This window comes from Mytilus galloprovincialis, chromosome 7, assembly GCF_965363235.1.
Source record: "Mytilus galloprovincialis chromosome 7, xbMytGall1.hap1.1, whole genome shotgun sequence".
Classification (NCBI taxonomy): Eukaryota; Metazoa; Mollusca; class Bivalvia; order Mytilida; family Mytilidae; genus Mytilus; species Mytilus galloprovincialis.
Genome location: NC_134844.1, coordinates 72,383,096 through 72,455,184, shown reverse-complemented (window position 1 = coordinate 72,455,184; position 72,089 = coordinate 72,383,096). Strand labels below are relative to the sequence as shown.

Genomic DNA, 72,089 nt, shown 5'->3' with positions numbered 1-72,089 from the left:
CAGCACTGTGAAATTTGAATAATATCTGAAGGCAGTTTTTTGTATTCTGCTATTGGTAATATAGAGTGCTGCCTTGTTGCTTTGGACAAACTGTGATGTTCCTGACATGCATTACACAGACCTTCATCGCACTCTGGGCACCATACGGTCGACGGTTTTGAAATATTTCGAAGATCACATATACCACATATGTATGTTGAACTAGCCATTACTGGATCGGCTCATCGGGTTATTTCTAAAATATAGAATATTGGGTTTATAATGTATTAATAAAACAAACATAATCCTTTCTTCGTTCTTTCGTAAAATAATTGAATCTACAATTTACTTAAGTAAGGAACTTTTTTAGGCTGTTCAAAAGCGATCACGTGTATGAAGCTGTACAATGACATAATACTATGTGTGTGAGTATTGTATGTTGTAAAAACATGCCTTTCATTCTGTTTTATGGAATATTTAGTTTAAATCGTATTTCTACATACCATTTTGCTTTTTTTCAAATTCAACAGTACGCATTTGAATCCGTTTAATACTATTTACGTTGGATTGTCAAGGAACATACACTAGAGACTCAAAAGAACCTGTGTCGCTCGCCTTGTTCTATGTGCAAAAAACGAAACTCTCCAACATTGTAGACGAGTATAGAATTCATGACACAAATCTCTGGGTTTTTTTTTATCGTGTATTGCTGACAATTTAGTCTGTTTAGTGTCTATCTTATTTAGTTTTTGCTCAAAACACAAAAGAGGGTTGAAAAATACTCTTTTAAGGGCACTATCTCCTCTAAAGAGTGACAATCTACTAACTATATTCGGCACAATTTGACTTGTTAGTAGATCATTTTTTTGTGATTTAAAGTGGCTAATTATCTATTTTAATATTCAACATTTAAGGCAAAAATATATAACAATTGTCATTAAAGCGAAATAACTTCAATAAGGAATCGTTGGACGATAAGAGATCGTCCGACGATTTCTACAATGAGACTTGTTAAAAGAATTTGTTTTGTTGATAATTTTTGCACTTTAAAGTGTCGCTCTGTCCATTTTAGTTTTCAAGATTATATGCAAAAATGAAACAAAAAAATTAAAATTTGTCATGTAAGGGCAATAACTCCTGTAAGAAGGTTGGCAATTTTGACAATTTAAACAATTGGTAGAACTCAACATTTTGAGCATTTATGCTTCGGTCAGATTTTCTCTATTTGTGACGGTTTTCAATATAATAGACAGAACTTGCATATTACCCCTATGTTCTATTTTTAGCCATGTCGGCCATCTTGGTTGGCAGGCGGGAGTCATCGGTCATATTCTTTTTACTAGATACTCTAAGAATGATTGTTGCCAAGTTTGGCCCAGTAGTTTTAATATAAGAAGATTTTTGTAAAATTTAACAGACAACGACAGGCAATGGACATCAAAAGATGAGACAAGCTGACCGGGGCCCGTGGACCGTGAGATAAAAAAGAAAATTTTTTTTTTAAAAAAGTACAAAATGCCGTAAAACCACTACAGATTCCACCTTTTTTGGTCTGAAAACTAACCTGTTAATCGGTGTAAATATTGATTTTGTTATCAGTAAATTGAAATTAAAAATACGAAGATTTGGTACGATTACCAATGACATAAACTTTCCAGAAGAGACTGCAAAAAATGTCATTCTGATTGGTATAGTGGTTTTATCATAAAGTTCGTTGAAATGAACAGTGGTATAGCAAACATCTAATTCCCTCACAAATGACACACAATTGACAACTATAGGCCACTTTCAAAAATGAACAAAACCCATACCGTATAGTCAGCTATAAAGGGCCTCGAAATGACGAATGTAAACCAACTCAAACGAGAAAACTAACGGCATAAATTATGTACAAAATCATGAACCATACGTAATATCATTGCTTTACACAAATGCACTTTCAAGATACTACAATCTGTCGATACCTATATTTTGGTATTGTACAAGGTTTTGTTTGTCTCTGTCTCTAAATGACGTCTTTACATTAAATCCATTGGGTGTTGGATGTTAACCAATTGATATTTTAATCTGAGATAGATTATGTTATATTACAAGTAGTTGTTATTGGCTTTGAACTAGATGAACTAGATGCCAGCTCTCTCAAATCTGTGCTTTGTGTCTTCTCGTTGTGGGGGATGTATAAACATGATAAATATCCAGCCACGTACAGTCTGTGTTTTTGTTATATGTTTTTGGGCTGTAACACCACTGCTCCAGGTAAGGGAAGGATATAGCACTCACAATCATGTTTAACCCTACCACATTCTTTATGTGCCTGTCCCAAGTCAGGAGCCTGTAGTTCAGTAATTGTCGTTGGTTCATGTCTGTTATATTTTTTTTCGTACATTTTTTATTAATCAAAGAGCTGAAAGCTCTGAGGAAAAATGACGCCACTGTCTCTAATATTAGGATATTTTTTATGCAAGTCTTGATTTTCACATACCATAATTAGTTTAACAATGCAACATGTCTCGTAAGCATATTATTGATATTCGTATATGTGTGTGTGTGAATTGAAGATGACAACTGGCTGGTTTTTTAAGACAAATGAATAGGTCAAGACTACCTGAATTGTACAAATAAATACCGTAGGATTCGGTAGGAAGGCTTGTGCATACCTGCCAAGTTTTCAAAATGCCCATAGGGGTCTTGCGTGCAAAATGGTTGCCATCCTCCTAAAAAACCTTCAAGGGAGCCTTCAAATACAGTTTATAAGCATAAGTTCATAAGTTCATAAGTTCATTGTAAAATTAATTGTTTTCTGAAAACTGTGGACATAATTGCTCTTTAAAAGTTTCAATTTGGGAGCCTCCATGGGGGAAATCCCCCGCAAATAGTGACAGTTGGCAGGTATGCTTGTATATTTCTCACTGGTACATAGTCCGAACCCCCTTCTCCCATAAAATTTTAGGTAAATAATCTTCTTGTTACTGTTATCAAAGGTCTAATTAAACTCAGGTAATTTCTAAGAATTTTAGTCAAACCGGCACCTGGAAAAATCGGCACCGGGTTAAATCGACACCTGATATAGTCAATTCGTCACCCATGTTAATTATATATTTTAACAGTATTTTATGCAAATAGAGTAAAAATAGGCAAGGGGTTGTCAGAATTATTTTCAGTATTTAAGCAAAATGAGTTAAATACCTAAGGAAGGGAATGTCCAAAAATATTAACTTCCACATTTTGGGGGGTTCATGTACATTTTGTATATATTTATTTTTCTCAACTATATGTGTATTTTTAATCATATATATGAGGTATTGGATATTTTTTATGCATTGTTTTTTAACCAGTTGAGCATTTTACAGGATTGTTGGTTTAATGCTGTTTAAACTTTCCTGAAAAAAAAACACCTTAAATTATTAGATTTATTGAAACATGTGAAAGGGACTCAGTTTTCCATTTTATTTTTCTAATTGTCTCATTGTTAAAACAACAGGTTGGATAAGGGCTTCGTTGTTTACCTTTATACACAACAACATATTAACTATGTACTTGGTAAAAGTTATTAATTAATTGAATAGAAAATATAATAACAAATATTATTGGATGCCGAATCGACTTCAAATAGGTGCCGATTTGACTAGATGCCGATTTAACCAGGTGCTGACTTGAATTGTACATTTCAAATCCTCTGTGATTGTTTGAGGTATTTTCTTGAGAAAACCTGTTTTCCATCATCAAACAATAGTAGAAACTGATTGAAAATGATTCTAGAACGCTTCATGATTGTTAAAATAAATTTAATTCACTTGAAAAAAAAATTTTGAAACTTGCGATGTTTAAACAGGAAGTTTAAAAAGCACGTGTAAAAGAAGAAATGAACCATTGAGAGTCGAAATCCGTACATGACAGATACCACTATAATACGACTTTGAAAGTAAAACAGTTCCATCATTTTGTAAAACAGTCTTTAATATACCTAAAACATTAATGTTTGAAGGGTCTTAAGCTTATACAAACCATATCAGTCGGTATGAAACACCAAAAAAACGGAATGAAAAATAACCGATTACGTTTTGTAGTTTACAAATTCAAAGCTGGTTTACGGTTAACCCGAATAATTCAGTCGTTATATTACGATCACTTCGATTACTCCTCTGGAGGACAATGACCGTAAGGGGGCGCTGTAATTTTTCGAGTTAGTTTACGGTTGTCTTTTTTACTATGTTTGGATCGTTTCAATCTAGCAGATACCAGTTTATTTCAATGCATTGAAAAGAAACGAGAAATTTGTAATGAAAGGTTTAGTTTTTATATTTATCAGTTTTAATTTGATATTAAATAGAAATAACTTATTAATATGGATGAGTTAAAAATTTTAGTTTGAAAAATGATGAGAGCGTCCTCTACAATACCAATAACAAAGATGGCGGAACGTAAACAAACCACCGCGGCGCGAAATTGAACTTGTTCTCTTATTTCTTGCTTATTGTACTCTATAGTCCGAACCCCCTCTGGAAGGTCCAATTTTGGAGAATAAAACCGCGGACTATACAAGCCTTTCTATGGACAGGTCAACATTTTTGTTGTAAATAAAATAAAGTATGTAAACTGGTTCCCGTCCGACTACAACACTTTGTTGGAGTGTAGCGGAATACAAGCAGATACCAGTTAGTTTGTAAAATAGTAAATATGAAACCGAGTTCGGTAGGCGGAGGCTATAATCGACTTCCTGTTGGTCTGGTCAATGGTATTGGAACAATGCCGCTGACGCGTCATTTTCCAAAAACTAGGCAATTAGTTTTCTTAATTGAATTGTTTCCTATGTTTCATGCCGGGGTCCATTGTTATAGCTGACTGTACTGTATGGGTTTGTGGCATTGTTGAAGACCGTACGGTTGCCTATAATTGCTCTGGTCCACTTCATTTGTTGATGGATAGCTGGTTCATTGGCAATCATACCACATCTCCTTATTTTTATAACAAGAGTACACACGCTGAAATATTTCGCATTGAATTTATGATGAAAGACTAATATGCAGGTTTAACTACTGTAACAGGTATCACATAAACTTAACATTGACCAATGAACGATGAAAATGAGGTCAAGTTTATATAAACTTTGCCAGACATATACACCTAACAATTATTCTATACACTTAATATAATTGGCCTATTGATTTTAATATCTGCAAAATAGACCAAACCACAAAAATTAAACATTGTCCAATGAAACATGTAAATGAGGTCGAGGTCAAATGAAATCAAGAAGACATACGTGTACACCTGACAATTTTTCAATACGCCAAATATAGTGGTCCTATTACTTATGGTATCTGAGAAATAAACCAAACCACACATTGTCAAACTATACATTGTTCAATTAACACTGAACTTGAGGTCAAATTAAGATGAAATCTATCAGTCGGACATGTACCCTTTACAATTATTCAATACACCAAATATAGTTAACCTATTGCTTATAGTTTCTGAGATATAGACCAAATCACAAAAACTGAACAGTGTTCAATGAACCATGAAATTGAGGTCAAGGTCAGATAAAACCTGCCAGTCGGACATGTACCCCTTACAATAACTCCATAAACCACATATAGTTGACATATTGATTACAGTATCTGACATACGGATTTGATCACGTAACTTAAAACTTGTGTCATTGATCTATGGAATAAAGTCGAGGTCAGGTATACTCAATATGATGGACTTATAGACATTGCAAGGAACTCATACACCAAATATACAAATATGTAGTTATTATATTACTCACAATAAGTGAGTGTTTCACAGAATTTTTTTTTCAAGCAGTCAGTGAACCATAAAAATGAGGTGAAGGACAATGAACATATGCCAGACGGAAACATTGTAACATAAGGTATCTGCATACAAGGTATTAAGAATTTAGGTCTTCTACCTTCTGAAACATAAAGCAGAGTTTACGGCCACATTTTTATACTTTACACCCAAATGATGGTTGTGGCCAAGTTTGGTTAAATTTAAATCATCAGTTTCAGGAGATGACTTTTGTAAAAGTGCACAGACGACAACGCCGGACGTGAAGTAATGGCAAAAGCTCACTTCGGGCCAGGTGAGCTAAATACATGTATTACATGTAAACAAGGGCCTTGCATGGAATATGTATTTGAGGCACATATAATTATGTGAGGCACATAATACGAAATATCCTAATACTGATTCAAACAAGACAACCATGCACCTGATGTTTAGATTGTGTTTACATAAAACTTATTGCTTAACGAAAACCATAAATATTATTTGCCGTCTTGATGTCTTTTTAAGTTCTATATGTATAGCTTCCTTACAGTATGAAACTGTTCATGTAAGGGTCTCCGTTATACACCTTTAGTTTGATCAATCGAGATTAAAAGACATTGTCAATGGTTTTCTTCCTGATACAAAATAAAAATACATGGCTGTTTGTGTCTTACCTATCTAGTTAAATGTGTATTTCTTTATGATAATCTAAACCTGAAACATATGGGTCATGTATTCAAATTTTCAACAGATATTATTAATCTTTGACCTTTTAAAACTGATAATAATATCAAAACGTTTCGTATAAATATCTTTCCGATAGAAATCCCATGAATAAAACATGTCAATAGTTGCAATTGATCATGACTGTAGAACATATTAAGAGCTTTACGTTTTGCGTTAACAAATATAAATGGAAAAAGCCCTGCCAAGGACAGCAGTAAAAATCCTTAATGTAACTGCATGCGACATTTGTAAATCTCGGTTACACATTCATCAATTTTACCGCCATCCTTGATTTACTACGGTTCTTTTTTTTTTAGGTGAAAAAGAAACTCGTCACAATATCAAGCTTATAATTTTGAACGCCTGCCGCTCGAATAAAAAAAGCTACAAGATCTTATAATTGGACGTTTAGTTTACTATTTCATCTAAATTAACTTTGAAGCTTTTTCTTTGTCGTCGACAGTTTTTCCTCTACATTCTGAGTTTATGATTGTGTAGTAGTACTAAATCAAACATTTTCAAAATTGTCTTCATTGGAACATTTAACCTGATTAGTGGTTGTTGCACAGTTTTTCCTTTTGGTTGAATCTGAGAGGAAAATGTATTTTTTTAATTTTTAAAGTCAGAATTCTTGTTCATGAATGACAAATATTTTATTTAAAGTATTTTCATGAACTCAGAAGAAATAATATTTTTATAGATATTTATATGATACATGTATTGGTACAGTTATATTAATATCATTATAAAATACGGTCCAACATAAATACGTATTGTTTGTAAAGTATTTGCAGATATTAAAAATCAGGTTCAGTAGATTTCTGTGGGTTTTTTTTGTATTTTGTTCAGGATCGTCTACTATGTTGTTGTGTCTAATATTTTGATCTAGTAATTTAACCTTAATAGACCTGTGTTTGTACTATATTCATGGGAGATCAGTGTGTTTACCGTACGTGTTATCTCTGTTTGTCAATTTATTTTTAGCTCAGTATAAATGTACTGTGTTCAGTACTGTGTGTCGTCTTGTAAATGACTTCACCTGTATGTTGATATTTATCAATATGCGTTATAGAAACAGAAATATTTCATTGTACTGATTGTGTACCCCATATCCTTTGTTTTTCTACATTTACCTTTCGTTATATAATATGAACAAGAGTAATATCCCATATAACACAGTATCCTATCTACTTAATATGTATTGTTATTGTTGTTATTTTTTTTGTCATATATATATGTTGAATAAACATATATGTTAACTAGACGGAACTATTTATAATAATACTGTTCATCAGGCTGGTTAAATATGTTAATCAAAAGGAAAACTCACCTGAATCAATGTAGATCACATAACAAGGAAATAAACAAGGTAAGTCATCTGGAGATCTACATGTATCACGTGATTAATTAGTGCACATTTTAAAAAGCAATACGTGACTTTTTATAATGTGTAACATTTGAACACTGTAAAAGTCGGTATATGCTAATCATATTGTAGAGCTTATAGATGACACTTCTTGAACCAAACAATGTAAGGACAAAAACACATAAGTATAAAGCAGCATAATTATAGTTCCTCTTATCGTATTTTTCATTTGTTGAAGACTCGATCCTGCTCATTTTTGTTTCAGTTATCGTAGTTACTTGTTGCGATTTACCATCGATAATCGTATTAAAGTACGATTACGAATTTTATCATTCTGGTCAAAATTATTGTTAAACAGCACGAAATTATCAGGATTATTATACCAATTTTTGTATAAGATGCATAATTCTGGAAATATTGTTTCTAAGTGGATTAATTGTATTAGATCTACATTAGACAACACAGGTTTAAGCTATGTATGGAACAATCAATGTATTTTAAGAAATGTTGACATCAAAATATATGTTAAGCAAATTTTACAAGATCAGTTTATTCAAAAGTGGTTTAGTGATGCTGAAAACTCTTCTAGAGGTGGATATTATTTACTGTTTAAACACGCTTTTTGTTTAGAAAATTATTTGGTAAGATTAAAAAAAGAAAATAGAATATATATTACCAAACTTAGATGCTCAAATATCAAAATTCCACTAGAAACTGGTCGATGGCATAATATTCCAAAAGAGGAAAGACTATGTACTTTGTGTAAAAATAATTGTATTGGAAATCAGTTTCATTACTTATTTGTATGTCAAAATGACGAGGTTAAAAAATTAAGACGTGCATATATTCCAAATTACTATATTGTTAACCCCTCAGAATATAAAATGAAAGGTTTGATGTCTTTATGTAATGTAAAAGTGTTAAATAACTTGTCTATTTTTATCAAAAAACTTACGAAATATCTATAATTCTAATATATTATCACTTACATGTAATCGACTGGCGATCTCAGATCCCATTATTATAGCTTTGAATAATTATCACGTGTTATGTATGTGTATACTTGTGTACAGAGAATTAGGTATAATGAACTATGTATGTATATTTCTTTCTATCTTGTTCACCATTGTAAATTATTACTTGTATTACTTGTCTGCCTCTTGTTACAGTGTAAACTGTCTAGAGTGTTAATAAAAGTTGAAGTTGAAGATAGAGGAAAGTTCAAGTCAAAAGTGAGCTTCTGCTTGGGGTTTTTGATTATGCGATTATTTTGTTGTTTGTATAGCTTTTATCTTATTACCAGACCAAATATTATTAAGTATTTGCTTATTTGATAATATGGACAGTATGTTTGTTTATCTGTTCGCTACAAACTTGACACAATCGTGTATTTTAATACCTCACAGTATCATTGGAAAAATATTTTGCAAATATAAGCTCACGTGGTGTGAATAAATAAGAATATTTTTGTCGAAATTGGCAGGGCCAGTGCATATCCTCGTCAAATTATACCGCCAGTAAAATAACCGTGAGCGGTGAGGCTAAATTGAATGCCAATATAGTTCGGAAAATAAAACAGTTATCGGCGTATAAGTCGGGGGGTATCCAAAATCGTTAAAATTACTAAGGCCCTCTTAAAAGCAACCATTAGCTTGGTTGACTATTTTTGAAATGAAACTATGTGGTAAGAAGTAACTTCAAATATGTATATAGAAAAAGAAATAAAATTTACGCGGACTTTGCAATCCAAAGGCATTTACATATTAACAAGACATCAAGAAACTAACATATATTCGATATGTTACTCTATAGATATGCATGAGATATTTGCCACTGCGTGTTAAGTGAACAACAATTTATTAACCACACCATGGCTAAGTGTGTTTAACTCTTTTACAATATTAATTAAAAGCAATGTTAATGCTATTTATTTTATTAATATTTTGTTTAACTTATAACAGAAGGCAAATGCTCACGTGCCCACTCTGCATTTTTTTTGGGGGGGGGGGGGGGGGGGGGGCGGGGGCAGAATATGTGTGTACTGACAATTGTAAAGGTATCTACTTTATACATTTTTTAGATGAACGCAAATCTCGCCGGCAAACCAATATGCCTGACACGAATGAAATATAAGTGCTACTCAGATCAAAGAAGCGATATTATTTAATTTCACTTTTAGATATATTGATGATGACTGTTATTTCAATTTCCATTAACAATCCAAACTTTTCTGATTACGTTCCATTAATATATCCCCCAAAACTAGAAATTAAAGAAACAACAGACACGGCTTCTTCTGTCTCATGTTTAGACTTATATCTCGATTTGACATACACAATTCATTTCAGTACAAGAATATATGACCAGCGAGACGATTTTAATTACGAAATTATCAATTTCCTCCACCTTAGTAGCAATATACAAACTTCACCTGCATAAGGGATGTACATTTCCCAATAATAAAATTAACGGTACCAATTTTCTTGCACCAGATGCGCATTTCGACAATCCATGTCTCTTCAGTGATGCTCGTAGCCAAAATATTTGAAATCCAAAGCTTATATAAAAGATGAAGAGCTATAATCCAAAAGGTTCAAAAAGTATAGCCAAATCCGTGAAAGGAAACAGAGCTTTGCATGAGGGAGATACATTCCTTAATTTATAATAATTTCTATCATTTTGTAACAGCAAATTTTAATAACACAAACAATCCGTATTTTCATGCCAGTACCGAAGTACTGGCTACTGGGCTGGTGATACCCTCGGGGACTAATAGTCCACCAGCAGAGGCATCAACCCAGTGGTAGTAATAAAATTAACGGTACCAATTTTCTTGCACCAGATGCGCATTTCGACAATCCATTTCTCTTCAGTGATGCTCGTAGCCAAAATATTTGAAATCCAAAGCTTATATACCAACTTATTCGATATTCAAGAGCTTACAGCTCCGTTTCAGACTTTGCAAAACGTGACCAGCGCCTGAGCAGAAAGTTGATTAAACCAGGGGTATGTCAAATAACGTCTCGTCCTCTTTCTAAAAAAAAGTCCATCAGAAGGTACCAAGACCTTGTTAATAAATATTCCGTATCAACTTCACAAATAATACATGATGGTCTTAATGTATATATTTTGCGTACTGACGTTGTTTATCATCTTTATAACGGGTTATATTGTTCTTTTATCTATTTGTCTTTATTCTATTATTTATATTGCTTTTACTGTTTGTTTTGTTTTCTGGGATATTCCTTTGACGTAGCTCGGTACTGATACATCCCGTTCATGTGTTTGTATTATCTTTCATTTTTGCTGGTGTATTTTGTGCGTGTGACTTTTTGTGTTTCTTTAGTACATATGACGTGGCTTTACACGTTTAAAGATCCCGCAATTATGTTCTTGTTCTATAATAATTTGGAAAATACTTGAAAGACAAAACCATATGTTGATTCTTAAAAATTCTAAAGAACTTCTGAATAATTTTAGATCTCGGTCTAACATAACTTTTGATTTTTTAACCCTGTATACCACAATTCCCCATGTGAAATTATAATATTTCTGAATATACTTATTCCCCATTTCCATTCTCAATTTTATTAGAACGACAACATTATTTTATATTTCTTTCTGTGTGACGTTTACATTTTGAATTTGATAAATGCTTTTGTGTGCTTCTTTGTTAAATAATTGTTTGTTTTGAGATTATGACACAGTGCTGAACCCGTATTTTGACAATTTTACTCATTATGTCTGTTTTGTTCACACATCGTTGTTAATATGATGGAATTTGATGCAACTGACTTACAAGCGAGATGTTAAGCGCTATAACACAAGTTCAATCCACCATTTTCTACATTTGAAAATGCCTGTACCAAGTCAAGAATATGACAGTTGTTGTCCATTTGTGTATTGTGTTTTATTATTTGATTTTGCAATTTGATTAGGGACTTCCCGTTTGGAGTTTTCCTCGGAGTTCAATATTTTTATTCTTTTACTTTTTATTACCTGAACAACCGTATTTGATAGGGAAAAGGTGTTAATAATGTCATTCTGTTTATTTACCCAAAAAAGTCGGATATTAAAATTCGAAAATGATCAACATTATCTTTATGATCAAAATCAAGAAAGTGTTCAGTTTGCATAATTATATTGTAAGCAAGACAATAAATACACACATAATATATATAAAGTCGAAATTGCTACTAGACCTTTTGTAAACTCCCTGTATGGAAGGAAAATAGAAAGAAAGTATTTAATCTAAATATTCTAGTTTTAAATCTCAAACTCCTCTTTTTTCCATTAAAGTGTAACTTACATAAAAGGAAATTTTGGAAAAGCAATTTAAACACAATTTAGGACTAAGCCACATACATAACACAACTAAGGACTTCGAAACCTGCATAACACAACTCAGGACTTCGACATATACATAACACAACTAAGGACTTCGACACCTACATTACACAATTAAGGACTTCGACACCTACATAACACAACTCAGGACTTCGACATATACATAACACAATTAAGGACTTCGACACCTACATAACACAATTAAGGACTTCGACACCTACATAACACAACTCAGGACTTCGACATATACATAACACAACTAAGGACTTCGACACCTACATAACACAATTAAGGACTTCGACACCTACATAACACAACTCAGGACTTCGACATATACATAACACAACTAAGGACTTCGACACCTACATAACACAATTAAAGACTTCGACACCTACATAACACAACTCAGGACTTCGACATATACATAACACAACTAAGGACTTCGACACCTACATAACACAATTAAGGACTTCGACACCTACATAACACAACTCAGGACTTCGACATATACATAACACAACTAAGGACTTCGACACCTACATAACACAATTAAGGACTTCGACACATGAATAGAAAAATTCAAGACTTATACACATTGTTAACAAAATCCAGGACTTATAGATGTATTTTTTGAAAGGTCAAACTCAAACTTAGTGTTCAGTCAATCATTAAAAACTAACCAAATACAAGAAAAGTCGTGGATAGATATTATTTTAGGGCAAAATTCATTATTTCAAATGAAAACAATATCTTTGCTTTTGTGATAAGTTCTGAAATGTCCCTATTTTAATACCGAAAGATAACTTTGTATACTACAATTTTGATTTATTATTTAATTTAAACCAACTTTATACACAAATGCGTTATCCCCACTATTTGCAACTAACAAAATATCTCTGTTTTTGTCATAATGCAACGCCTGGGTATATCGTAGCTCATCCCTATTAGTTATTATTTGTTTATACTGCTTACCACAAGGCGAGATAAGACTAACTAAATCATTTGATAAAACAAACACAAAGCCGTCGTCATTTAGAGCAATACCACGAGGTCTGACGAATTTTTTTTTATCTGTAAATGTCCATTGAATGACACCCTTAAAGTCACAGCACGTTACAGAATCTTTTAAGAATGCTGTATAATAAATGTATTTTCCATTTGTGTCGACATATGAAAATTTTGATATGTTTTCATTTGTGATCGTATTAATAGATTCGGTCTGAAGGTTAAGTATCTTCAGTTCGGATTCTGTACAAAATATTACATTGTCGTTATGTACTACTACACCATAACAATTATATTCGATAGGAATGAATTTCGTAATTGCCCTAATCTTAATGTCAATAATACTTAGGCCCTTCTTTTGGCCATATGAAGATACAATCAATATGTTGTCTCTGGTTCCATTTGTTACATCGACTGCACCTGGTAGTTGTATCTCAAAGTCTTTATAACCGTCAGCCTTTATCAAAATTAGCATAGCCCTGTTATAACAGGTTAACGCCAGTCTACCATCCGGAAGAATACAACAACCTCGCGCGTTCTGTGATGTTGTCTCGATCGTCTGCTGTAACAGCGCTGTAACATTGTCAATTGATTTAGTTGGTAGTTGCGGAATAATCATTTGAGCTTGTGTTTTTTTTCTGTCTCGTAATGCTGCTTTAGTTGGCCTCACTACTACAGCTATTTCCCCAAATCTTTGTAGGCTTCTAGTAATGGTCTCGATTGATTTGTCAATACTACAAGTGATGACCCTGGTATTAACCGCGTCTCCGTTGACACATGATTGAATGAACTCGTTGTTTTTAGATAAATCCTGCTCTATTTGTCTGATTGACATAAATGTCTGGAGGTCGGAAGCATGCTGCTTGATATTTGCAATTGAATTCTGGTACTTTGTTAAATGATTCTCCTTTTCTTCTAATGTTTTCACTAGCAGACGAACTTTCTTTATTTCGGTTTCCTCTACTTTGTTGACTTCATCTATCAACTTCTTCTGTATCGTATTCAGGTGAGTATCGATCTTAGAACGAATGTCCTGAATTTGTTTTTCAATCTGGTTTCTGCTTTCTGAAAGATTGGTAAGATTTCCTTTGTACGTGTTTTGTATTTCTTTAATATTGTCCAACAATTCAACAAGCGTTTCCTCAATTTCTTGGAAAGAGGTGGAGGTCTTTGCGTTCTTGACGATGTCGTCTAGATTGACAACTTTATTGCATCCTTTATGACCTTCATTGACACATTTACCACAGCACGGTGTTTCATGATCTCTGCAGTATAAAATTAATTTTTCATTATGCTTGGTACAAGACTGGGTGATCTGTAGCACATCTTGAGGTAGTGTCTGGTATTCTGCTATTTTCATCGTTTTGTGATGTCGGGTTGCCTTTGACAGGCTGTGGTGTTCTTCACAATCCGTACAAAATCCTTCATCACATTCTGGACACCATGCTACAGATGGTTTTGTCACGTGACGAAGATCACATATTCCACACACATGTGCTGCACTAGCCATTATAAAACTATGTTTAACAGCTGCAAAATAAAAATATAGCTCCTCAATATATGAACATTTTTAAACAAAACAAACAAATACATATCATATACATGTATTCACATGAACGTTTCTGAAAAGATATTCACTGGAATGTCTTTCAAGATTAAAATAGTAACCATGTGAGACCATTGGAATATTAGTAGCAACTTGAACATGTTGAATAACATTTCACTCGATTCGTTGAAGACTAGACAAAATGGCAATGCAGAAAAGTTATGAATCTTGCTTTTTTTTTAGAAGTTAATGAAACTTTTGTATCCATATGTGCAATCTAGTCACCATAAGATGAGTTGAAATGGAATACATCTGGCTACTGAGATTTTCATTTAGGTATATCACTTCTCTTGCATTATTTCTAGGAGGTAATACTGTGACTGACTAATAGTATGCAAAGTCAGATAAGACGTGATCAATTGAGGAAAAAATGAGGAGTACTTGTGAAAACATTTTTTACCATGTTTGCCATAAACTCATCATAGATACCAGGATTAAATTTTGTATTAACGCCAGACGCATGTTTCGTCTATAAAAGACTTATCAGTGACGCTCGAATCCAAAAAAGTTAAAAAGGCCAAATAAAACTCGAAGTTGAAGAGCATTGAGGACCAAAATTCCTATAAGTTTTGCAAAATACAGCTAAGGTTATCTATTCCTGGGGTAAAAAAAGCCTTTGAATTTCAAGAATTCAAAAGTTTCGTCAATAGATAACTTATAGATATGACCATTTCAATGATAATTCATGTCAGCACTAAAGGCTGGTGATACCCTCGGGGAATTAAAACTCCACCAGCAGTACTAGTGGCATACGATCAACTTAAACATTGTGCAAATAGCGGAACTCAATACATAATAACGAAATCAAACGCAATTAATCAACGGATCAATCGAAAATCTACTGCCATACTTCTGACTAGGCATATGCATTATAAGAAGAAAAAATGGTGGGTTAAATCTGGTTTTATAGCTAGCTTATTGTGTTAGACAATCGATCAAGTCAATCGTTTGAAAAAATTAAGTTTTGTTTGTAGATGATGTTACAATCATAAGTCCTGGTAAATTCATAAACATTTAGACGTGCAGTATCAAAAGATTTATTTTGATTAAAACCGAATCAGCAAATTATTATCTGTTCATGTATTCTTATCCTAACAGTACTTAACAAAAAAAAGACCTACCAAGTTAATTTTAGTTTTACTTACAAATATTATTTCTTTCGATTACTTCAGTTCTTCCAAACAAAAAGATTACCATATGACTTACAAGTTTAATAAATAAAATATCATTTAAGTTAAAACAAATACAATTGTGGACCAATATATCTCTTTTGAGTTATTCTATAAGTCAATAATTCCCGCCTTTGTGAGTTTGTTTTCCAGATAAATGGGAACTGTACTTTAATGAACATCTGCATTATGCAGGATAAACTAGAAATACATAATTCTGTGAACTATGTTTTTTTTGTACAAAAAGGTACGACTCGTTTGTTCTATAAATATATACAATTGTTGCTACGTAGAAAGGGGAGCTCAGCGAAGTATGTAAGATACCGGTGTCCTGTGAAGTACTTCGGTCACGATTTTGCAAAACGGAAAATAAAAAGGTGACTGTTTATGTACAAATATTGCAACCAATGTTTTCATCTGATCAGCATTGAATAAGGACTGTTTATATATAATATTTTTATATAGAGGTGGTACTTTTCAACCTGCTGATCTACAAAACCTATGAATACATAACAAATGTCGCAAAAGAAAAATAACTATATGAGTAAAAATCATAGTACGTCACTCCCGGTTGAATACGAAAAATAGTAGAAAAAACATATATTTGATTTGACAGTTGTGGGGAAATAAGCCTACATTGTTTTGCAGTATAACATTTCTGGGTCATACACATACATAATCGGTGTTTCAAAGCAATATTGTTTGTTTATGGTGTTTCTTGTGAATATTTTGGAACCTCGAGGTATTATGATTACTAAGCTTTTATACCGGTAAACAAGAGGTAAAAATTCGATTGGTTAAATTCCATTGAGGGTTATTTTCTTATATGCAATGGAATGTTATGTGAAATTGTGTCTATAGTACTGGACAGAATAACACTTTACTCATACCACGTTAATATTTTATTTTATTTTGGCAAATTTAACAGTTTAATAGGGGAAATCAATGATGGTATTTCACCTAAAACACAGACCCGTCTGCCAACTTTGGTGAGTTTGCTTTTTCCATTTTTTTTTTTATAATTCATTGTGAAGGTTGTTGAGATAGTTGATGGGATGAAGATATCAATTTGTTTTTAAATAATCAGTGCAATTTGAATATAAAAAAGAAGATGTGGTATGATTGCCAATGAGACAACTATCCACAAGAGTCCAAAATGACACAGAAATTAACATCTATTGGTCACCGTACGGCCTTGAACATTGAACAAAGCCCATACCGCATAGTCAGCTATAAAAGACCCCAAAATGACCATGTAAAACAATTGCAGTCATATGATATGAGTTAATTGAAAATTTAATGTTTAAATTATCGAACCAATTCATGAATATGTACTTAACTAAGAAATATTTTATTCTCATTACACATTTATAACGTAACAGTGGTTGTCGATCGAAATATAATTAACGTTCGAGTTTGATGTCGAAGTTTACCTGTTTACTGAATCATGAGATTTATAAAAAAAAAAACAACAACAACAGAAACAGAGCATGTGAAAAGCGTGGCAAATACGTGAACTGAACGAATCATTGTATTTGCACTTCCGCTTCGGGTGGCCGAAGTTATAACCAGAATGTACGACTGCAGTCGTAATCACACATTGCCCTCTGATCAAGGTGAGCTAAAAGTTATTGATATGCTACGTGATCATACATGATATAAATGAAAATATATTTTATATCCTCCACATTACCTGGTAAATGATCGTCGAATTACAAATTAAACTTTTAATGGGTAAAGCCTATTTACTGATTACTGTACCAAAAATAAGTATTCCAATACTTACATGAATCAAACCTGGAGTAATAACACAAGCTGAAACGCAAAAGGGTACATTGACAAGGAAGGTAATAATGTAAAAATAGAAACTGATCACGTGGTAGTCGAGAGTCATGGTCACAATGTAAACAAATAAAGAAACAGTTTAAGTGAGACACTTAAATGGCGGTTCATTTCAAACAGGTAATTTTTAGATAAGCGAATGTTAATTTAATACCGTTTGTTAACAAGTTTTGAAGCATAAGGCATGTTCTATAATAGAAAAAAAAGTTTTTGCACGATATCTATATTCAGATTTAAGATTATGTAAGATTTAGTGGTTACGTTGATTGATTGATTGATTAATTTATTGGTGTTAAATTCCATTTTCAACACTGTTGTACTATTTGGTCGCAGTCAGTTCTCATTGGTTTAGGAAGTTGTAATGTCCGGCGAAAACCACAAACCTTCGGTAGGAAAACTAACAATCCTGGTCATTTCAGATTAGAGTCGAATGCACCTACCCCGTGCGGGATCGAACTGAAAACTTAAACGTTGACTGGCTAGTGAAACAGTTGTTCGATTAACTACTTAGACAATAGGGTCACCAAGGCCAATTTGTGGTTTAAATGTGCTTCATACGGAAATTGTATAGAAAATCGACGGGACTTATATTTGACAATGATAGAATAAATATAAAAGGATTACCGCCTGTAGTTCGGTCAATAATATCCATAAAAGACGTGTTAAAAACCATTCAGCAGAAGGCAGAGCACATTTGATTCCAATGGTTATACCTTTTTTGTTGCAAAACACCTCCCGCGAACGCAACATGTATACATTTTTCTTTTTCAACTGTATGCTGCCAAAAAAATTGATATATTGTCATTTTCAGAGAATTTTTTTCTTGAATCACAATGATCTTAAAAATGTACGTTTCATCCTTCCCTAAGACAAGACACTTATTATGTATCTACATTGGTGAGCATCAATTAATATAAAACAAAGCAGGTATGATTCTGTCAATTTATTTTTTTTTGGTTTATAATATTGCGAAATATTTGTGTAATGGGTTGAAAAGTCCAATATTTATATTTTATGAAGTTCTTCTCCTGGTGCATTCTGGATTTTGACACATTACCAGTTTTCATTCTTAACTTTATTAATATTTTTGCTAATTTGTCGTTTACTAATTTGTAATCACGAATAATGCTTTATTTGCCGTGATACCTGGTTTTTTTTTTGTTATTTGAACAGGACAATGAATTAAACTTTTATGAAGCACTTAAATTGGATTTCGCAATGCGTATAAAATTAATGGTGAAAACAGTTCCGATTTGCAGGAAAGGGATAAACATCCATCCAAGATCAGAATACATAGGCTGTTTGTTTAGGTCACACTCGCCTCTTTCTTTAAAAAAGCGCAATAACCACTGTAAGACTAAATCTATTCAACATTTACCTACACCAATACGAGGAATGATGTTATGTTGTGTCATGTGTTCTATTATTGTCTGTTTGTCTTTTTCATTTTAGCAATGGCGTTGTCAGTTTGTTTTCGATTTATGAGTTTTACTGTCCTTCTGGTATCTTTCGTCCCTCCTTTGTTAGTGTTATTAATTCACAATCTAGACTCTGTTGATTAAGAGTTTGCTTTTCAGGACTACGAAATGAATTTACCTTTGTCGAAACCTGCAAATTGGTTTTGGTTTTGTTAAAACATTGTTTTTATTAAATCTATTACTTTGATTATTATTGATATATTTTTATAGTAATTACAATTACCAGACTGAGTGTGCTTATTTACGTATTTAAAATAAAATGTTTTTAAAAAAGGTTTAGTTGGGTTCTATATATCTTAGTACGAGACGCTTAAATTGTTCAAACTAGAGACTTTAAAATTGGTATTCGCTGCTTCTACGCAAAGAACGCGGCAGTAACGAGTCAGATCAAAAACGATCGGTTCGATGTCAAAATAAAGTATCCGGGAAAAGATGACATGCCTTGTATGCTGCTACCTAGTGTACTACTACATTAATAAATCTACTTAAGCGTGCCGATCTAGTGCAAAACAGATTTAATATCTATATAACATTTACATGTTCTCGTCTTGAATATGCCTATTTAAACATTACCTCTTGACATTCATCATCATCATCTCAAGACGACATTGATCTTTCTTATTACTTCACTGAAGTATATTTAACAATTAACACATGACATGGACAAAATCTCTTTGTTCTTACTGTACTATAATCTGGATAATGCACAGCAAAGGTGTGCATTAACTACAATTATTAATGTACCTCAGATATACTGCACAGTTCAAATCTATTTTTACCTTTAGGGGCGGTTCCTAGATGTTGACAGGGGCGTTATTCTATCAAATTAAAAAAATATATCACCGAGTTTAGCGAGACTAAAACAATATTGACGATTTTAAGGCAAAACACGATACTTTGTCCAATCCTAGGGTGAACGACATGTTCGTCCCCACCCCCGAATCCGACTTCTGCCTTGAAATTGCGTCAAAATTTAACTTTGTACAAACATCGTAGTTTCAAAATAGGAAAAAAGAAAGGTTTCTCATTCCTTTTTTTCATCTTAGCTTGAACATAAAAATTTTATTATATTTTGCGTACAACATAAATCTTAAATCAGTGTTTTAAAGTCAGAAAGAGAGTTAAAACAATGTTTGGTCATTTCCGCCAAAAAAGAAATGTATCTAAGAATATCCGAATAAAAGAAATCTGATTTGGATTAGTTTTAGACTCAATGGAATTTAATATAACGACTTTTTCAATATCTATTCCTATAGCTGGAGATCAATCAGACTTCATTTAGATGGACGTGTCTTAAAAATTTTAAATACAGTAATACAAAGAAATTTGGGGGAGGGGAGGAAAAGATTGGAAAGAGAAACGTATTTTCTGTTTATTCAACATTTAAAATTTAGGTAATATAACATCTTCCTCGGTTTATCTTTCTCTATTAAAGCACATCATTGATGGAAAGATATTCAAAAGCAATTAATCTAAACTCAATAACCCTTTCAGTTATGATTTTTTTTTCATACAACGATTTGAAGACCGGTGATTTAAAGGTACTCAAATTGTCAAAGTCTTAATCGTCACTTATTAAATAAAAAAAATGGGAATAGATTAAACAGAAACATTAAGAAAAAATCTACCATTAAATCGCAATTTTACAAAAAGTCTAAACCCAAAAAAAGTTGTCAATTTAAAACTCACCAATGAAAGTCGTATTTCCCCCTTTCTTAGGATCCGTGGATTGCGGAAAATCGTCCACATCTAAAACGTTCACGTAAATTAATGACGTCATGTGTTAAAACAGTTATTGGCCAATCAAATCGGTATATAGAATTTAATCTGCACGCGCCTACGTCGTTCGGGTTAATAAGGGTCACCTGAGCTGTGCAGATTAAATTCTATATACCGACTTGCTTGGTCAATAACTATAACATATGTTATAGTTATTGACCAAGCATATGTTATAGTTATTGACCAAGCAAGTCGGTATATGGGATTTAATTTGCACAGCTCGAGTGACCCTGTTTAACCCGAACGACGAAGGAGTTCGGGTTAATAGGTCATCTCGTGCTGTGCAAATTAAAACATATACCGATTTGATTGGCCAATAACTGTTTTAACACATGACGTCAACATTTTCCCGCATAAATCACATCCGCCCAACAAGACGTTGAAATGGATGGATTTCATCATGAATTATCGGAGGATGATATGATCTTATCACAAGTATTAGAAACATTGGAGGATGAAATGGAACTGAGAAATGTAAATATAGAGGACTTTTTTGGAAAGTTTCCTAGTAATGTGATGGATGAGAATGCATCTGGAGATTTAATCAACACCTCAGCTGTTTCATTTGACCTAGGACTAGACTTAGATCTATAGTTGCAAGTTCCTTCGGAAAACGGAAAGATCCAACATGTCAAGGTACGTCTTTTTTTTTAGAATTATCTGCCACGCGCAGACCCATTATTGCATGATTTGAGGTGTGGACCCATAGACGGATCCAAGGGATGGAGTCCCGGGTCCCTCTTTTGTGGAAAAAAAATGGTTAATTATATAGGGAATCACTGAAGCATGACCCGCGCCCCCTCCTTTTAGGTCAGTCAGCCCTCCCCCTTAAATAAAAAGTTCTGGATCTGCTACTTAGAATCTTGATATAATCATTTGCGGAAACTTCCGACTAGTTTTATTGTTTAATTGTTCTCATCCGGAACATTCATGAAATATTTGCCACTGCCGGATTTTGCCTCTGCCATGTGTTAAATTATGTGATATTATCTTATTTTAGGATGAAGAACCTAAAGATCAGGAACAAGGAGTCGAATCAAGGTTTGCAGAAATGACAGACAATGAAATTGATACACTTATTGAAGATGCTGAGAACAAAAACGCAAAGAAAGCCACAAAATGGGCAGTTAATGTCTATGAAGACTGGAAGAATTCTAAAATTGGTAGTGGTTTAATTATACCAAACCTGAAGGATTTGTCTGTTCAAGATATTAACAGCATTTTAGGAAAATTTGTAGTAGAAGTTCGGAAAAAGAATGGAGAGAAATATCCAGCGAAAACACTTTATCTTCTTGTAACTGGACTTCTAAGAGGAATGCGGTCACACGGTGTTTCTAATCTTAACTTCTTGAACGAGTCTGATGACAGATTTCTGAGGTTTAGACAAATACTTGATGCACAGATGAAGAAATTAACATCAGATGGGTATGGTATAAATGTTAAACAAGCAGATCCAATTTTAGTTGAACAGGAAGAAATATTGTGGAACAAGTCTGTGTTTGGTAATCATTCATCCGAAAGTTTATTGCATACTGTTTTTTTCTACAACTGTAAATATTTTGGTCTACGTGGTCGTGACGAACACCGTAATCTGCAAATTTCTCAAATACAATTAGGAGAAGATGATAACAATATACCAAAAGGGAGAATTAAAGGGGAATTTTAGTAACCACTCGGGGAAAAGAACACTTGCAACTAAATTGTACCAAGCAGGAGTCAGTAAGCAGATGATAATGGATAGAACAGGTCAGAGGAGTGAAAAAGCTGTTCGTACCTACAAAAGACCTGCGGATTCTATGCTAAAAGATGTCTCTAACTTTTTGAATCCATCTAATAAGCAGATAAAACTTGAGGATCCCAAACCATTAACCGATACTCGTGCAATCCTTCCTGAGCAAGTTAATATTGAAAATACAGAAAATGCATTTAATGTTTCAAAACCAGAAGGAAAATATCGGGGATTGCCAAGTAACAGCTCTTTTCAAAACTGCGTGTTCAATTTTATAACGAAGATGTGAACCTCACAGATTTTGTTTTCAATTTTTAACACTGAATTGTTATTTTAAGTTGTTTTTAAGCCGTACATAGAAATGTATGAAAAAGCGGGTTTTTTTTTTAGTTTTCATTGTGTCATGTTGTGACACTGATAACTTACATATCAAGACTATAATAGGAAGATGTCGATGATACTTTATTTTCATTTTTTTTAATGACAATTTTTTTTATATTGATGGAAAAATAATTTTAGTATTAAATCAACCTGTGTTCTTTATCTTATTTAGACTTGTATTGTGTTGATTGTAATACTACTACATTTGTTTTGTATGTTTTCTATTCTGATGTTTTATCAAGTGACTGATTTTTATGTCCGAGTACTAGTATAGATACATGGATCCACTTGATATTTCTTACAAAATGGAGAAAAACAAATATTTGTAGTAGCAATGGAATCAACAACGCAAAGTACTGTACAATAAACATCTGTCAAGGACGTGAAGTTCACGTGACCTGTGCAATTATTGAAGTAGTTAATGCACACCTGACCCGTGCATTATCCAGATTATACCACAGTAAGATCAAAGGAATTTTGCCTCTGTCATGTGTTAAATGATATTTAAAAAGAGATTAATTAATAAACGTAAATAATTTGCAATTGAAATCACTGAACTTTTTTTGTTGTTGCAGAAATACCAGCATTAAATTGCACTACTATTGTGCCTTGATACATATATGGATTAAAGCAAGACAATTCTTAATTGGCAGTGGCTATTTGACCGGCACCGGCAAAATAGCAAATTTGCTATTTAGCCGGCTCTAAATTATATCTAACTGGAATTAAAATTTAAGAATAATAATTAAATATCAATTTTTTTTTTCTATTTAAAAACTTTTGTTACTGTTGCTCATATAAACACTTAAACTTCTTATCTAAAAAAAAATAAAAAAAATGGGAACACATCGAAAATTTGACAAAAATAAAAATATGGTGAATTTATTATAAATAGAAGTGAAGTAATAAAATAAATTAAAAAGTAAAATACAAATATGATAATAGTCACTTTGTAGCTACACTACATTCCGGAAACTAGTATAGTCTTTTCATTTACGGAACCAGCATTGTGATTGTGTTGCCGATGCAATCGCAGAATGGTCTTTCAGTACCATGAGAAGACTTGCAAATGAGATATACAATTATAATCAAGCGATTATCTGGCTTGGTCTTTAAACAAAAACCGTGAAAAAATAAAAATTTCATCAGACACATTTTTTTTTTCAGTATAAGAAGGAAAATGTTCCTTGATTTTTAGAATTATATTTGAAAATGAAAAGGTGAAAAAAGACTAAAACAAAGAGAAATGTAATTGTATTTATTTATGTATTTTCTCATTTGAAAAATAGCATGTTAGTTGTACAGACGCTGCTCCTTATTATCCAATCTAGCTCAACCCAATACACATTAGAAGTTTGTTTTTCTCTAATTATTTTTTTCTTCAAATTATTATATGATTTTTATGAGGTCATGTTAAGTTCCAGGAAATTGCGAGAATGCAGAATTTTTCACTTTTAACACCATATGACTTACATGTACCCCCGGCTTTAAGTACACATCATTTTGGCCTAGCTACACCCCTGGCTGTTTAGAGCGTATATAAAAAGGAGAAAAAGAACCCTGTCTACATATGTAACATATGCACACAAGATGTAGATTCAAAGGAAGCCAGTGTAATGTGTAGTTCCTGTTTTGAGTGGCAACATTTATCTTGTGCTAGACTAAACAACTTCCAAAGGCAAAGAATTGGTTTTGTAACAATTGCAAATGTTAAATCATGTGTCCATTTGAAATTCATAGCAAACAACTATTAATATTGTCTGTCATATCTGTTTTATGATGTAGTTTTGCATAACACTATTTTTATCACTGGCAGAATATTTAAACCATAGATTTTACACAGATTTAAATTTGAAAATCAACATTTTGTTATAAATATTTTAGAAAAAATATATTTAATAATGTATTTACAAATGTTTTTTCATGCTTTTAATTAATATTATAAATTAAGTTATAAATTATTTATTTATGAAAATCTTTTATTTTTTATTGTACTGTATTTTTAATGCTTGGTATTGTGATAAAATGATTTTAAATTATTATTAAGCTTTTTTATTCTCTACTAATCACATCAATGAACAGTTTTATTTAGTGTTTGCTATTTAGCCGGTGCCGGTCAAATAGCAAATTTACTATTTTGCCGGTGCCGGTCAAATAGCAAATTTGCTATTTTGCCGGTGCCGGTCAAATAGCCACTGCCTTCTTAATTATTATTGCAGTAGCAGTTATCGCGCCTACCTCGTTCTCACTAAACTGATATCAACAACTGAAGCGAAAATTTATTTGTCTCTGAAACATTGTATAAATGTACTCAATATACTAATAATTAGGTTTAAGATCAAGCAATTGTTTACAAAAAAAATACTACACTACATGTCCTTACAGCCTGGCAAATTTTCAACATAACTTAGAAAAGAAACTGTTGGTTCATTATCGTACTCCTCTGTTTATTCTTTTTTTACGAGTGTTTTTTTCCTCTCTATTTGTCTTCTGGATTCGTTTGCGTGTCGTCGCACGTATTGACGTATACTCCGCTTCCCATTTTATTTTATATTTCTGTTCATCCGATAATGGAATAGTGTTTAAATCAACCCTGCTGAATAATTCAAAATAATGTAAAAAAAAAACTATATAAAAATACCGACTATTGTTCAAACAAAATTGACCCGCCGAAATTTTAGTAATTAAGTAACTTACTTTTCACTGAGAAACTTAATATGTCAATTTTTTTTATACAATCAAACAAGACAAAGGAAAATATATTTCAATCAGATTTATATAACGTTTAACATTACGGTTTCATAGTTTCAAAAGTTGTGAATGTAATGTTTTATTTTGTGTAATTGTTGAACTGTACGTGTTCTGTACACATTTATATGCAAAAAAAATAAGGAGTTAGCAAAACAATCAAAAGACAGACAATCAGCAATCTAAGATCTGCTAGTTAAGCAACATGACCACATTATCACACTTGTTATAAGAGAGACGCGAAAGATACCAAACGGACATTTAAACTCATCAATCGAAAACAAAATAGTTTGCTCATTGTTCTTCTTTTAAATTGTTTCTATACCTGCTAATAATAGGTATCAGGTCCGTTCGCGCCCAATATACTTTCGCACCCTACACGTTCGCACCTCGCACGTTCGCACCCAAGGTCCGTTCGCACTCTACACGTTCGCGCCCAATTTTAATTCAAATTCCAGTTGAATAATTGGAAAATCATCATTGTTGTTTTTAATTGCTTTCGTGTAAATACTGGATGTATTTATAGCTTGGTATGAGTAAAAGATTGAAGATTATAAATGAAAAACACAAAAGATAATTGTTTTTAACAGCTTGGTCCCTTTGATCTGAAACAATGAAACAATAAAATATAGCAATACACTAGTATAACCAAAACATGATAAAATTTATTCAAGACTCAAAAAAAAAAACGTAGTCAGAATCTCACTTCATTTTGAAACAAGTCAATGAAACAAAGTTATACATGTTATAGTAATACACTAACCAAAACATGATAAAGAGTTATTCAACACAAAATAAAACGTTGACAGAATCCCACTTTATTTAGAAAGGAATATATTTTTTTTTTTAACAATACACTATCCAAAACATGATTAAGATTTATTCAACACAAAAAATGCTGTATCACTTTATTTTGAGACAATGAAAACAATAATTCTTATAAGAATACTACTTGATTACAAAGTTGAAATAGGGCGCGAACATGTAGGGTGCGAACGGACTTTGGGTGCGAACATGTAGGGTGCGAAAGTGAAAGGGGGCGAACATGAGTGGGTGCGAACGTGAATGGGCGCGAACGGACCCGGATTCCTAATAATATTTCACAAAAAATTAAATAATTGGGAAAAGTCATCGTTTAAGAGAAACAACTTCTACAATTGATGTCGCTGACTGAAGAAATGTGCGAACGGTCAACGCTTTTACAACCCTGTACAATAATTAAGAGACGATTTAATACTGATGGAAACAAGTTTGTAATGTACTAAATAGATAATGTCAGATAAAAGCATCTTCCTCCATGTAAGGTCAGTCAAGAAATGCACACTTTCTGCAGGACCGGTATGACATAGCACCGAGATTTATAACTGTTAAAAATCCTTAAAAAAACTAGACTGTACTTTACTTGGTAACTTGTATCATATTTCTTTGACAGATTTTTGTTATTGACATTAGCCCACGGTTTTGTTTCTCAATTCAAAGTAGTGGTGTGATCGTTAATGTTCATAAAATCCACTCAAACCTATGATATGGTCCGTCTTGAACTTGCAGTTAGTTGCGTGTTTGTTATTTTTTTGGTCCGTGTTGATCGCCTCATTGTCACTTGGAGATGAAAAACAGCAATACAAGCGCTGTTCCTTTGCTTTTGTGGATTATTTTTATTGTTGTGCATGTATTTATTTTAGGCCATGAATGAATACTCCATATCCTTTTTGTTCTAGGAATAAAAAGAGAAGTTTTTATTGACAGATGTTTAAATGAGCTGTCTGATTTCAATGATATTTTCAAATGTGGTGTAATTTGTAACAAGAATGTGTCCAATGTACACGTATGTCCCACTCGCACTTTCATTTTCTATGTTCAGTGCACCATGAAATTGGGGTCAACATTGTAATTTGGCATTAAAATTAGAAAGATCATATCATAAGGAATATGTGTACTAAGTTTCAAGTTGATTGGACTTCAACTCCATCAAAAACTACCTTGACCAAAAACTTTAACATGAAACTCGCACTTTCATTTACTATGTTCAGTTGACAATGAAATTGGGGTCAAAAGTTTAATTTTGCTATAAAATTAGAAAGATCATATCAAGGAACATGTGTACTAAGTTTCAAGTTGATTTGTCTTCAGCTTCATCAAAAACTACCTTGACCAAAAACTTTAATCTGAAGCGGGACAGACGGACGGACGGACCCACAGACCAGAAAACATAATGACCCTCTACTATCGTAGGTGGGGCATAAAAACAAGAAATATAATGTTAATTGAAAACGTAACACTGAACATTTTATTTACAACAAAAACAGTTAATGACATTTGATAACATCTAAGACCAATGGGTGGTCCTGCATAACAGCCCATTTTGATCTAAGTGCATGAATATTTTTAGCAACACTTTCTAAGTTTCTTAAAGAGGTCATAATATCAAAAAGCTGCCAAAGTCTTTGCTCAGGATTGTCATAAGATTTCTTTAAAAGACTTCTCAAGAAACTGATTAATTTCCATTGGATTTCTTCTACTTTGGCTGGATTTTCCAAATCACAACGATCTGAAATAAAAAGAAAACAACTCAATATGCATTGTTTACAACTTTCATCATAGGAATGAAGGTATGACAATTATGTAATACAAAATCATTCAAAGGGCCTTTTCCGATGTTCAATAACTGTATGCAAAATATAGTTTTTAGTGGGGTTCGTGTTTTTTATTCTTTAGTCTTTAGTTTTTTATGTTGTGTTTTGTGTAAAATTGTTTGTCTCTTTGTCTTTTAGCTATATGGTGTTATCAGTTTATTTTCGATTTATAAGTTTCAGTGTACCCTCTTATAGAACAGGGGCAGAGAAACTGGCTGGATGTCAATACCACTCACTTCAAATAAAGTAAAACATTGCATATCTTCAATTTTTCATTGGTTTAATGTCCTGCATTCTGATTGGAGAGATTGTGTCTAATTTCTCCTCGTTTCTTTATTTAAATTCCAAGAGTTATCTCCCTTCTATTGGAAAAAATTGTTCTTTCTTTATAAATTAAAATGTCATTCCATATTTCTCTTTGGAAATTTGTATCTTTGCGTGTGACAACGTTTTAACTTATTTCTATGAGGAAAAGTTTTTTACGCAACTGATTCATAAAGTGGTGATTAAATGTGTATTTACATAAAAATTATGCTGGTATAATTCAGTATAAATGAAAAAAAAAAAAATATATATATAAATTTTAAATCTCTTTACCTCCAGCTGTTAAGGTAATTGCTCTCAGAAGGGTGACTTCCTCGATTGTCATGTTACATTTCTGTAGTTTTGTGGTCACTTGACAAATCTCATCCAGATAATCTTTATGCATTAATCCAAGGAGTTCATCAAAGTGGGCGTTAACTGAACCACATACCACTTGTAATTCTAAATTGATTCTTTTATGTGCTGCCAAAAACCAATAGTCAGAAAAACATGCTGAAAATAGAAAAAATAACGTTCGTTTTATATGTTTGTTCTAACAAGTTATCATTTTTTATATACGTTTTATATATATATACACATGTATATATATATATCAGCTTTAAAAACATAAAATTAATAATGATAGCCAAATCTATTTTAATCTCCAACAAGATTCAAAATCATATTAACCGCTTAACATGTCATTGGGGTTTTTCTACTTTACTTTAACAAAATGAGAGTACTAAAATTGCTATTGTTAAAAAAGTCATTTTAAATTCAGAAGATTTATAATATTTGTATAGAGTATTATTGTTTCTGCTCATGTCACACAAAAAACGTGCTTTAAAAATGAAATTAAAAAACCTAATAGACGGTTTTTATCCAACACCTCTAAAATTTGATAGGTAAATAGATTAATAGTCGTTCTTTTCTGCCACCTCGGGCGGTGCATCATAGAAAACAATCAACATTTGACAGGAAAGCTAGCAATTTTAGTCAATTAATATCGATTCAAACGCACCTTTTCAAAAGGAGGTTCGAACTCAAAATATAAAAGATAAAAGGATGTTGTATTATAAATAATTAAACAACTCTCCATCAGAGACCAAATGACAAAAGCTTAGCATTTCAAATATAACTTCTCAACTTACATTTAATTAGTTGAAGTTGGTCCTTTGTAGATAGCTGAGAGTAACCAGGAATAAGTCTGACGAATTCTACAATATTGCGAATATTTTTCTCCATACTGGTAGCTATCTTGCCCATTTTTTCAAACCGATTTCCGAGATCCAAACCAGTCTCGTTATAAACTTCTTCATAAACATCGTATGGGAGAGATTTCATCTGTCCAAACATTTCTTGCTTTTCTTTGTATTTTGTCTGCAATGTAAATATTAAGACATATTAAATTGCTGTGTACTATGAAGACAAGCAGAATTTTTTTTCTTTTTTCAATCTTTTAAATACTTGTGTTGACTGAGACCACTGTAGAACATGCAATACAATTAACGATCTTAAGGGAAAACATCACTCAAGGTGATTTACATTAATTTTTTAATTTTTATTATTTATTTATTTTTGAGAGGGGGTCATTGTTGGCCATTTCACAGAAGAAACGTCCCTCTTAAAAAAAGAATTGCATGCACTGCATGATCCTTTCAATAAAATTATTGTATTTATAGGTTGCCAGTTGTTCTTCAAATTAACTATCACATTTGCATTAGATCTTGGTTGTTGGAATATATCTTAGTCTCAAACATCTTGAACAGATATAAATGGACGAAATGCGCATTTGTTGCGGTAAAATTAGTATCTTTAATGTTACGATCATTCACTTAATTTAATAGAAGCTTTATATCAGCGATACATATATACAATGCACTGTTTAGATGTTTATTTCAAAATACAGCTCAGCCGCAGTAAATGCATCTTCGCTAGCCGAAGGTTACGATAGGAGGAGAGTGGATCGTAACCCATGGCTAGCGAAGATGCGAAAATGCGTAACAGGAAAGATCAAACATAAATGTGTGTATGTATACAATTTGTAAAAGAATTGTTTAGCAAATGAATTACAGTTAGTCATTTTATGTCCATGTATATATTTACGTTTCTCACGATATACGATAGAAAAAAGAAAAGGACAAATAATTACAATTCAAATGTACCTTAACATTTAAAGTATTTGTTTCAAAAATTTATATGACCCCTGGGTATTTTTTTTTGTATGAACGTCTGAATGTGAATATAAATCTCGTATTTTCACGTTTGGCTTCACAAATAAAAAAAAGTACATTCTTTTATTATCTAAATCCTTTTTAAGAACATACTAGCCGATTTAATATTGACGTATATTCTGAAAAGACAATCCTATTTTAGATTTTAAATTTATATACCGGATTGTATACATGTATAAAGCCTTTGGTATTTGATTTACGTACACAAAACGAAAAGTGTTTGCATTTCGAGTACATACATGTACGTGTATTTTTTAAGTAATTTGTTATGTAACACCGTCTTTATCAATACAACAAAAAAAAGAAGTTAAAAGGTAGAATTATCTTAAGGCATCAAAACAGATGCTTATCTATGGTCACGTGTAATAAAATGCATGGTATTTCTTTGTTAAAATTGTTTACGTTTTTTGCTCTATTCATTAATTCATATGAATTTCCTAAAATAAATAATTGTGGCTTGGCGTAATTTTATGCAATTAAACTTCAAAATATGCAAACGATTAAAAAAAGATACGAAAAATTCATGCTTTTTGCCCTAATTCATTCAGCAAATCTTTTGAAATGCTAATAAAATTTCAATATTAAATGTTATAAATTTGTGTACAGCTTCAACCAACCAGAAAATATATTTTTAAATATATTAAATGAAAACTTATTTAAAAGCTTTAAAATTGTGGCCATGAACTTTTATATTACAAGAATTATTACGCAGTTATGCCAAATTAAAAGCCAACATATTAGTATCAGTAATTTATCAAACTTTTTATTTAATTCTGAAAATGAACAGAAATGGTTGGCTGAATACTTAACTGTTGTAACATGTACAGTATTCACATTGCCTTGCACTAAACAGTATAATAGCAGTACATAGTTCAACTAGGGTCTAGCGTTTTTTTAAATGATAAGGGTCCTATATTAAATTTATTTTAATTAAAAAAGTGAAAAATGACAAAATGCCTTCAGATGTAATCACCATGATATTTGCTTCTTCAGGAAGTCCTACCATTAAAATATTTGGTCTCAGGAAGAAAGGCCAAAGATTTTAATAGTGGGAACTTGCTCAAATACGTCCTTGCTAACACTGCCATAACACTGGAGTTCAAACCTACCTACCCTAGCTTTTGTTTAGAGGTAACTGGAACCACATTGGCCTTACATTATGGAGAGAGAGCATATATAAAAAGATGATGGCGCACCGCCTGCTTGTTAAACATGGAACGAACAATCTTATCAACATCTTCAGGATGAAAATAATTATACATGAATTTGAGCTCTAGATCTGTTTGATGCTTGATCGACTACATTTTCCTAATATCCAGTTTCGCTTATGCTACACTTAGCTTACACTATAGCATTTTACTAAAGTACTATAGCAACTGTAAGGCATGCAAGTGACTTTCAGCCAACGTCTACTCTTTGCACTTCAATTTTGCACGTCCTATGCCTTACTATAACAATTTTAAATTATTTTTCAAAGATAGTTTCAAGACCAAAGAGGGGCACCTTACAAGAAGAACCATGAGGTGGTTGCAAGACATTTTAAGCAGAAACGTCATTGAAACTTACAAATATTTCTTTTTGTTGTTCAAGTAAGGTGTTTGGTTCGAAACTTTTCCTGAAATCTGGGACTAACTTCTCCTGGATTTTAATGAGACTTTCTATGAATTCCAAAAGTTCTGTTTCATTTCCACACAAATCCGAATCATTATTATTAGGAAGGTCCTTGTTACGGAGTTGTATTACTTCTTTTGTATCCCTGAACTTTTTCTCGTATGTGTAACGTCCGGTCTTGATAGCTGAAATGACAATAGCAAACTTGTAGACACTCACGTGTTAAACACAAAATGGTGGTTCGTCTGTAAAATCTTAAGTCAAAAGAGAAAAATAATCAACAAACGGCTCACCGTACACATGGATGTTTACAAAAGGTTCATCAAATTTGTTAGTGAAATCCAATATGGTCGGCATGAAAATATTGTCCCGTCTACTGGGCCATTGAATAGTTTAACCATAAAATTTTAAAGAGTTGCATTTGGCACCAACAATTTCGAATTTAATCAGTATACTGGTCGATTTCAAAAGGATCATAAAATCAATTTGCCCTATTCCAAACCCAATCCAAGAATCAACCACATTTGTAACTTCAGGAGACCTGCTTTATTGTTTACCCACTATGTCTACACAAGCAATCTTTTAAAAGCCCCCATCAGAGGCGGATTTAGAGGGGGGCAGGGGGCCCGGGCCCCCCCCTTTTTGGGAAAAAAATTGGTTGCTTATATAGGGAATCATTGAAGCGTGATTGGAGCGGGCCCCCTCTTAGGTCAGTCAGTGGGCCCCCACTTATGAAAGTTTCTGGATCCGCCACTGCCCATAGCATCAACTGTCCATTTTTAGGACTACAATAAAATAACAGACCATGAACACACACAGTGACTGGCTTTTTGTGTATATTTTTTGTGTCAAATAAAATTAGGTCAGATCAGGAAGTACACACTAGGACACAAAGCAACCCACTTGTTCTCTAACAATTAAAACAATTAAAACATAATTTTACAGTTTGACGCAATTTTTTACAACACAATCAATCATGTTTAACGAATTTATTAAGAAATGTTAATTTCACATTAGTATATATGATTTTAAACAGTACGTTATCATATGGGATGGATGCCGAGTTTTCCCCTAAGCATCATCATGCATGCAGTTTTACCTACTATCCTTTGAATTATATATTTTCTTATTACTTTAGGTAAAATCAATTGAACATAATTGTACCATAAGAGAACAATACGCATAGTATTTCTCATCATCCTACCAAAAAAAAAACGATTTAGAAAGGAAAAATAAGGTTATATCATTTGGTCTCTGGTGAAGACTTGTCTCATTGGTTCATTTTGTTGGTTATCGTACCGATATCGTACTAGAAGGCCTTTAAATGAAATCGACAAGCTGCGCGGCTACTCTTCTTTTCCGAAGGGATCAAATTATTGACTGTGTATAACAATGGATTTTAATTAACACGTCTTAGTCATTAAAGGTTTTTGTAATAATATGAATGGTGTAAATAATTGATAAATTGACCATAAAATACTCTTACAATGAATAATTTATAAAATCTACCATTTATTATCAATTTATCGAAAAGGGAATATTGACAAATTTACCTTCGTAGGACGTAGGAAATTTGTTGTTGTAGAGGTCATTCAGAAAGCAACTTTGCACGTGTGTGTGCCTGTTTTCCAAGTTTAAACGTTACAATTAAATAAGCATACTTTAAAAGGGAATATTTTAATTCGCAGCGCTTCAATGATGCAGATGCATTTTATTTCAAACTTTTCCGACACAAATTCCCTTAAAAAAACTCTATTTTCTGCTTTGTTGCTTAATATCTTAACGAAGACCTATAATTGCTGACATCTTCGTCATTTGAACTCTAGGGGAGGGGATAGTTGTCTCAATGGCAACCATACCACATCTCGTTATTTCTTAGTTTGTATGTTAAATTTATAACATTAAGTAAATTAAGGATCCAACGTTGCTTGTCTAACTCTTGTTTGCTGAAAAAGTTTCCATCACGTGATGAAAGATATTCCTACCTTCTTGTGACATTCCAATATCTAAGCATTTCTTGTATCTGCAGAAGGCACACATTGCCCTTCGTCCGGGACCAATGGGACAGTTTTTATCCTTGCTGCATTTGTAAGTTTCTTTCTTTTTGATTATCTTTACAATGCTTCTTCTGAAGAATCCCTGTTAAAAAGGAGAAAAAGTGTTAATTTAAAATACAGATTGAAGTGTAGATGTCAATCAAATAAGATTATGGATTGATTTGAGAAGATCTGATATATATTACGCAGTGGCGGATCCAGGGGGGGGGGTGTCCGGGGGTTGGAACCCCCCTTTTTTGGCCGATCAATGCATTTGAATGAGGACATATAGTTGGGACCCCCCCCCCCCCCCACACACTTTTTTTAAAATGGCTGGATCCGCCACTGTTGCGACTACTGTATCTACTGTACTGTATACTGACAAACCCCACACATTTTTTGGACGTTACAGAAACTGAAAACCTTATGTCAGACTGTCATACGCCTCTTAACATCTTTTATTACACTCACGAGTCTAATTACAATTTAGAAGTTTTCTTTTAATGATAGAAATATATTACTTCCATGGTGTCTCGTTTTTCATTTCCAAGAAGATGTGTTATTTGATTCTGTAACTTAGCAACAATAAACACAGGTACTTAAAATCAATGTTCTTGTCCGTATACTTCAACCACGGTATTGTATTTACTTATTACATGTAGTACAGTACTACACGTTAATTGGTACAGGTGAAAACATAAACAAGATCAATATAGTATTGGAAACATTGTATAGCTTTTTCATACTTCAATTGCTACCAGTTGTAAAGTGTACATTTAATTAGTCTTAGCATGGTCAAAAAAGAGAACAGGAGAAATTCGAATTAGTGCATTTGCACCCAATTTTCAAAAGGGGGCAACACATCTATATATATCCCTCAAACTTTTTTTTGTCAAAATGCATTGCAAATAAACAATGAAAATGATAGAGCTAGGTGACTTGTCTTTTTACTAGACTATTAGACTAGAAGGGTTGTTTGTCACTTTCAGGAGTCCCCCTCTTTTAATTATATTTCTTCGTTACTAAAACACGAAGACAGAAACATATGTATGCATGTTTCCATTCTCAATTTTATACAAACATTCAATTTGTACCGGTATTGTAATCGCAAAATTTGCCACTGGACACAAGCTTGTAACAACCAAACAACAAATTACCGTTCTTTATACTATGTAAAATCATTACACACAATTGTGATGTTGTATGATGAACATACGAAGCTATGAGATTCTTTCTATCTTGATGTTCGTAAAAATAAATATATATGCATTTACATGTATGTATCTATGCATTATCACTGTTCAAAGTGGATTTTAAATGATAAAAGTTATTAAGGTCGCCATTTTGTGTAAATAAAACATCGAATGATAGTTCATAGTACAAGGTCTGAAATTAATCATTTCTGTCAAAATTGTACTTTAGAAATATTGAAATATGATTATCATGCATACATTGGGCTAATTAATGAATGTAAAAATAAGACCGCACTTTTTTTCATTAACTTACTATTATCAATATTTTCAAAAAGTAAAAAAAACAACAACTAATAATAACAATAACAAACAAAAATAAAAATAAAGCAAATGTAATTGTAAGGTTTAGTTCCTACCTTGCAAGCCTCGCATGTGTTAGCACCGTAATGGAACCCTGATGCTTTCTGTCCACAGACTCTGCACGGAGGTAGAAACGGATCAGACTGATTAGCCGACTTGGGTGATTTTTTGCTGTCATCAGTTTCACCTCTTTGGGTTTCACTTGAACTGAAAGTTTGCATACTGCATTCATCCAATTCCATTTCATTTTTAATAATCTGCTCGTGGTAACCATTTTGATCATGGTAGAGGCTCAATGTCTGGTCCATGGTGCCGCTCTGGGGACAATACTCGGGGCTACTCCCAGAAGACTGATTGTCGTAAACTTGCATATATTCCACTGGACTCGTATTCCCAGAGGAGGTGTAACTTGAAGTAGAGTACGAATCCAAATCGGTTAAATCTGCAAATTCGTTCACATCGACTTCTTCGCAAATAACACTATGCGCCACATTTTCACCAGAAACAGCAAAATCACAGAATTTTAAAAAATCCATTCTGTAAAGTAGAGATAAAAATATAGAAGTGACTTGTTGGACAACTTAATCTCTTTTAAATCCCATATACGCTTTACTAAGCATGTATTGTTCAAATGAAAAATCTTGAGTTTAAAAATAGTTTATCATGTGCTCGGTAAGCCGTTTACTGAATTACACACTAAAATATTGGGTTAACCTAATATCATAATACCACTACGTCAAGTATGCTGTGACGTCAATCGGGTGATCCACAGTCATGTGAGAGAGAAATGAATTGCGAAATCTACACTTTAAATGGCTGACTCAAGGTAGTAATACATTTCATTGATCAATCAATTAGAAATGTTTGTAATTGTCTCCACATGGTTACGGCTTGCGGGAGGGAAATCAACGGCCGAGTAGACCCCAGGAACAATAACATCGTATAGCCGTTGTCAAAATAGTCTTTTAGAAGCCTATTGTGACGTCAGCAACGATTCATTGATTTTTATAACCAAGAGAATGAATTATTTAAAAATATGTTAAAACAGGTACATATATACCATAACGGTTTATATTCTGTAATAGTGATTAAGTTATATAATTTATAATTTAAAATTGTACCCCTAGCGTATTTTTGTTTAACCAAGCATTTTATGAATATCTATTTCGTTTTAAAATAATAAAATATATCATTAATACTAATCCAAAATAACTTTAACTTCTTCGTTAAATTGCATGGATTGTGATTTTAATAGTATTATAAAATCCTAAATGTTGTGCATGAGTTAATACATTTGAATCTACATAAACATTTTAAATTGATGATCATTGTATTTATGATGTAAAATATCAGTGCATTCTATACAATTAAGAATTATGTCAGCCACTATTCAGACCTGATTATACGTTAAAAGTGCACATATTCGGCAATTTTTTTTAAAAGCTGTGTTCAGTGGTTGCTTGTTAAAACATTTCCATTTTTGTTTAATATTTGGAAATTCGCGGCCACGTTTGAACAGAATAAGGACGTTAAATCCGATGTATCGTTTAGAGTGATTGCCACACTCTAGGCACGTTATAAAGAAACATTGATTGAACCCTTGGAATGGTTTGTTAGTGGCATGTCGCAAGGTTAAATTTCCGTCCCTATCCAATATTCCCTCATTTTTCATTGGCATTCCTAATTTCCAAGCTATCATCCCGTAGGAACCTCTATTTCAGTACCCAATTATCGTTACTTATGCTATAGTCCTAATCATGAATGTATTGATATATTTGCCACTGGACGTTAAGCAAACAACAATTAATCCTTCTATAGTAATTGTATAACGGATTTAACTAAAACAAAATATCAAACCGTTTAAATATGCATTATGTTTGTGTTTTTTTCTTTCTTTCTTCTTTACTAACCATTTTTTTCAAAAAGAAGAAAAAACGACTTTGAGGTTATTATACGAAGTATTACATTTTTGCAATAGGATAATTTCATTTAAAAATCCTATTTATTAAAAAAATATATCGGATTTATTATAGTTAATCCTATTATCCCTATTTCTACTTACGACAGTCTTATCGGTAATTAAAATTTGTATTGTTTAATCAGTGCCAAATACGTCATGCAAGAACATCATAATTGATACCAATTCATTACGAAAAATGTTTTTGTTTTGGCATTTCCAATTAGTAAAAAATAACAACTCACTAAAAAGTAAAGTTTGAAATAGAATCGTGACATATTTTGAAAGGTGCAACATAAGTGAATTCGAAAATATGTAACAGACATATCTTAAGAGTTATTCCGAGAAGAAGGGGGGGAGGTCGAAACAAATGAGAAATTACTAAACAGTGTTTTTGTAACAGCTTATATATTCTGAATGACATACAGACACAATTCAAATAATTGTATCTTTAAATTCACACATTTAAACGATATTATTTGACCTCATTCGTTAAATACACAGTGGCATATATTTCATGTAATATATTTAGGTCGATGGGCAATTACATATCGCATCGATTTTAAAGTGTGTGCAAAAAAACGTGCAATGGATTTGAAGTTCAGTAAGGTACATGAAGGAAAAGGTATATTGACAATATAAGGAAACAGTAATGATTAAGCCAAAACATTAATAACTAATAAATGGGTATTGTCATATAAGATAACACGATACTTATGACATAAAATATTTGTTTACAAAAATAACTGAGATATGCCTGTCCTGGGCTCCAGACTGTTTTATGAAGGAACCAGTTTTTTGAAGGAACCAGCAGTACTATTAGCCTGACTTTTCTGTATCAGAAATATAATATTTTCAAGTATAGGAATTAGCTACCTGCTGATTCAGAAACAAACACACTAATAGATTCTAGCTTATGTGCTCTGAAATACTGATAAGAAGTCGACTTTTTATTTCACGAGGTTAACCTTGTTATCAGTTTAAATCCGAATGTTTTTTTCTCAGCCTAAAATACTGGCTTACTTCTCAGGGACACAACGCAGATATTGGGCCGAGATCCAATGTTGTATGGTTTATAAAGAACTTCTTATGCAAATTTACTAAATGAACTTTTATTCGGCGATATAGTTTTTTGATCGATCAACAGATTTGAAATTACGTAATATATTGCTCATTGTTAAATCTTGTTATCAGATATCTTATGCATCATGGGCATGTTGCTCAATAATGCACTTCAAAAGTTATCTGAAGTATTGACAATCTTATTAAAAATATACATGTTAGTACACAGCAATTCACATGCCACAATCTCACTTATCGTCTATGTTTTTAATATTCACGAGAATCAGATATGTGCAGATATGTACTAATTGTGCGTGGTCTGAAATCCGTGCGTATTTTCCTTCTTCGGTGGTCTCGTGGTATCGTGCTCGCCTTGAGAACGAACTATTACCGGTTCGACCGCACCGACTTAGTTAATCCAAGATTGCTCTGACGACCAACAACTGTTTTGCCAGAACGTCAGAACGTCAGAGCAATCTCGATATACGACTTAGTAAATTCAAAGACAGTAACATTTGAATAAGTTCCTACAAACACGTAGATGGCAGCATTTAGGAGTCAGAGCAAAGACAGATCGATTGCTAAACTATAAAGTATACAGAAAACAGACATAAGAAATAAAAGATACAGGTACAAAGACCCGCCCTCACAAATTAATATATTGTAAACAAAGGCGAATTTAGGGGACAGAGTGCCCGGGCCATTTCTTTTGTGGGAAACTTGTGTTGATTATATAGAAAATCACTGAAGCATGACTGGATCACACACCCTCAGTAAGATGTTTCCCTTGTTAAAATAATGTCTGGATCCGCCACTGATAAAGCCTATACTAAAAGGTTATATATAGGTCACATAAGGCCACTATCCTAATCTCGAAAATTTGATGGGCCTTTAAAAGTGTCATTGACCAACACAAATATGTCAGCATAACCTACATAATTGTATAGAAAGCAATTTAATATTTTTTTTATCTTGTCATTGTCAAACCTCAGCTATAAATAGAACCTTTTAAAATCAGAAGTCACTGACGTCAAATATTACCCTAATTAATCACCATAGTCTGTCTGAATACCATGCAAACAACAATTAGATCAGTTTAGATAACAATATACTGCAGTAAGAGACAATCACAAGCATGTACCATTATATTCTAGTATTGTAATTGTGTTATTCGATATTAAAATATGTCTGTTATTTAGACCAACCCATACCATGTGATCACTACCGGTAATCATTGTAAATTTCAATCGTCTGACGCAGATGGTGTCGAGTTGGGTTTTTTTAAGGCCTAACAATGGTAGTGCATTGTCATATACATGTAGAATATAGATACTTATCACATATTTGTTATGAATACCTTAGGTTTTGCAGATGCAGTAACCTCAAATTGCCCGGGACAAAAAAGAGTATATTGATATTGTGCCGCAGCCCCGATTCAAAATGACGTCACTGTTTTCTCTTTTCTGCAGAACTTAAATGTGTGATAATTAGATTATAACATGTCTTTTCCATATTGACCCTGGTATCATCCCTCGACCCATATCGGGATGATACCAGGGCCAATATGGAAAAGGGCATGTTAAAATCCATACATACCTTACATACGCAGGCCACTACATACCTTATATACTTTAATAGTATTATAAAATCCTAAATGTTGTGCATGAGTTAATACATTTGAATCTACATAAACATTTTAAATTGATGATCATTGTATTTATGATGTAAAATATCAGTGCATTCTATACAATTAAGAATTATGTCAGCCACTATTCAGACCTGATTATACGTTAAAAGTGCACATATTCGGCAATTTTTTTTTAAAAGCTGTGTTCAGTGGTTGCTTGTTAAAACATTTCCATTTTTGTTTAATATTTGGAAATTCGCGGCCACGTTTGAACAGAACGAATACATACCTTATATACGTAGGCAGGGGAAGGCGCCCGGGCCCCAAGAATAGAGCTGCATATATACATACATGATAAATGCCTAAATGCTTACAAGACAAATATCACTCCAAAAGTTGTCTTGTAAGGCCAAACTTTTTTAAATCTAGGAAACGCACCTGATGTAAACCAGAGGTTCAAAGCTTTTTACAAAAAATTGCAATATTGCAACTTCATCTGTGAGGTGCTCCCGCCCTGGGCACGTGGCGGTTAGAACTAAGAGCAAAGATACAGATCGGAATCAGAACAACGTGTCCTAGTTGGGCAACATATTCTTCTACGGGCTGTAACCCTAAAGAAAAGCACGTTAAAAATCAGACTGCAGTCCAAAACAGTTTTGCTAGTATATATGTAATAAATCTCTTTGGACGTTAAATGCTAATTCTTTATTTTCAGGGCTGTTAAAATATCTACGGCGTAGTGCTTATCACCTGATTATTAGTAAACATGCACGTAATTCCAAATTTAGATTGCTGGCTAACAACCCATAGTTGAGATCTTATTCAATGTCAGTGCATGTGTGAGAACAAAAGTTCAATCTAAATATAAAACTCTACATCATTAACGAAACCTTATATTACCGGGTCTATATGACTCTTTTTATACACATGACAAACTGGTATAATGCATACCATGTTACGCGTACACACAAACTGTCGTTGAATTACATGACTACGTCATTACTTTATGTCAACACAAAGCCTTTTCATACAATCGTATGATCTTAAAAATCATATAGTTATGCATTTAAACAGATAATCGTGTAGTAGAAAAATCTTGTACCCAAAAAAGGTTAACCAAATTTGATATGCTTGTTAAAAGATATAAATATGCTTTAAATAAAGTTCGTGACAGGCTCAAGGTACTGGCGTATATTTTAAAAACTAAGCAAGTAGAGATTCTTCAAGTGGGTCTACTTAGACGTAGATGACAACTTTTGTAAAAAGTGCGCAAATTGATATTTCAAACATCAAATATATATATATATATATATATATATAATGTAAAATGCTTATTTCGATTAACTATATGGAATATATTTCCCTTTCTTCAAATTTACTTTTATAATCGATAATTTTCATAAGCGTCTACGATTTTACAATTATTTGTTTTGAAAAAGTCCTCAATGGCTGAACTGACATGTTAATACAGAGCGTTCGTGAATTTTAGCTTTTATGAGGACGAAGTAGGAGAAACCGAATTTTTTCTTTATAGTTTATAAAACAAACATCTTGATTTACTAAATAAAAAACCCTCTGTGTAACTGTATATAAATACTTGTTTTGTTTAAATCATTAGATAAAAAGTAAAATCACAAAAATACTGAACTCCGAAGAATGGACAACAACTGTCATATTCCTGACTTGGTACAGGCATTTTCTTATATACAGTTTTCCTTTCGCTCATACACGACGGATCGATTTAGCTTTACCGTAAAAAAGGGCAAGCTCAAAACTTCGAATATGGCATGTATATATCATATAAACAATGTCAAACTCGGTTTGTAAAAAGTTCCAATATCCATTCAAAGATGACATGCATATGCAAATATATTAACCTTAATTTCTCCAGGAGAGTGTGAAGTACATGCTTATATGACTTCCAGGTGTGACGGAAGTATATAAGCATACACAGCCATGTTGGTTTGAATGTAGACGTCAAGTTATACATATGCCTCGTGTTAGAAGAATACGGCGCTTTCTGCACGTTAAAAATATCAGTAAAGACCAGGCAAATATTCTGCCCATATACAAATGAGCCTTTTTAACCATCCTGCATACCGAGTAACACACTCTGAATAACCTACTTATTTGATGATTGCTCATCTTTTACTCGTCCTAAATATGAATAAAATATTTGCCACTAGACATCAAGTAAAATTCCAATCATCACTATTATTAATATTACTATTAAATTCACCTCCTCTAGTCTAAGACTGATCGATTAAGTAAGAGCTTGATCAAATTTTCAAACCTGTTTTTTGTTGTTTCGATCGAATAAATTTCATAGGCGGATTTAGGGGGGGGGGGGGGGGCTTCAGGGAAAAAAAATTGGTTGCTTATATAGGGAATCACTGAAGCGTGACTGGAGCGGGCCCCCTCTTAGGTCAGTCAGTGGGCCCCCACTTATGAAAATTTCTGGATCCGCCACTGAATTTATCTTTCAATGTATATATGCATTTCTTTTTTGTGTCGTTTTCATGCTGCGCTTCGTTTGTTTGTATACTTGTTTCAGGTACACTGATGTAAAACAAAACTTACCTTGCAAATATATAATGTGTATACATGTATACTACACATCCAAATATAGTCAATACAAAGATTATGATAAAACTGTCAATTCCAAATCTAAAGTGAATTTCAAACCGTATTACTTTTAAATTCTATCCAAGATAAAATACCCACTTACTGATCTTCTAAACGAGATAACCTATATTTGTAAAAACTTGTCAAAACTTTTATCATTATCTTGTGTTGTACAAATGTATATAAGTCATTGGACAAACAACAGACAAATCAAATTTAATGGTACCAGTGAAACTGATGACCTACTTCTGGATTTGTGACTATCTCATATCTGTACTTTAAGGTGAAGGTCGCTGACCTTGTATAACCTTAACTTCAAAGATAATTCGAAATAAATGTGAAGTGATCATTTCACAAGTCAACACTATGAAGATTGATGATTACTGACCGCATCGAACCGAAAAGTGTATTAGGTTAAAGTGCAAGGCATAGACCGCAACATGTTAGCTATGGAAAGAATATGAATTGGGGGCTTGGGCCGGCAACCTTTACATTTGTAAATGTTAACTCGAGCCATGCAAGTCATTGTTTTGCAGATTAAAAGAAGTAGAATGCACGGCTTATAACTCATATATGTGTACATGAAACAGAGCCTAGAAAATTGTTGCTTTGTCGGAACAACATATAGAAAGTTGTGTTTTTTAAACTATATATAGAAGAGACAATAACAATCAAAACCAAGGAGAAATCAAAGACTAACAAAACCGAGGGACATTTACATCAACAGTTATAAATAAGAAATAAGAAACAACACGAACTCCACTAAAAACCGGGAGTGAAATCAGGTGCTCCGGAAGGGTAAGCATTTCCTGCACTGAATACGGCACCCGTCGTGTTATTTAAATTCTTTGTTCAGTTCGGTAATGATGAAAGGTTATTATGACTGAGGAAGAATAGAAATGTGTTCCTTCGTGTCGTACATGTAATTCTAAACGAAATGGGTAAAATACAATGATTTTTTTTTTTTTGGTTTAATTCTAAAATCAGAATCAATCTTTAAACGGTGTCTAATGCTGCTTTTAGAAATAAAGCAAAATATTATGAATATGGTACAAGCAATACATTATTGCAGTGTGTATCTTTGACATGTGTTTCTGGAACAATTATTATTAAAGACTATTAAAACCAAAGCATAAATTTAGAAATTTCAAGGAAGCATTTGTCATACGAATCCAAGACTTTCACATTTTTAAAAGGAACTGTCACTTTATGCAATAAATTTTTTTTTTTTTTGGCTTAAAGTTCAGTGGCAAATATCTTATGCATATTCAAGGCGAGGACAAATCAGACAATTAACATTCGCTTTATAGATCATTCGCCTTTTTCCCCTTCTGTATAGCATTACTAATTAATATTTTTATTAATTTGAGTCATAAATTCTCCTAATGGCTCTTTCGTCAATTTAAAAAAATTACCATAACCCTGAATGAACAATTGCTCCATTTTTTTTTTTTATTTTTTTTTTTTTTTTGGTGAAACGCGTTTTAGAAGAAAAACGCCCATATATGACACAAAGGTCAATGGACAGATTGACATACTTGGCCTGTTTTACTAAAGTTTTTTTAGCAACCATCCATCAACCTCGATCTATTAACAAAAAAACATTAATTTATATAAAAAAGAAGATAAGATCGGTGTCGGGTGACTTTAAATAATTCATAAAGTACCATAAATCAAATATTAAATATTTGCTTTTCGTGGTGACTACTAAACAGAAAGAAATTTAAAACTAGTTTTCAAAAAAATCAATACATTTATTTCAGTTTGTCTATTGAAAAAACCGTGAGAGTAATTTCATTGGCTCCCAGATCAATTAAACTTTTGAAGTGCAATCAACAGCATGGGGTATAGCAAATACTATTATATTTCCGAACTCACCTTCCTATAAACGAATCATCAATGAGGGTCCGGATGAGGTTTACATAACATAAGAAAAAGGCGCAGAATAAAGTTTCAAACAGATGAAGAATAGAGAAAAATGGCCAAGATGAAGAATAAGAGAAAAATGGCCAAAAAAAAAGAATAGTCAAAAATGGGGTGCTTAGGCAAAAAATTAATATGTGTGTTTCATCTTTCAAAAAATAGGGTAGATAGGTAGGTACATGTATATGTTTTTTTAAATATATTAACATTGAGTATATGTGAGGGACATTCTGGCTTTAACAGTGCTTATTGAAAAATGACAAAAAAAAAACCTTTACGGAAAAAAATTGGGAGGGTAATATGACCTTAAATATAAAGCAATGAGAATAATGGGAGTTCAACATTATAAAGAATACGGAAAAAGACATATATACTACATTATAAGGAATACAGAAATGAAGGACCCAAATCCTATAGACCCTCGTCAATAGCCATATCATTTTCTGATATAAATCCAGTTGTAACCGGCTTTCTATGATTAAGTCATCTGTTGATTACTCACAAAAATTGACAACTTTGTTATATGGACCAAAGGATAATATGATATGAATTATAAATGTATTACACGTAAGATTTTAGCTCCTTCGAGGTCATGAGAAATTTACCTTAAAAGCGTTATCTGTTCTTTAAAGTCAATACAATATATGGTATATTTATTTGTACCATATATATCATATATATTCCCTACATCATATATAGGCTATGTACACTCCACAAACTAAATGCAAAGGATAGGCCATCTTCGCTAGCCAAGGGTTACGATCCACTCCCGTTCTCACCACGTGAAGAGAACGGGAGTGGATCGTAACCCTTGGCTAGCGAAGATGAGGACAGGCGATATGATAGTTGTTCTTACCATAAAATGGTATTAAGGGTCCCAAATTGTATAATGTAACTTGTTCAGAAAACATTAAATCTCGATCATGTCTAACAATCGAACACCGCACGTGACACGGTGCGTTCGACACCAATCTTAATTGACTAGGTTTTCCTGTCGTAGGTCGGTGGATCTCTCCGAGTATTCCGGCTTATTCCACCGATAAAAAAAAATGGTCGCTATGAAACAGCTCATAGTGTTGACAGTTCGTTAAACCAAACAAAAACAGCAACCAATCAATCTCAATGGCCCTCAATTAAGAGTAATTCAATACTATTAAAAAACATGTGGTATGATTGTCAATGAGACAACTCTCCACAAGGGACCAAATGACACAGACATTAACAACTACAGGTCACCGTACGGACTTCAACAATCAGCAAAACACATACAACATAGTCAGCTATAAAAGTCCCCGGAATGACAATGTAAAACAATTCAAAAGTGAAAACTAACTGCCTTATGTTTGTACAGTACTCTTAATCTTTTTTTGTATAGATAATTCCAACTTGAGTATTGAATGTTCTTTTTTATATACAACCAAAACAAACAAAAACTGTATGTATGAAACTTTTCGTCATATATCACAGCATTGAAGAGAAATCATAACCTAATACCCTGTAAAGGGAAGTAACTCGTGTTAAACTTTCAACTTAAGATTCATGACACTACTTTATCGAAAACCGATATGAAATGAAGCTGATATATTAATTACTTAGTAACAGATGCATTTGTACAACACATAGTCTGCCTAACGACATTAGAATGATACTCTAAATCACAATTCGATCGCGTGTTGTAGGGTTTTATTTACTAAAGTACATCAAATGGACATTCGTCATCTAGTCTGTTCGTCTCCGTGGTTTTGATACGGGTAACATTTGTTACTCGAATAAATAATTCGATCGCTTCTTTACGAACAGCGGAGGGTCTCAGTGGATGGGGGATCCTTTTTTTCGGTTTTCCTTCACATTTAAGGTCTTTTCTCTATTTTTTTTTTTTTTTTTACAATGTTTGCTCTATTCTTTAGATTTTAGCACAAATTTATTCTCAATTCTTTATTTATTTATCCTATTGTTCTCTATTCTTATTTTTTCAATTAATTTTTCTATATATTTTAAAATTATTCAGACTCTATTATAGAGGATTACAACACTGATTTTTTAGACAAATCGGCACTACTATATATATTTTTAAACTAGCAATTGCAACTATAAGAGACAAAAACAACTGCAAATTCCACGATCAATCAATATGCGGGTACCCTCAATTAGGAAATAAAAAAGACCTAAAAGACCTGTGATTGAGGAAACCTATTTTTTTTTTAGATAAATGGTCTTAAACTGTAACAGTTTCCGATATAATTATGTTATAATATTTTAATATGTTGAAGTACCATTCAGTTATATTTTTTCTCTAAATAATATTCAAATTACATAAGCTTTCATATTATTTATGTCGGTTAAAGGCTCATTAGAGCTTATGTTGTCTATGTTTTGTACAAATGTATACTTTGCCGACTAAGAAAAAGCTTATTTATTGTTATAATTAATTTATTTATTTACTTTTTTGACTGGGTCAATTCAAAATAAATTCAAAGACTAGTCAGTGGCCATCAGTAACTCTTTATTTCCAACAATATAATTAACATAGATTAATTATGTTAATACAAGGCTATTTAAAATACTTCAAGTGATCAATATTACCTGTGAATTGTGGTTCCTATTTGTGTAGAATAACTGAAATGTTTATGTTAAAGATCTTTAAATCCAGATTCATGCAATTGTGCCAAATTCTTGTCATGAAAACTAAATAACTTAATGTAAAAATCACAATTTATTAGAAAACGCATGAATAAATAAATAACTTACTTTAGAATGCCAAATATGGCTAGAAAAGAAACTCCAAATATGGCTATAAAATAAACTCCAAAACTGTCAGAGAAACTCCGGAACTCTGACAGAGGGGAGGTAACTACTCAGTTGCAATTTATAGTTGTATCACTTTTTATCTTGTTGGCCTTGATTTGATCAAGTATAGCCCTTATCAGTATTTTGTAAGTAACAAAGTACAATAATAGGTGTATTTAAACTTACTTACTTACTTACAATACACTTTATGTGACGCAATATGAACAGAAGGTTTATTCCCTTATATATAGAGAGATTCAAATTTCGAGTCTTTACTAAAATTTGAAATTTATCAATGATTTACAGAGAAATTTAATTTAGGTTCTACGATAGAAAATTCAATTTCAAATTGGGCAGTACAGAAAAAAAGATAAAAACTGAACAACTTGAATTCTTGTAAAATGGCAACAGTTTTAACTGGTTAAGTTAAATAGTTATAAACCAGAAATATCCATAAAATGCAGAATTTAAGTAAAGACATGCAAATTTCGGTTAGCTAGGGGGGCTAGAAATAAAACTTGTTCTTACACTTTTTTCAAATCTTTCGTTGTGTAGGGGTATTACGAGTGAAATAGTATAAAACAAAAGAAATAATTATGTGGTTGCAGGAACTTTCTTTTACTTAAAATATTTTTCAGGGGTTACAACTGTGGGCATACCTTTAACACCGAACCTAGCTCAATCAATGGTAAGAATGCCTTAGTATTGACCAATGAGAACAAATTGTCTTCAAGTGTCGATGCAAGAACGTCAGCTCTCTAACATTTCCCGAAATGTGTTTGATTGCTGATTGTTAAAGGTTATGCACTTGTTCCAAATTAGTCGAAACTGTCTTGGTGTCATCCGTACCCAGTCACCGTCTGTCAGTTAAGTTAAAAGTTCTAGCTTAAGTCGAAACATGCCGTTGCTCATTCAGCGTTACAACAGTCTGGGTATTATTTCAAAAGCATGTATAACAAAACGTTGTGATTGGTTCTAAACGTTGACATTCACCCAATGGCGTAACGTGATTTCATTATGAAGAATATAATTATCCATAATTCATTAGATCAGTTTAGTGGAGCAGGATCTGCTTACCCTTCCGGAGCACCTGAGATCACACCTAGTTTTTTGGTAGGGGTTCGTGTTGTTTATTCTTTAGTTTTCTATGTTGTGTCGTGTGTGCTGTTGTTTGTTTGTCTTTTTCATTTTTAGCCATGGCGTTGTCAGTTTGTTTTAGATTTATGAGTTTGACTGTCCCTTTGGTATCTTTCGTCCCTCTTCTAAAACGGCGAATTAGATATGTCAGAGATGTCGAACAGTAGATTTATAGCCTGACATATCCGATAACATGATTTACTGATTGTGTTCTTGGTGTTAGCTCCACTTCCTGTTTCAGCGCGATTGGCTATTTCGCGTTGGTCAGTTTCTACTCGTAGTGGATGCCGGAGCGCCCGGAAAGAACTACCGACCTTCGGTGGGAAACTTAACAATCCTATGCAATTAAAATTGAAGTCGAATTTACCTACGCTTGCGGGATTCGGACTCACAACCTCAATGTTGACAGGTTAGTGATGCACTATAGTTATACTTCTTAGAAGTTATAACACTCGGCCACCAGGGCCCTAAACATGACAGGACATTTAAGGAATCTAATCCAGGCCACCTTAAAACGTACGTCTGTTTACCAGCTTTAAGCACATTAAAATTTCCGACATGTATATGAATATGTCTTTTATCCTGCAATTTGCCAACTATATTGTACAAATAACATGTATACAAACAAATGTTTGCTTGTACAAATAAAGTCTCCTGTTACCCCCACCTCCATGTTGAGCAAGTGATAATATGAATATGTTTGGTTCCTAACCAGATCATTTTGGTGTCCTCTTGTCGGTCCGCGTTTCAACTATGTCGATTTCTTTGAGAATTATACAGACAATGATTTAGATTTTATTATCTAAATTTGCAAGTGTTGGAAGTAACTACAGGGTAAACACAATGTATGAATATTGTCGGAAAATTTGAAATTTATTTGTACTCGCTACGAAACAAGAGAAAAGCTCGGCAGAGACTTGCTTTTCGTCCTGTTTCTAAAGCTCATACAAATAAATTTTATATTTCCCGACAACATACATATATTGTATATTTCTGTCTTCAGCAAATTTAGTTCTATGTGACAAGTACATTATACCTATTGTAAGTCAAGTTCAAATGGCATAACCACAGGATGTACATGTACTACAAATGTTCGAAGTCACAACAATTACAGCATGACATCGGTGTATATATTGAGACAAAAACACGTAGTCCGAACAGTTTCATATTTAAGTGCCAGTCTTTGTAAGAATCAGGCAATTTTGAAAAAAATCAAAACATGGCTGAAAAAACCCCACCTACCCAGCCATCCTACTTTGAAGTAACACTCATCCTGAGTTAGAAATGGTAGGTCTTCAGTGTTTGCGTGTCTGGTAACTTGAGAAATCTTTAGATAAACTTTGGTTAGAATGATAGCAAATGACAGAGTTAGCTCCCCTTAATTGTTAATTTCTAGTGCATTGTAACCAAATTTTATCTCCAATTACCAGAACAGGACAAGGAAACGAATGGTATATTTTTGCATCATTATACATTTTGAACATAAATTAATGTCAACCTGAGTGGGGTGTTGTTTGTCATGTTTTCACCACTGCCTGATTCTTAGGTAGACTAGCACTTAAAACTAATATTATATCTAGGCCAAACCGTTATAAAAATGTGTTTATTGTTTCAGTATATATACCTTTTAATTTTATATCTCATTACCGTATAACTATCCAATATATTCAAGGTTAATGTCCAGTGGCAAATATTTCAATTTGAACGTGTAAATTAAAAATACGAATATACTAGGATATTGGCAGAAATTAAGTCTGGCAACATGTAACGTAAGGACCATCAACGATTATTTCAAGGTTTCTTTACGTGCACAATGCAAAATGTAGCATTATATATACACGATGTGTCCGATTTATATTTAAAAGGGGGGCTGAATATGATCTTGCACTTGCTACAATGTATATGTATGTTAAATTTCAAACAGTCTTTTTATAATTGCATCTTATTTTCCATAATTTTGGTATGGTGGTACTACCATCAGAAATCTATGCTTATAAGCACTGAACAAAATCTCAATTTTGGAATTCATAAGCACAGTCAGGGCAAACTTCCGTTTGCTCCCCTCAATTGCACAGGTCCGTGACGAGAATTTTTAAGTATGTAAACAAACGCTGACGTTTGCTTGAGTATGAACATAATTACATTTAAAAAACTAAATACACTCGTCTCGCACCTTTGCTTAATTGTTTAAATATTCATAGACATTCCGGAAAGTAAACATCAGTACGTTGATGGTTTTCTGTAAAAAAAAAAGAAGAACAACACGAAGACGACATTCACGGTTAATTGATTTTTGGTTGTTAACGTCCAGTGGCAAATATCTCATACGTGTTAAGGACGATACCGAGAAATGTATGGTTTTCATCCAAATATATAAATGTACATATACATTTTGATGATGTGCGAATTGTGTTATGTTCTTCTAATTTTTACCTACTTTAATATCAAATGAAAGTTTAGTAACATGGATAAATTCAAATAAGCTTCCGGGTACAACATTTTATTCTGATCTCACCGAATACCGGATACATTCCAATTGTTATTATTGTATTAAAAATGAAATTCCGGTACATACGTACTTTTGAGTACTTTAATATATAGTAAATAAATAAATACTTATACTTTTAATCATGTTATTTTTTTTCTTCTATTTCGAATTAAAACACACACTTACTCTGAATAACATCAACAAATGTTTATTTCATTCAATATTCTTCTGTTTTTAGTTGAACTGTTGTTAACAGTATTCATCAATACGTTTGTAACATACATTAATCTACCCGAAGAAAAAATGTCCGCCAAGTTTAGCTACTGTGACAACAACTGAACTTAACGAGTCCGGAATGTAAATTATAAGGTTAAATGTTTACCTCTTTATATTCAGGTTGTTTCATTTCGTTTTTGTTGATAATTTGGCTTAGTCCAAGGGTCACACAATATGCTTACCCTTCGTTTTGTTGACATCCAATAATCACGTGATCATATAACGTAAATTAGGTCAAATGACCTTATTTGGTATATAGATATATTTATACATACATGTATTACGTATACAATGTTGACCTGATAAAACCAGATAGGTATATATACAATATTAAGTACAAAGTCATTGAGTCATATTTTTCTGCATCTGTAATACTGTCCTTGATAGATAATTGAAGTAGAGCCTTACGAAGGGTAACCGCAAAAAAAAACTATCAAGTTAACAAAATGACAGATAAATTGATTAAATTGTTGGTTTCATGAAGACCAGTGGCAAATATTTCATGCATTTTTAGAACGGTGCGCACGGGTGAAATGAATTTATGCATTAACATATAATGTTGAAATGGTAATGGAAGACACAATAAAAAGAACGAAAAGGGTGAAATATCAATGTTTGGTAAATAAATTAATTTAAATAAAAAACAAATGATATACATGTATCCCTAAGTAGTGTAGCAGTAGGCTGGACAGGTGGCTGGCGGTTAACTTGTGTTTACTTTCGCAAAAATAATGGGGGCAAATTTCTGATAATGACAGACAAGTTAAAAACAATAGAATATGAGTTGATTCTGTTTACCCCCCCCCCCCCTTTTCCTTTTCCCCCAACCTGATGACGGCTATTTCGTGGTCATTTTAGAAACAAGGTGTCGTGCGTACAGAAGTCGATATAAAATTCTGCTGACGTACTATCAGTTCCCGATGATACCATCCTCCCAGTACCAACTCACAGTTTCAATGCTGTCCAAAAAGAGGTGCTGTACGCAAATAAATCTTTAGCATGTGTTTTATAGGAATGGGTTGTATATAGTCAGTGGCTGATCAAAAATAAGAAAAGGAGGGGGGAATTATAATCCCTCTTGTTTGACGATCAATGCATTTGTATTTAAAACATTTAGTTGGAATTCGCTTTTTTAATGGCTGAATCCGCCCCTGATAGTTTTTTATACACTGCTATGCAAAAATACATGTACATAATAGCTGTTTAATTTTGTATACTTTGCATAAGACTTTTCTAGGCATTAATACAGTTAATGATGACCTCTACCAAGAATTTAGAGATTAAAAACAAACAAGTCAATATGATAGTTAAATTACACGTTAAACTAACGTCTTCCCCCTTTCCCTTTCATGTATTTCAGACCTTTACTTATCGAAAATACATTATCGAAGTTTAAATGAAGAGAAATGTAAATGAATACAGCTTTCGCATTAATGGTCATACACATGTCATGTTGGGCTCAAATGAAAGATAATTGGTAAATTATTTCACAAATTAAGTTTGAAGATAATTCGTCATTTTTTGGTCACGTGGTATATTTCCAAAAGTCACGTGACTGTTGGAGAAAAGGTGAAAAAAATACGAAATGCTTGGACAAAAAGTCGTGCAGAGACATATTGGTGGGCTAATAGGGTCAGGTTTTGGTGGAAACACAATGCCTCGAGTCTGCTGAAGCCATATAAGTTATCATAGTGGTATAAATAGACGCATAACGTGCTATAGGCCTTGAAATATCGATGTCCGTAACATTCAAAATAATTGATTTAAGACGCTTTTTTTGTACGATTTCAAACTTGGACCCTAGTTATTTGTCTAATTCGTTTTCAATCAATCAGCAACCTAAACTTTGTTTTTACAAGGGAAAATTCATTGAATTACCGATGCTAGCTTGATCTGGGACACCCTTGACCGAGTCCGATGGAGTAAAGGGGTAAAAAAGGGGGGAATTTTACACACACATTCTTTTAAAAAAATTTCGTAGGATTCCTTTTTGAAAGTAAAGTTAAGTTAAGTTACATTTAATATAGGAAATAATTTTTCCAACGCCAGCAGTTGGATTGGAACTCTCAATCATAGCGCCTTGGGATAGATCAGCGTACCCCTGCGCCACCGGCATTGTAGTGAGTTTGTTGAAATTTAAGTACTTAAGTCTACTACTACGGAAGAAATTAAAAAAAATAATAATAATATAAAGATTCTCACCCAGTTTGTTTTTTTTTTAATTATGTCTTCAGATGATAATTTTTTGTTGCCAAATGCATGATTTTTACGCAAATCTAGGAGAAATCCACTCTTTAAACTGTCATTTTTTTTCATTGAAATATACGTGTTCCTTTATTCAAACAAAAGTGTTTTCAACTTTAGTATACCGCAACACTTACGAAACCATGTTTTGTTACATCTATTTTTCAACTTTGCAAAAAAAATTCAGAATATTTTAGCGGTTTTTGTCTCTTTTCTCATAATATCTTTAAGAAATGACTTCAGATTTTTAGCGTATTTCAAGTTTGTGATTGCCCTGCTACACTAAAAATTACATTTGCAACTAGTGAACAAGTTAGAACTATTAGTATAATACTATTCTTCAAAATCTCACCGCACAGCTATTGAAAAAAGTTATAAATCCTCTCAAAAGAGCAGTTTTCTTTGCACTTCTTTTTGAGAATATTCCTCAAAATTCGAAGAAAAATAAATGTTTTTTACAGAAAAATTACACATCAGTAAGGGGTGACTTGTTTATTAACTAATAAGGATAGAGGTTTGATGCACATTAAATCGCATTGCTGGTTATCTGAGGATTAATTTGAGACCTTAACCATATCTGTACGTCAGCAAATGGCAATTAAACAAATCTAAATGTCCCAAAAAAATCTTGAAATTGGTTTCACCGGTAAGCTGTTCCGGTGTGAAAGGGAGAGGGTTAAGGTCACAAAAGAGCCCAATAATGTAATACTATACTTCAGGGCACACTCGTACGCTTATGGTAAATATGAGATAAACTGGTTCAGCTGAAGATTGCTCCAGACCTGGTAAGCCATGCATCATCGCTCCAGAAGCGGTAAAGTCATGCATCATCGCTCCAGAAGCGTTAAGCCATGCATCATCTCTCCAGAAGTGGTAAGCCATGCATAACTGTTTCAGAAGTGGTAAGCCAGGCATCATCGCTCCAGAAGTGGTAAACCATGCATTATCATTCCAGAAGTGGTAAGCCATGCATAACTGCTTCAGAAATGGTATAAGCCATGTATAACTGCTCCAGAAGTGGTAAGCCATGCATAACTGCTTCAGAAGTGGTAAGCCATGCATTATCGCTCAAGAAGTGTTAAGCCATGCATAACTGCTCCAGAAGTGGTTAGCAATGCATCATCGCTCAAGAAGTGGTTAGCCATGCATAACTGCTCCAGAAGTGGTAAGCCATGCATAACTGTTTCAGAAGTGGTAAGCCATGCATAACTGCTTCAGAAGTGGTAAGCCATATATAACTGCTCCAGAAGTGGTTAGCCATGCATCATCGCTCAAGAAGTGGTAAGCCATATATAACTGCTCCAGAAGTGGTTAGCAATGCATCATCGCTCAAGAAGTGGTTAGCCATGCATAACTGCTCCAGAAGTGGTAAGCCATGCATAACTGCTTCAGAAGTGGTAACTTAACCATGCATAACTGCTTCAGAAGTGGTAAGCCATATATAACTGCTCCAGAAGTGGTTAGCCATGCATCATCGCTCAAGAAGTGGTAAGCCATACATTACCGCTCCAGAAGGAGCAAGCCATACATCACCGCTCCATAAATGGTAAGCCATGCATCACAAACTATATCATGTTATCAATTCTTATAATTCCCGAATCACAGGCATGTTTCAGATCAATTCTGATAATCCAGTTTAAAGATATTATGATCTTTTCAGGAAAAAAACCAAAGGGAATTCTTGATTTTAAGAACAAATTATGGATACTTTTTATAACTTTTTAGTTATAAAACCTGCAGTGTAATCGTTATAATATTTGCATACCGATAACAGAAACATGCATCCTTTCATTTTTTTTATCGATTCTAACTTTAAGAATATTTTTTTATATATTTGTGTGGGTTTTTTTTTTGAGGATTTTTTTTTGTTGGTTTTTTTTTTTTGTGTGTTTTAAGCATTTGAAAGATCACCAGAGAAATGCCAATAAATCCATTTGTTGCTTCCCAGTTATGAAAAAGACAATCGATAATAGATTTCCGTTAATTTATTGAATAAGCAGGAAATAACTTATTGTCGATGTTTGTTTCTGGTAATTCGAAACATTAATGGTATTGAGATCATCTGTTTATATAGGTTAATATCTAGTAACTATTGGATACATGAATATTGTAACTAAGCAATCAAAAACAAACAATTACTAGAACAACGCGAACAAAACGCTGTCTGTGTTATTGTCTGTTAGTCACAATTTGAGTTAGTTCCTGTCTTATGTCTTTAATTGCCTATGCATGTGCATATGTAATTAAGCGTATACCACTACTGAGCGAATTGTTTATTGATAATTAAACGGGGTATACGATTTTTTTAATGCACAAAGACGATTCACGGGCAACATATCTGACCTGTAGTCTAATAAGCTTAAAGAGAGACGAAGAATACTAAAGGGACATTCGAAAATACACGGTTAAAGCCATGGCTATAAAAGGAAAAAAGACAAACGAAACATAGTAAAAAAAAACCACAAAAACACAACATAGAAAAAAAAAAGATTGCACGATCAACACGAAACCCACCAGAAACCGGTGATGATTTCAGATGCTCTGGAAGGGCTAACATTTCCTGTACATGTGAAACAAGCGGCTCCCATCTTAATTTCTGCTAAGCTTTTTAGCAATTTAAATCATTCGCCAATGACATCAATAAGCTAATTTCCTAGGTAGAAGCTAAACTTCTGAAATTCTTAATTTAGCGAGGCATCGAATCCATAACCTTTCGAACTTTAGTCGACCGAAAACGAGACCACCGGATCGCTGTTTACGTTCATGATCTGGATTTTATTCAAATTAGAAAATAGAAAATTATAAATTTATGACATGGATGTCGAATATAAAGCATGTTGCGATGATCATAACATTTATTCTTTCAATAATGTATGATCACGACTGAACAAAGATTAAAAGGAGAGAATGATTGATAGCATTACGGGTAGTTGGGTTTTGGAAAATAATTGGAATGCACTTTAAATTTTTCGATCACTCATTTTTACTTTTATGTCAAATTTCAACTTTATCCCCTGGAGAGAAATTCTATCAGCTTTTTTCGTAGGAGCTTAATTGAATTATTATAACAACATCAATAAAAATGTTTGTAATAGGAATCTTTTCAAATTTCAAGCCATTTAAAATGTTTATCTTTTATTCTTACTTTTATTTTGACATAATGGCCATTATGACTTTTAAACTTCATTACTTGTAAATGTCTTTTCAAAATTGGAGTGCTTTACTATTGACTGAATGTATATTTGTTTTATGTGTATATCGTGCTATCTGAAATGAATTTACAACGGTGTAAAAGTGTTTCGTCATACATGTATGAGTATCTAATTTTCAATACGAATTTTGTTTTAAACTATATTTCTTGTTTGAACATGAAAATATTAAGGTGTCGCATGCATAATGATCAAATGACATAAAAAAAAATAAACACAGGGTATCCCGATCGGAAACGTGAGAAGCTATGGCACAAAAATATAAACAATATGCAATTCCCATGGTGCACAATCCTATGAGGGATTCGGGTCCAGATTTTACTTACAAACCGTTTGTATCTTTCGTGTAACTACTATTCTGCATGGATTCAGTTCCCTTCGCGTAGTTTGGATTGAGGTACCCGGTGTGTGTTGTTACGAATTAGGTTAGGTTTAAATACTATTGTGTAATTACTGGCGCAGCTAAGTTGTAAAAATTAAATTACATCATAGGAAGCGAGCCAAAGATACGTACTAATTGAAAGCTTTAAGTTTTGATTGTAACAGTCAACAATTAGTTGACAGAAATTAACCAATCTAATTAAAAACCGATCTCTCATCGCTCCTGTTTCTGATATGTCGCGTGGGAGATCTAACAAAACCGGCTTTGAGGTCACATGTGAGTGAACTAAAAGTTAGGAATTTAAAATGATATGCAAATGAGTTGACGACCTATTAATAAGCCAATCAAAAAAGTTGATGAATTATTTTGACTAACGATTTCGTCGTAAATAAAATGAGTTACATCCCTTTACCTTACGTTAAACTTTCAAGATCGTGGAAGACTCAATTTCATTGGTCGAAAAAGACGCACCTACGAGGTCACTCACATGTGACCTCAAAGCGGGTTTCGTTAGATCTCCCACGCGTCAGAAAACGGGAGCGATGAGTGATCGGTTTTTAATTAGATTGGAAATTAACAGGTTCAGTTTCTAAGGGATTGTTGGCAATTTCACAGTTCGTTCCCCGAAATAGAAAAAGCATTATACCATTGGCCCAATGTCAATTGATTAGGACACATTTTATTAGATAAATCACAATTTGGCATTTTAGATAATTGATTAATTTGATTGTTTGTACTGTGACAGTGAAAATTTAGGTGCAACTTCATGCCTCAACAGCTGCATTCAAACTTTAATAATTTAGAGAAATTTGTGTTATTTGTTTTAAATTATTATGTTTTATATATGAACTTTTTAGTATGAAAATCTTTTATACAATATTTATGAATCAGTATAATTTAAAGTAAATTATATTATCTCATTACTTAATACTCATAGCCACGGAAATTAACATTTATAATCTTTAGCAATTTATCTAAAGACACAGGACAATAGATATAAATAAGTTTTATCTGGACAAAGTGATATTACGTAATCTTGGGTCATTTACTTATTTACGAATCCCAATAATCCGTTTTATGTCAAGAAAAGTTAAGGTGAGATTTTTGTTAGCGTCCCCCTATATGACAGGGGCCAGTCAAAGGATATTTTCTAATTAAACCTTTTGTTAGCTTTCAAAGTAAACCTTGTCGAACCTCACCTGAAAACTAAGCAGGAAACTTTGTTAACAAGCGTCAGTGTTGGTCAGTTTCATTCCGACCAGCACTGAATAAAGTTGTATTCTTAAAAGCTTGTTTTCATTACAGTCTCGCAAGCAGCAGAACATCAGCAAACATACAAACAAGAACATCATCACTGCATTCAGTTGTCATAACCCCCAGAACATACCCAAAACCTCGTTCACAGCTTGGTGGAACCCTGAAATTTCCCGTCTCTACCGATGCCAGGGAGTGCAGAGTCAAAGAAGAAAGGATCAACGCCTTTGAACTTCTACCCAAATACAAGGTCCTTTGCAGCCACTAGCGAAGTTACAGATACAGTACCAACAGAAGACGAACCGAATCATATAGGTTTGATAAGCAATTCAAGTCATGACTCAGATGAACCAAATTTAATTAATCTAGATACACCAGATCATATTGATGTTATAGTACATGTTCAACAGGCTGAAAACCTGAATAATCAACCGTTAGAAACTATTAACGAAATCATAGAACCAGAAAATCTTATAAACAATATAGAAACAAACACTGAATTAGATATAATGGCGTCTGCAGGTATTGCCCTTCCAAAATTCTATGATGAATTCAACAACATACCTGTAGAATGGTGGTATTTATTTGAATCTTTTAAAATATTCCACAATTTACAAGACGATAGAGCACTTGCTTCACTAGCATTTAGTTTTGATGGACAAGCTAAGATTTGGCTTCAATCACTTGCTCCAGAAGTTAGAGATGATATGGCAGCACTAAAAGCAGCATTCATGCTAAGATTTTCGAACAATAAGTCAAATAAGTTAATATACAAATTGCAACAGTTACCGGGAGAAAATGGTAATGATTACCTAACAAGAGTGCAAAGACTTGCGATGAACACTGAATTAGGAGAAAGTACAATCGTTGAACTTGCCTTAAATGGACTTCTCCCACATCTAAAAGCATCAGTGACACAAAGTGATCCAAAAACATATAATGAATTAAGGCAAGCCATAGATATCGCTATCAACGTAACAGAATGCCACAATCACAGCGTACCATCAACAAAGGTTAACAATGTACCACATGTACCAGCAACTACAGAGAATCCTGCAACTGCTTCCGGAACAACTGACATTAACTCTTTACTTTCTTCTTTTATAGATTCCATGAAGACAGTTGTAAGGCAAGAGGTTATGGCATTAACTCCAAACAGGGATAATCGAGAAGAAAGACAGTTCTCACAAGTGCCATGTAGAGGTTGTGGTAAGTCATGTAGTACAAGAAGGCAATGTCCTGCATACAATGTTCGATGTTTTAGCTGTGATAATATAGGTCACTACAAAGAGGTGTGTGAGCAAAACGACAGAAAAAAACAACAATATCAAAATAACAGGTATAGACATGATAGAAGACCACAACAAAACTCGCAACAAAGAAGATCAAACTTTGATCAAGGTCGTATGAACCCTCAAAACCAACAATCACACAACAACTACACACAAAATAACGGCTGGTAGGGATACGCGCCTATCCAGAAATTGGGTAGGCATTTCTCAGGGGACAAGAAGGGATATGCCAAAAGACAAACAAACAACTCCCCTATTCCTAAAAAGTCAACAAGTTTAAGAATAAAGAAGAAGAAAACTCCAGGAGTTTTTCAATTAGTAACTTTAAATGTAAATAAAATTCAAATCGAGGTTTATGGCAAAAGTATAAGTTGCTTAGTTGACACTGGGGCAGCTATAAGCTGCTGTTCTAAAAACTTACTTAACTTCTTGGGAATAGGCAAAGATAAGTTACAAAATTCAAACTTAAAAGATGCTATGGGAGTTGGTGGTAATGTCCTTCCTATTTTAGGTGTGATATCTCTTCCTTTAGTCATTGGCAATAATTCTTATTGGAATGATTTCTATGTTTTTGAAAATGTACAGCAGAGCATATTACTAGGCAATGACTTTCTTTTACCCAACAAGGTAGATATTTTGAATTCAGTTGGATCTGTTTTCTTTCCTGACAAAGAAAACAACACAATCAATACTCTAGAGTTGAATTCAGGGCTAGCTAGAACTGTTAGTGGAACAACAATTCCACCTTTTCACCAGGCTGACATACCTGTTACTATCTCAAATGTGCGAAATCAGGTTGCTCTTTTAGAACCATTGCCTTCTCTTCCAGAAAAGTCACTTGCAGGAGCAAAATGTTGTGTTTCCCTATATGAGACAAACAAGTCTATTCTTAGAGTCATGAACCCCACTAAAGATGCAATTTATCTCCCTGCCAATTATGTAGTTGCTTCTGTGTCTGCATTGCATCCTGAAATGGTACTACCAATGTCCACTTCCTGTCACCAGTCCCCACCAAAAATACCAACACAAAATGAGAAATGTGAAGAAGAGTATTTAGACTTTGACTTAAATAATGCTGACCTTAGTTCGGGACAAAAGCAACTCCTGAAATGCTTTCTTAATAGGAATCGTCAAGTATTTGCCAAAGATTTAAGTGAATTAGGTCACACTCACCTGTATAATCATGTCATAGATACAGGTAATGCCTTGCCAATCAAAAAGCGCTTTTATAGACAGTCACCACAAGTTTTAGCAGATATGAATAGACAGATTGATCAAATGTTAGAGTATGACATTATAGAAGAGTCAGATAGCGAATGGCAAAGCCCAGTAGTCATGTGTAAAAAGAAATCAGGGGAATTAAGGTTCTGTGTAGACTATAGGGCCGTGAACAAGATTAGTCGCCCAAAGTTTTTCCCTCTTCCACGTCTAGAAGATGTATTTGATGCCATAGGTCAAGCAGACGCGAACATTTTTAGTACTCTGGATCTCTTGTCAGGTTATTGGCAATGTGGCCTTGACCCTGAAACCGCACATAAAGCAGCCTTTGTCACCCCCAGTGGAGTATATCAATGGAAACGTTTACCATTTGGTTTGGCCTCAGCCCCATCCTCTTTCCAACATCTGTTGACTCAGGTTCTAAGAAACCTAAACTACAAAATTGCTCTGGTTTATGTAGACGACATTTTGATATTTAGCAAGTCCTTTGAGGAACATTTGAATCATCTCCAGTTGGTTTTTGACAGGCTCATTTCTGCAGGTCTTACTCTCAAGCCCAGCAAATGTCTTTTTGCTCGTCCTGAGGTGATATATCTTGGTCATAAGATTTCAAAACAAGGGGTCCAGGCAGATATTTCTAAAGTAGAAGCTGTTGAGTCATTTCCTGTCCCAAAAACTGAAAAGAATGTTCGATCCTTTCTAGGCTTAACAAACTATTACAGGAAGTTCATTAAAGGGTATAGTCACCTTGCAACTCCACTAAATAGACTCCTCAGAAAAGATGTTCCATTTGAATGGTCAGAAAAGTGTCAAAAGGCATTTGACCAACTCAAACAATCTCTGTGTTCATCACCTATATTGGCCTATCCTAATATGTCAAGACCATTTATTCTTACTACTGATGCCAGCGGCTCAGCTATTGCTTATATATTAGGTCAATTGGACTCTGAAGGTCAAGAAAGGGTGATTGCATATGGAGGTCGTTCTCTGTCTGAAGGTGAAAAGGCATGGCCAATTAGTGAATTGGAATGTCTTGCTGTTCTTGAAGGAATCAAGACTTATCATGTTTATTTGGCAAACAGTCATTTCAAAGTCTATACTGACCACCACTCACTCAAATGGTTAAGTTCTATCAAGCAGTCGACAGGTCGTTTGGCAAGATGGTCAGTTCTATTGCAAGGTTATAGTTTTGATATCTGTTATCGGGAAGGCAGTAAAAATGGAAATGCTGACGGTTTGTCTAGAAGAGAATACTCTGTTACTCAGTCCTCTTCAGAGCCTGAAGACGTTATCCCCTCTGTAAATCTAAACCTAGTTTCAGTTGAACAAGAGACAAATGAACATTTACAAGTAACATTTCTGTACAATTCTTGTAATTCACCAACCCCAACAATCATGGAGATCACCACTGGCAATGCCACAGAACTACCAGTTCCAAGCACAAATGAAAAACATCCAGAACAAATTACTGAAGTTATTCCAGAGAACGTTGGTGAATCCCAAAAGGAATGTCATGATTTCAAACACATTTATGGTTATCTTGAAACAGGTGTTCTTCCAGAAGATAAAAAGTTGGCGACAAAAGTTTTCTTAGAAGCTAGTCAATATGCCTTACTAGATGGTATCTTGTTCCATTTCTATCAACCAAGAACAAGAGGTAGAAAAAAGGATATCTTTGTTAAACAACTTGCTTGTCCTCGTCAGTTTCGAAATGACCTTCTTAAATCTTATCATGAGTTGGGACACTTTGGTTTTGACAGAACTTATCTTGCTATCAAACAAAAGTACTTCTTTCCTGGAATGTATCAAGCAGTCGCAGATTTCATTCGTGGTTGTGATTCTTGTCAGAGAGCAAAGCCACATGCTCATGCTAAAAGGGTTCCTTTAACTCCCATGCCTATTCTGGACACTTTCTCACGATGGCATATTGATCTAATTGGTCCATTCAAAGAGACAAAATTGGGTCATAAATATATCCTTATTGTGGTTTGTGCTTTTAGTAAATGGACAGAGGCTTTTCCAGTTAGGTCAGAAACTGCTGCAGACATTGCAGAGGTTCTTCACAAAGAAATCTTCTCTCGTTATGGAAGTTGTTCTAGCTTAGTCTCAGATCGTGGCCAAGGGTTCATGAGTAAACTTGTGGCAGCGGTTACACAAATTTACAATGTGAAACACTATTTCACAAGTTCTTACCATCCACAAACAAATTCTGTCGCTGAACGCACCAACAAAACAGTAATTCAATGCTTGAAAACTATAGTAGATGAAAATCAGTCAAATTGGGCTGAACTTTTACCTGGAATACTCATGGCTTTTCGAATGTCTCCTTCAGCATCCTCAGAATTTTCTCCTTATCACCTACTCTTTGGCAAAGAAATGAACTTACCAGTAGACACTACTCTTCTTCCAAAAACTGACTTAAACAAGAACCTGAAATTTCACATTGAAAATATTCTTGATTGTCTGAAGATAGCCAAAAGATGTGCAACTGACAACCTTCAATACTCACAGGAGAGGCAAAAGTCACATTATGACAAGAATACTGCATTGCCACAGTTTGAAATACAGGACCTTGTCCTTATGCACAATCCCAAAGTTCCAGTTGGACTCTCTTCTAAGCTTCATAGGAAAAACAATGGTCCATTCTACATTGTTGCAAAAGGACCTAACCACACATTCAAGTTGCGTCGTTGTGAAGACAATAAGCTTTTAAAAAGCATGATCAATTCAAACAGATTGAAGAAATACATTCCCCCAGATCATCGCCCAGATCAAAACGCTCCTCCCCCAGATGAACCCCGCCCAGACCCCCGAAGGACAGAACAACCAAATTTTCAACAACAAGACCCCAATCCAGATCCTAGTCAAAATAGTCAAACCGATATACAAGATAGTGATGAACCAGTTGAAGATAATTCAAAACAATTTTATGACATTGAAAAACTTCTACAACGTAGAAAGTACAAGGGTGAACCTCAGTTCTTAGTCAAGTGGGTTGGTTTCAAAGAAAAGACTTGGGAACCAGAACAGAATCTTCCCATTCAATTAGTTCGTCAATTCCTGGCGACCAAAACTCAAGGAGGTAAAAGAAGAAAAAGGTCCATTAGGGACGCTGGTCTACAAGACCCAACAGATTAAAAAGTCATGTCCAAGTCAGACTTCTAGGTCAATCAACTCAGTCATTGAGTTCATTATAGCCAAAATTGTTCAGTTCTTTCAATTCGGTCTTATTTTTCATAGTGCATGCATATGATAAATTCATATAAAATGATAATACTCCATAGTAAAATTGTACTTCTCTAATGTACCCTTGTTATCTACACATGGACTTGGCATAATTTAGACTCATCTACTCTAGTTATTCTTCAATCTTTTGTTTCTGTGTGGTGTTTGTCAAAATTATGAGGTTTCTCATGTAAATAGTGCTACGAGGGAAGAGCTCTCCCTTAACCGACTCACACTACACATCTCTTTACATTCTTTCTTTGTTTTCTTTAGGTGCTTTGAGTTATGCCACAGTTTTTTCCTGGATTCTCTTGGTTGGCATATACGCCGTAAATGCAGATGGAGAAGTACAGATGCACCGCATCAACTATGGAGTAACTTTTGCTAAGGAAGCAAACATTGTTTTCGGTAGTGAAAACTGGCTTCACACTTTTGAGATACCTCTTCCACACAAGATATCGTCAGTCCAGTTCCCAAGATGTGATATAGTGCACCAGAATTGTCACATTCTCAATCAAGTTATTTCACAGCTATCAGCTGTCCGAACAGGAGTCACAGCAAATATAAATAACACTATAGATGTTATTCGTAGATTAGTTAAGAAAGCCGATTTCAACTTAGATACCCGTTCCCAGAGTAGAAGTAAAAGAGGGCTTTTTGATTTTATAGGATCTATTTCTCGTTCTTTATTTGGAACCGCTACAGTAAAAGATGTCCAAAAGCTAGCAAGACATATCAATATATTGGCTGAAAGAAACAATAAGTTTGCAAAAGCTATGTCACACCATGATGAAGAGTTATCATCATTCATGACAAATACTGACAGTCGTTTCAGTAACGTGATGCGTGGTATTCAGAAAAATTATGACAGTATCCAAAATGTAACTTTTGAAACTGCAAAATTTGTCGCTCACTTTGAAGATGTTAGTCTTAAATTATCCAACCTGTTTATTGATCAAATGAATGATAGTTCTGTAATTACAAAATATTTAGAGGAATTGAACATTGGAATTCATGAAATGGTGAAAGGAAAATTATCCCCCTTTCTAATTTCACCCAAAATACTTAATGATGCAATCAAGCACATTAAACTTATTCTTAGTGACAAGTTTAAAGGTTTTTATCTACTAAACTCAGATCCTGCATATTATTACTCAGAATGTAACATGTTGTTTGCCAGAAAACATTCCACTTTGTATGTAACCGTAAAGTTTCCTATATCTACTTTTGCTTTTCCACTGTATTTGTACAAGATAACTTCATATCCAGTTCCTGTAAATGTTACAAGTACCCATGCAACTCAGATATTAGATTTACCAGAATATCTTGTCGTTACACATAATAATCAATATTATGCATCACTGTCTTTCGATAAGTTGAGATCTTGTTCTGGAACAAACATATTATATTGTTCTCATAGTTTGCCTCTAGTGTCAGCTGTCAAAACTAATTGTATATCGTCATTATATTTCAACGCAAAATCAGATATTCACAAACAATGTGATTTTAGATTTCTGTTAAACGCAATACAACCTTCAATAGAACAAATTTTTGACAACACACTTTTAGTTTATAAAACAAACACACTTGCATTTGAGTGTCAGAACAAACACAGCATTGTAAAAGGCTGCAACTTTTGCTTCATTCACATTCCATGCAGATGTTCATTATCTACCGACTCAATTTTTGTTCCAAAGAAAATAGAAAATTGTCAAAACAACACAGACACTATAACGGTATTACACCCAGTGAATCTTGCACTTATTCAACATTTCTTTTCACATGAAACATACAACTCTATTTTAGGAGATACTGTTTTTACTAAATCTATAAAAATAGACATTCCAAAAATTCACATTTTTAACCACACATTTTCGAACATTTTGGCACAGGATAAAATTTTACATCTAAGTTTAAAAAGAATTGCAAAGGCAACACAAAAAGAACGTACAGTATTCACATCACTGTCTGAACCACTTCTTGATGGCAAAATTACAGTAGACAATTCATGGCTTGATCTCAGTACAATTCTTGCTATGGTAGCATTAGGTCTGTCATCCATTTTAGCAATTGTATGCTTCACACTCGTCAACAAAGTTCGCTTACTCACAGCCACAGTACTTCTTTTACAAAAGATTCCACAGGCACAAAGTACATCCATCGCTTCAACAATTCCATCATTTATTTACAAACAAATTTCAAAAACTACAACTCCAAGTACCATTGAAAACATTTTTAACACTCAGTGCAATCCATGGCCTTTTGTTATATTATCCATAATAACTACACTTACATTGACAATTTTCACATTCTATTTTTACAAAAGATCTACAAATAACAATCATACTAAAGTCGTTCTTGAAATCACAAATGGACTATCGTGCATCACCATACAACTAGTCACGTTATCACTTTGTCCTACAGATTGGGACATAAAGGTACCAGATACAATTACTAATATGAGAATTTCTGGATTTTTCATTACAAGGTTGCATGCAGACTGGCATGATTTTTGTATTCTTGGGACGAATACAAAACATGAAATTCCACTACCTGAATACATTTCAATCAACCCATACACTGCGAGAAAAATACGAAAAATATTAAACACACCATTCTTCTGCCATATTTTGCTTACACACCACAACCATTTTATGATATTGAAATAGAATTTATAATTTATGTAAACCTGTATGCAACAGAACAATGCCTTTTTGTATGTTCATGACTTATGATAAACTCTCAAAATAACTTGTGTAAAATGTCTTTCTTACAAAAAGGGGAAATGTTTATTTTTACTTTTGGATTTATCTACAATTTTGTTTTTCTTCGGGGTCGAAGAAATTTTCGACCGGGTGGGATATATGTGACAGTGAAAATTTAGGTGCAACTTCATGCCTCAACAGCTGCATTCAAACTTTAATAATTTAGAGAAATTTGTGTTATTTGTTTTAAATTATTATGTTTTATATATGAACTTTTTAGTATGAAAATCTTTTATACAATATTTATGAATCAGTATAATTTAAAGTAAATTATATTATCTCATTACTTAATACTCATAGCCACGGAAATTAACATTTATAATCTTTAGCAATTTATCTAAAGACACAGGACAATAGATATAAATAAGTTTTATCTGGACAAAGTGATATTACGTAATCTTGGGTCATTTACTTATTTACGAATCCCAATAATCCGTTTTATGTCAAGAAAAGTTAAGGTGAGATTTTTGTTAGCGTCCCCCTATATGACAGGGGCCAGTCAAAGGATATTTTCTAATTAAACCTTTTGTTAGCTTTCAAAGTAAACCTTGTCGAACCTCACCTGAAAACTAAGCAGGAAACTTTGTTAACAAGCGTCAGTGTTGGTCAGTTTCATTCCGACCAGCACTGAATAAAGTTGTATTCTTAAAAGCTTGTTTTCATTACAGTCTCGCAAGCAGCAGAACATCAGCAAACATACAAACAAGAACATCATCACTGCATTCAGTTGTCATAACCCCCAGAACATACCCAAAACCTCGTTCACAGTACACCAACATGAAAAAGTATGATACAATTATTTGTCCGCAATTGTTGAGGCAATACCGAGACAAATCACAATTTGACATTCAAGATTATTAATTTCAGTGTCCGTACACTAACATGCAAATAACACGATACCATTTGCGCAATAACCATTGATTAGTGCACATTTAGACAAACCACAATTTGGCATTTCAGATAAGTTGTTTCATTTTTCGTAAACCTAAATGAAAATAACAAATAAACACGAAGCAAGTCCCTGAAATTAGGTCTAAAATCAGACTGATACGAGCTCTCTTCGACGTTATTCAGGCCTTATAATAAGGTATAAAATCAGCTTGGTCCTAGCCCTCTTCAATGTTATTCTAACCTTAAAATTAGGTCTAAAAGCAGATTGAAACTAACCCTCTACAATGTTATTCAAACCTTAAAATAAGGTATAAAACTAGGTTGGTCCCTGCCCTCTTCAATGTTATTCAGACCTTAAAACTAGGTCTAAAATCAGGTTGATACTAGCCCTCTACAATGTTATTCAGGACAATCTACATGAATGTAGGTTTATGCATTTACGTCATCATAATAATGAAAATCGATCTATTAAGTGACCGTTTTCCCATGGTCTAATTTATTTCAAGGCCAATATCTAGGTGAAAATCTGGTTCTTGCACCGACCAGACCGCACTTAATATATCAAACGATATCTTGTATAGAAATATAAATAAATATACTAGTAGTGCAAATCAAAAACTTTGAAAGTTGAAAGCAACAGTCTAAAAGTCGGGGTACACATCAAACCATAATCTCTCTCAATTATATAAAAGGACGAAAATGTAGTACGTTTGCCGTTGCTACAACATATTCAAACGATATCAGTCAAAGATATGGAGGAATACTACTTTCAACAATTAAAAGACTCATACTGTGTATATTTAGTAAATAATCTCATTATAGATACCAGGAATGAAATTTTGTATTTGCGTCAGAGGCGCGTTTCTTGTACAGAAGACTCATTAACGACACTCGAATCAAAAAAAGTAAAAAAGGTTTAAACATTTGAAACGTGTAAACCAACGGCATGACGTATAACACTAACACATATAACAGCAACTAACGACAGGTACTGTATTTGGGTCTTCCAGGTCGGTACAGACTCATAACATATTTTTCTGTTCTTGAGAGAGTATAACAGTTTGAGATGTTTTCAGTCACGCTGGCTGATAGTCATACTATACATGCAAATGTACATATTTGTCTAAAACGTTTTTTTTAATAAATTGATTAAATACATTAAAAACCAGTCTGTGTCATGCAATTGCTAAACCGTATCTTTTGACAGATTTAAGAAAGAAATGATAAATTAATGTTTATTTCAGAATTGACATGTTCGTTTTATATTTTAATTCGAAGGTGAAAATGTTGATGAATAGAGGGGCGAACGGATCGAGACCTATTTTTTACTTTAAATCGGGATTCACACTTTTCTTCACTTTGAAATTAATTAAGGATTTTTTAGAATCTGTCAAAGAATGCTTTTTTTCTTTCTAAATTCCGGATTCATTTTTTCCCTCTGGAAATGTGGAAGTGTGACAGTCCGTTCAAAAAAAAGTGCGTGCAATCAACACTTTTAGACTGAACACAATAAAGTTCTGATATAACAACGAAATAACAAGTCAAATAAAGTTTGTGCTTTCCTTTTAATTATACTAAAAGTATGTTCCTTACAGATAGCATGTGCCGTCGTTGGTTTTATATTTTATTGCGTATGAAGGAGCATTTTGTAATCTTGCAATTATTATAGTTGTCTGCAAAGTAAAATTTAGGAGGCGTTTAAAACAACTAAAGTATGTAATAAAATGATTTCAATGAATTTACAGTAGGGGTACATGTATTCAATTCATTCAAATGCTTCCAAATTCATGTGTTGTATTTGTTGTTCTTATCGGGGTTTGTCTGGTGCTTGGTCCGTTTCTGTGTGTGTTACGTTTTGGTGTTGTGTCGTTGTTCTCCTCTTGTATTTGATGCGTTTGCCTCGGTTTTGGTTTGTTGCCCTGATTTTGTTTTTTCTCCATAGATTTACGAGTTTTGAACAGCGGTATACTATTGTTGCCTTTATTTACTGATCTGTAGTGTGCTTAAAGATGAACCAACAGATTCCGTCATATTTTGTTATATATTATGAAACAATCCATGTTGCATACCGTTTAAAATTATAGCTTGAAATGGGAAAAAAGAAATTCTAAAAGTCAGGTTATTATAATCCTTAGCTAGATTTTCAAGAAACATTTTTTTCTTTGTACTGATTACCAATGTTTTCCGATATACTGTTCTTATTGTCCTATTTGTACTAGTATATATTTGTCAAAATCACAAAATCAAGAATCTACAAAATATAATTCTTTCTCTATAAACAAACAATAAAAGTATCACACTTTAATAATTCGCTTTTATTAGTATAATAATCGTCAAATCTGTATTGTGTTTTAATGGGTATTCGTCATCAATCTTAATGTACAGTTTTTAAATGAATCCTTTATTTGCTCAATATTATAGCTTAAACCTATTCAAATTATAATAATTTTACAATTTTTCCATTATCCTGTTCAAACAAAAAATCATTATAAAAAAATGTCTCTTACGTGAATGAAAAACGATCATTGTTTACTTTCAATAGAAGGCGTGGCCAAACAAAGATGGCATCAATAAGAAATTTATAATTGTCGTTTTAATTGCATTTTGGATCTGTAGATGCATGAATAACAATGTAAACATTTTGCTTTTGTTAGTCTATGTGTGTATATACATTTGATTGGACATAGAAAATTATATTCATCTGAATATCACAAACATACTAGCCGATTAAAAAAAAAATAATAATTGTTAAGATATATTATTTATTCAAATGTTCTCTTATATCCTTGAGGCATCGTCCCCTGGTATCAACTGCATTCAAGTTACCTATGATGCTTCCTTGTTTGCTTTTGATACAGGTAGGAAAGAGACATTTACACACATTTTACATGCCTATGGCCCATAAGGTATCGTCCCCTGGTGTCAGCTGCCTTTAGGAAACCATAATGCTTTCCTATTTGCTGCTGACACAGGATGAGTCATGGACATGTTTAATTTCTACTTTCTCTTTGGCTAATTATTATATATTTAATTGATCCAACTTTTTGTGTACTATACATATGTGGATATCTATTTTTCTTTTTGGGCTGCTTGTTTGTTATCTATATCAACCACACTTGTAATAAAATGCATTAGTATTAAAAAAAAACCAACATACTATAGATTCTTTATCTACGTATTCTTTAAGAACTTAAATAGTTCTCGTTTAACTTTTTTTTTTTTTTTTATCTCATTGTTTGTATTGTATTATGAAAAAAATATTGATGTTGTAATGTTTATGCCCTTTGGGGCCCATAATTGGAAATAAAAATATCTTAGGGAGCTACCATTTGATTTTTATGGGGGGGCTAGGATGAAATTTGAAAAAAATAGGCAGGACAAGAGTTTTGAGTAAAAAAAAAAGGCAGGATGAGACACTTGCAAA

The 72,089-nt window shown here is 33.3% G+C and overlaps 2 protein-coding genes and 1 long non-coding RNA gene across 8 annotated transcripts; 1 reads left to right on the top strand and 2 right to left on the bottom strand.

Moving 5' to 3' along the window:
• Positions 1-13,000: 13,000 nt before the first annotated feature.
• On the bottom strand, positions 13,001-17,854 carry LOC143083620 (uncharacterized). The gene is made up of 2 exons (XR_012980807.1): positions 17,763-17,854; positions 13,001-14,731 (listed from the first exon to the last, which is right to left on the bottom strand). It is a non-coding gene; the product is annotated as an uncharacterized LOC143083620 (long non-coding RNA).
• A 10,339-nt stretch (positions 17,855-28,193) lies between these two features.
• LOC143083619 (retinoic acid receptor beta-like) lies at positions 28,194-52,426 on the bottom strand. Of its 5 annotated transcripts, none has more exons than XM_076259897.1 (7): positions 52,292-52,426; positions 36,360-36,840; positions 34,700-34,853; positions 32,670-32,899; positions 30,021-30,249; positions 29,164-29,382; positions 28,194-28,481 (listed from the first exon to the last, which is right to left on the bottom strand). In XM_076259897.1, exons 2-7 carry the CDS (start codon positions 36,837-36,839, stop codon positions 28,240-28,242), a joined length of 1,554 nt encoding a protein of 517 aa, XP_076116012.1. In that variant the 5' UTR covers position 36,840; positions 52,292-52,426; the 3' UTR covers positions 28,194-28,239. The 5 variants fall into 5 exon arrangements, with proteins under 5 accessions (XP_076116012.1, XP_076116014.1, XP_076116010.1 ...); XM_076259899.1 differs by having other exon boundaries at positions 52,096-52,319; XM_076259895.1 differs by lacking the exon at positions 52,292-52,426 and adding an exon at positions 51,046-51,080.
• Positions 52,427-58,763: 6,337 nt separating this feature from the next.
• LOC143083618 (uncharacterized) lies at positions 58,764-68,538 on the top strand. 2 transcript variants are annotated; one of them, XM_076259892.1, is made up of 2 exons: positions 58,764-60,483; positions 65,283-68,538. In XM_076259892.1, the coding sequence occupies exons 1-2, from the start codon at positions 59,460-59,462 to the stop codon at positions 67,676-67,678; spliced, it is 3,420 nt and encodes a 1,139-aa protein (XP_076116007.1). In that variant the 5' UTR covers positions 58,764-59,459; the 3' UTR covers positions 67,679-68,538. The 2 variants fall into 2 exon arrangements, with proteins under 2 accessions (XP_076116007.1, XP_076116008.1); XM_076259893.1 differs by having other exon boundaries at positions 58,764-65,425.
• The last annotated feature ends 3,551 nt before the right edge of the window (positions 68,539-72,089 follow it).

What these genes read in the sequence shown, in the direction of transcription:
- LOC143083618 (XM_076259892.1), top strand. Translation starts at nt 59,460, where the DNA reads ATGCCAGGGAGTGCAGAGTCAAAGAAGAAAGGATCAACGCCTTTGAAC. An exon ending in AGTGCCATGTAGAGGTTGTG is followed by an intron (nt 60,484 to 65,282) that starts GTAAGTCATGTA and finishes TGTTTTCTTTAG; the next exon opens with GTGCTTTGAGTTATGCCACA.
- LOC143083619 (XM_076259894.1), bottom strand. Translation starts at nt 43,555, where the DNA reads ATGTATACACATTATATATTTGCAAG. An exon ending in TATTGGAATGTCACAAGAAG is followed by an intron (nt 32,900 to 34,699) that starts GTAGGAATATCT and finishes TTGTCATTTCAG; the next exon opens with CTATCAAGACCGGACGTTAC. An exon ending in AATTACCTTAACAGCTGGAG is followed by an intron (nt 28,482 to 29,163) that starts GTAAAGAGATTT and finishes TTTTTATTTCAG; the next exon opens with ATCGTTGTGATTTGGAAAAT.